This window comes from Daphnia pulicaria, chromosome 4 (genome assembly GCF_021234035.1).
Source record: "Daphnia pulicaria isolate SC F1-1A chromosome 4, SC_F0-13Bv2, whole genome shotgun sequence".
Classification (NCBI taxonomy): domain Eukaryota; kingdom Metazoa; phylum Arthropoda; class Branchiopoda; order Diplostraca; family Daphniidae; genus Daphnia; species Daphnia pulicaria.
Genome location: NC_060916.1, coordinates 16284401 through 16356136, shown reverse-complemented (window position 1 = coordinate 16356136; position 71736 = coordinate 16284401). Strand labels below are relative to the sequence as shown.

At 52.7% G+C, this 71736-nt stretch overlaps 2 protein-coding genes and 3 non-coding genes across 5 annotated transcripts in view; all 5 read left to right on the top strand.

The window, feature by feature from the left end:
• The first annotated feature begins 27830 nt into the window (after positions 1–27830).
• On the top strand, positions 27831–27983 carry LOC124338716. The gene has a single exon (XR_006917957.1). It is a non-coding gene; the product is annotated as a 5.8S ribosomal RNA (ribosomal RNA).
• Positions 27984–41935: 13952 nt separating this feature from the next.
• LOC124337807 lies at positions 41936–49291 on the top strand. Its single transcript, XM_046791824.1, has one exon. The coding sequence runs from the start codon at positions 41936–41938 to the stop codon at positions 49289–49291; it is 7356 nt and encodes a 2451-aa protein (XP_046647780.1).
• A 4779-nt stretch (positions 49292–54070) lies between these two features.
• LOC124338725 lies at positions 54071–56364 on the top strand. Its single transcript, XR_006917966.1, has one exon. It is a non-coding gene; the product is annotated as a small subunit ribosomal RNA (ribosomal RNA).
• Positions 56365–57298: 934 nt separating this feature from the next.
• Positions 57299–57451, top strand: LOC124338715. The gene has a single exon (XR_006917956.1). It is a non-coding gene; the product is annotated as a 5.8S ribosomal RNA (ribosomal RNA).
• Positions 57452–71405: 13954 nt separating this feature from the next.
• LOC124337805 overlaps positions 71406–71736 on the top strand; it is a 7359-nt gene continuing 7028 nt past the window's right edge. Inside the window, exon 1 of the mRNA XM_046791823.1 lies at positions 71406–71736. This exon is cut by the window's right edge and continues 7028 nt beyond it. Coding sequence (XP_046647779.1) covers positions 71406–71736 — 331 coding nt within the window.

The following is a 71736-nucleotide window of genomic DNA, read 5'->3' as shown; positions in this document are numbered from 1 at the left end:
AGGCTATTGAATCAATACATTTATAGAGCAAATCATGAACAAAAAGTTTGAGAAAAACGCACATCACAGCACTTGAATTTTTAAAAATTATTCAAGTTATTTGAGTTCTATTGTCGGGTAGTGGATTTCTATTGTCAAGCACTTGAGTTCTGCATAGCAGAGCACGCCAGAGCACGTCAGAGCACGCAAGTGCACGCCAGAGCACGCCAGTGCACGCCAGAGCACGCCAGTGCACGCCAGAGCACGCCAGTGCACGCCAGAGCACGCCAGTGCACGCCAGAGCACGCCAGTGCACGCCAGAGCACGCCATTTCACACCAGAGCACGCCAGTGCACGCCAGAGCACGCCAGTGCACGCCAGAGCACGCCAGTGCACGCCAGAGCACGCCAGTGCACGCCAGAGCACGCCAGTGCACGCCAGAGCACGCCATTTCACACCAGAGCACGCCAGTGCACGCCAGAGCACGCCAGGGCACGCCAGTACACGCCAGTGCACGTCAATGCACGCCAGAGCACGCCAGTGCACGACACAGCTCGCCAGTGAACGCGAGAGCACGCCAATTCACACCAGAGCACAACAGTGCATGCCAGTGCACGCCAGAGCACGCCAGTGCACGTCAATGCACGCCTGAGCAAGCCAGAGCACGCCAGAGCACGCCAGAGCACGCCAGTGCACGCCAGAGAAAGCCAGTGCACGCCAGAGCACGCCAGAGCACGCCAGAGCACGCCAATTCACACCAGAGCACGCCAGTGCACGCCAGAGCAAGTCAATGCACGCCAGAGCACGCCAGTGCACGCCAGAGAACACCAATTGACACCAGAGCACGCCAGAGCACGCCAGAGCACGCCAGCGCACACCAGTGCACGACAGAGCACGACAGAGCACGCCAGAGCACGACAGAGCACGCCAGAGCACGCCAGTGCACGCCAGAGCACGCCAATTCACACCAGATCACGCCAGTGCACGCCAAAGCACGCCAGTGCACGCAAGAGCACGCCAGTGCACGCAAGAGCACGCCAGTGCACGCAAGAGCACGCCAATTCACACCAGAGCACGCCAGTGCACGCCAGAGCACGCCAGTGCACGCCAGAGCACGCCAGTGCACGCCAGAGCACGCCAGTGCACGCCAGAGCACGCCAGTGCACGCCAGAGCACGCCAGTGCACGCCAGAGCACGCCAGTGCACGCCAGAGCACGCCAGTGCACGCCAGAGCACGCCAGTGCACGCCAGAGCACGCCAGTGCACGCCAGAGCACGCCAGTGCACGCCAGAGCACGCCAGTGCACGCCAGAGCACGCCAATTCACACCAGAGCACGCCAGTGCACGCCAGAGCACGCCAGTTCACGCCAGTGCACGTCAATGCACGCCAGAGCACGCCAGTGCACGCCAGTGCACGTCATTGACGCCAGAGCACGCCAGTGCACGACACAGCTCGCCAGTGAACGCGAGAGCATGCCAATTCACACCAGAGCACAACAGTGCATGCCAGTGCACGCCAGAGCACGCCAGTGCACGTCAATGCACGCCTGAGCAAGCCAGAGCACGCCAGTGCACGCCAGAGCACGCCAATTCACACCAGTGCACGCCAGTGCACGCCAGAGCACGCCAATTCACACCAGAGCACGCCAGTGCATTCCAGAGTACGCCAATTCACACTAGAGCACGCCAGTGCACGCCAGAGCACGCCAGTTCACGCCAGAGCAAGCCAGTGCACGCCAGAGCACGCCAGTGCACGCCAATTCACACTAGAGCACGCCAGTGCATGCCAGAGCATGCCAGAGCACGTCAATGCAAGACAGAGCAAGCCAGAGCACGCCAGAGCACGCCAGAGCACGCCAATGCACGCCAGAGCAAGGTAGAGCACAGCAGAGAACAGCTCAGCACTTGAAGTTGCTATAATATTTTTTTTCACTTTTTAAAACCATTGTTTAATTACAGGATGTGTAAATTAATGTCCAGTTCACCATTTCAAGGCTATTGAATCAATAAATTTATAGAGCAAATCATGAACAAAAAGTTTGAGAAAAACGCACATCACAGCACTTGAATTTTTAAAAATTATTCAAGTTATTTAAAATCTATTGTCGGGTAGTGGATTTCTATTGTCAAGCACTTGAGTTCTGCATAGCAGAGCACGCCAGTGCACGCAAGAGCACGTAAATGCACGCCAGAGCACGCCAGAGCACGCCAGAGCACGCAAGTGCACGCCAAAGCACGCCAGTGCACGCCAGAGCACGCCAGTGCACGTCAGAGCACGCCAGTGCCCGCCAGAGCACGCCAGTGCACGCCAGAGCAATTCAATGCACGCCAGAGCACGCCAATTCACACCAGAGCACGCCAGTGCACGCCAGAGCACGCCAGTGCACGCCAGAGCACGCCAATTCACACCAGAGCACGCCAGTGCACGCCAGAGCACGCCAGTGCACGTCAGTGCACGTCAGTGCCCGCCAGAGCACGCCAGTGCACGCCAGTGCACGCCAGAGCACGCCAGTGCACGCCAGTGCACGCCAGTGCACGCCAGAGCACGCCAGAGCACGCCAGTGCACGCCAGAGCACGTTAATGCACGCCAGAGCAAGCCAGAGCACGCCAGAGCACGCCAAAGCACGCCAGTGCACGCCAGTGCACGCCAGTGCACGCCAGTGCACGCCAGAGCACGCCAATTCACACCAGAGCACGCCAGTGCAGACCAGAGCACGCCAATTCACACCAGAGTACGCCAGTGTACGCCAGAGCACGCCATTGCACGCCAGAGCACGTCAATGCACGCCAGAGCACGCCAGTGCACGCAAGAGCACGCCATTGCACGCCAGAGCAAGCAAGTGCACGCCAGAGCACGGTAGAGCACAGCAGAGAACAGCTCAGCACTTGAAGTTGCTATAATATTTTTTTCACTTGTTAAAACCATTTTTTAATTACAGGATGTGTAAATCAATGTCCAATACACCATTTCAAGTCTATTTAATCAATAAATTTATAGAGCAAATCATGAACAAAAAGTTTGAGAAAAAAGCACATCACACCACTTGAATTTTTAAAAATTATTCAAGTTATTTGAGTTCTATTGTCGGGTTGTGGATTTCTATTGTCAAGCACTTGAGTTCTGCATAGCAGAGCACGCCAGAGCACGTCAGAGCACGCCAGAGCACGCAAGTGCACGCCAAAGCACGCCAGTGCACGCCAGAGCACGCCAGTGCACGCCAGAGCACGCCAGTGCACGCCAGAGCACGCCAGTGCCCGCTAGAGCACCCCAGAGCAATTCAATGCACGCCAGAGCACGCCAATTCACACCAGAGCACGCCAGTGCACTCCAGAGCACGCCAATTCACACCAGAGCACGCCAGTGCACACCAGAGCACGCCAGTGCACGCAAGAGCACGTAAATGCACGCCAGAGCACGCCAGAGCACGCCAGAGCACGCAAGTGCACGCCAAAGCACGCCAGTGCACGCCAGAGCACGTCAGTGCACGTCAGAGCACGCCAGTGTCCGCCAGAGCACGCCAGTGCACGCCAGAGCAATTCAATGCACGCCAGAGCACGCCAATTCACACCAGAGCACGCCAGTGCCCGCCAGAGCACGCCAGTGCACGCCAGAGCACGCCAATTCACACCAGAGCACGCCAGTGCACGCCAGAGCACGCCAGTGCAAGCAAGAGCACGTCAATGCACGCCAGAGCACGTCAGTGCACGCCAGAGCACGCCAGTGCACGCCAGAGCACGCCAGTGCACGCCAGAGCACGCCAGAGCACGCCAGTGCACGCCAGAGCACGTTAATGCACGCCAGAGCAAGCCAGAGTACGCCAGAGCACGCCAAAGCACGCCAGTGCACGCCAGTGCACGCCAGAGCACGCCAATTCACACCAGAGCACGCCAGTGCAGGCCAGAGCACGCCAATTCACACCAGAGTACGCCAGTGTACGCCAGAGCAAGCCATTGCACGCAAGAGCACGTCAATGCACGCCAGAGCACGCAAGTGCACGCAAGAGCACGCCATTGCACGCCAGAGCACGCAAGTGCACGCCAAAGCACGCCAGTGCACGCCAATAAACATCAGAGCACTCCAGAGCACGCCAGTGCACGCCAGAGCACGTCAATGCACGCCAGAGCAATCCAGAGCAAGCCAGAGCACGCCAGTGCACGCCAGAGCACGGTAGAGCACAGCAGAGAACAGCTCAGCACTTGAAGTTGCTATAATATTTTTTTCACTTGTAAAAACCAATTTTTTAATTACAGGATGTGTAAATCAATGTCCAATACACCGTTTTAAGTCTATTTAATCAATAAATTTATAGAGCAAATCATGAACAAAAAGTTTGAGAAAAACGCACATCACAGCACTTGAATTTTTAAAAATTATTCAAGTTATTTGAGTTCTATTGTCGGGTAGTGGATTTCTATTGTCAAGCACTTGAGTTCTGCATAGCAGAGCACGCCAGAGCACGTCAGAGCAAACCAGAGCACGCAAGTGCACGCCAAAGCACGCCAGTACACTCCAGAGCACGCCAATTCAAACCAGAGCACGCCAGTGCATTCCAGAGTACGCCAATTCACACTAGAGCACGCCAGTGCCCGCTAGAGCACGCCAGAGCAATTCAATGCACGCCAGAGCACGCCAATTCACACCAGAGCACGCCAGTGCACGCCAATTCACACCAGAGCACGCCAGTGCACACCAGAGCACGCCAGTGCACGCAAGAGCACGTCAATGCACGCCAGAGCACGCCATTGCACGCCAGACCACGCAAGTGCACGCCAAAGCACGCCAGTGCACGCCAGAGCACGCCAGAGCACGCCAGTGCACGCCAGAGCACATCAATGCACGCCAGAGCAAGCCAGAGCACGCCAGAGCACGACAGAGCACGCCAGTGCACGCCAGAGCAAGGTAGAGCACAGCAGAGAACAGCTCAGCACTTGAAGTTGCTATAATATTTTTTTCACTTTTTAAAACCATTGTTTAATTACAGGATGTGTAAATCAATGTCCAGTACACCATTTCAAGGCTATTGAATCAATACATTTATAGAGCAAATCATGAACAAAAAGTTTGAGAAAAACGCACATCACAGCACTTGAATTTTTAAAAATTATTCAAGTTATTTGAGTTCTATTGTCGGGTAGTGGATTTCTATTGTCAAGCACTTGAGTTCTGCATAGCAGAGCACGCCAGAGCACGTCAGAGCACGCAAGTGCACGCCAGAGCACGCCAGTGCACGCCAGAGCACGCCAGTGCACGCCAGAGCACGCCAGTGCACGCCAGAGCACGCCATTTCACACCAGAGCACGCCAGTGCACGCCAGAGCACGCCAGGGCACGCCAGTACACGCCAGTGCACGTCAATGCACGCCAGAGCACGCCAGTGCACGACACAGCTCGCCAGTGAACGCGAGAGCACGCCAATTCACACCAGAGCACAACAGTGCATGCCAGTGCACGCCAGAGCACGCCAGTGCACGTCAATGCACGCCTGAGCAAGCCAGAGCACGCCAGAGCACGCCAGAGCACGCCAGTGCACGCCAGAGAAAGCCAGTGCACGCCAGAGCACGCCAGAGCACGCCAGAGCACGCCAATTCACACCAGAGCACGCCAGTGCACGCCAGAGCAAGTCAATGCACGCCAGAGCACGCCAGTGCACGCCAGAGAACACCAATTGACACCAGAGCACGCCAGAGCACGCCAGAGCACGCCAGCGCACGCCAGTGCACGACAGAGCACGACAGAGCACGCCAGAGCACGACAGAGCACGCCAGAGCACGCCAGTGCACGCCAGAGCACGCCAATTCACACCAGATCACGCCAGTGCACGCCAAAGCACGCCAGTGCACGCAAGAGCACGCCAGAGCACGCTAGTGCACGCCAGAGCACGCCGGTAAACGACAGAGCACGCCAGTGCACGCCAGAAAGCGCCAGCGACGCCAGTGCACGCCAGAGCACGCCAGTGCACGCCAGAGCATGCCAGTGCACGCCAGAGCACGCCAGAGCACGCCAATTCACACCAGAGCACGCCAGTGCAGGCCAGAGCACGCCAATTCACACCAGAGTACGCCAGTGTACGCCAGAGCACGCCATTGCACGCCAGAGCACGTCAATGCACGCCAGAGCACGCCAGTGCACGCAAGAGCACGCCATTGCACGCCAGACCACGCAAGTGCACGCCAAAGCACGCCAGTGCACGCCAATTCACATCAGAGCACTCCAGAGCACGCCAGTGCACGCCAGAGCACGTCAATGCACGCCAGAGCAATCCAGAGCAAGCCAGAGCACGCCAGTGCACGCCAGAGCACGGTAGAGCACAGCAGAGAACAGCTCAGCACTTGAAGTTGCTATAATATTTTTTTCACTTGTAAAAACCAATTTTTTAATTACAGGATGTGTAAATCAATGTCCAATACACCGTTTTAAGTCTATTTAATCAATAAATTTATAGAGCAAATCATGAACAAAAAGTTTGAGAAAAACGCACATCACAGCACTTGAATTTTTAAAAATTATTCAAGTTATTTGAGTTCTATTGTCGGGTAGTGGATTTCTATTGTCAAGCACTTGAGTTCTGCATAGCAGAGCACGCCAGAGCACGTCAGAGCAAACCAGAGCACGCAAGTGCACGCCAAAGCACGCCAGTACACGCCAGAGCACGCCAATTCAAACCAGAGCACGCCAGTGCATTCCAGAGTACGCCAATTCACACTAGAGCACGCCAGTGCCCGCTAGAGCACGCCAGAGCAATTCAATGCACGCCAGAGCACGCCAATTCACACCAGAGCACGCCAGTGCACGCCAATTCACACCAGAGCACGCCAGTGCACACCAGAGCACGCCAGTGCACGCAAGAGCACGTCAATGCACGCCAGAGCACGCCATTGCACGCCAGACCACGCAAGTGCACGCCAAAGCACGCCAGTGCACGCCAGAGCACGCCAGAGCACGCCAGTGCACGCCAGAGCACATCAATGCACGCCAGAGCAAGCCAGAGCACGCCAGAGCACGACAGAGCACGCCAGTGCACGCCAGAGCAAGGTAGAGCACAGCAGAGAACAGCTCAGCACTTGAAGTTGCTATAATATTTTTTTCACTTTTTAAAACCATTGTTTAATTACAGGATGTGTAAATCAATGTCCAGTACACCATTTCAAGGCTATTGAATCAATACATTTATAGAGCAAATCATGAACAAAAAGTTTGAGAAAAACGCACATCACAGCACTTGAATTTTTAAAAATTATTCAAGTTATTTGAGTTCTATTGTCGGGTAGTGGATTTCTATTGTCAAGCACTTGAGTTCTGCATAGCAGAGCACGCCAGAGCACGTCAGAGCACGCAAGTGCACGCCAGAGCACGCCAGTGCACGCCAGAGCACGCCAGTGCACGCCAGAGCACGCCAGTGCACGCCAGAGCACGCCATTTCACACCAGAGCACGCCAGTGCACGCCAGAGCACGCCAGTGCACGCCAGAGCACGCCAGTGCACGCCAGAGCACGCCAGTGCACGCCAGAGCACGCCATTTCACACCAGAGCACGCCAGTGCACGCCAGAGCACGCCAGGGCACGCCAGTACACGCCAGTGCACGTCAATGCACGCCAGAGCACGCCAGTGCACGACACAGCTCGCCAGTGAACGCGAGAGCACGCCAATTCACACCAGAGCACAACAGTGCATGCCAGTGCACGCCAGAGCACGCCAGTGCACGTCAATGCACGCCTGAGCAAGCCAGAGCACGCCAGAGCACGCCAGAGCACGCCAGTGCACGCCAGAGAAAGCCAGTGCACGCCAGAGCACGCCAGAGCACGCCAGAGCACGCCAATTCACACCAGAGCACGCCAGTGCACGCCAGAGCAAGTCAATGCACGCCAGAGCACGCCAGTGCACGCCAGAGAACACCAATTGACACCAGAGCACGCCAGAGCACGCCAGAGCACGCCAGCGCACACCAGTGCACGACAGAGCACGACAGTGCATTCCAGAGTACGCCAATTCACACTAGAGCACGCCAGTGCCCGCTAGAGCACGCCAGAGCAATTCAATGCACGCCAGAGCACGCCAATTCACACCAGAGCACGCCAGTGCACGCCAATTCACACCAGAGCACGCCAGTGCACACCAGAGCACGCCAGTGCACGCAAGAGCACGTCAATGCACGCCAGAGCACGCCATTGCACGCCAGACCACGCAAGTGCACGCCAAAGCACGCCAGTGCACGCCAGAGCACGCCAGAGCACGCCAGTGCACGCCAGAGCACATCAATGCACGCCAGAGCAAGCCAGAGCACGCCAGAGCACGACAGAGCACGCCAGTGCACGCCAGAGCAAGGTAGAGCACAGCAGAGAACAGCTCAGCACTTGAAGTTGCTATAATATTTTTTTCACTTTTTAAAACCATTGTTTAATTACAGGATGTGTAAATCAATGTCCAGTACACCATTTCAAGGCTATTGAATCAATACATTTATAGAGCAAATCATGAACAAAAAGTTTGAGAAAAACGCACATCACAGCACTTGAATTTTTAAAAATTATTCAAGTTATTTGAGTTCTATTGTCGGGTAGTGGATTTCTATTGTCAAGCACTTGAGTTCTGCATAGCAGAGCACGCCAGAGCACGTCAGAGCACGCAAGTGCACGCCAGAGCACGCCAGTGCACGCCAGAGCACGCCAGTGCACGCCAGAGCACGCCAGTGCACGCCAGAGCACGCCATTTCACACCAGAGCACGCCAGTGCACGCCAGAGCACGCCAGTGCACGCCAGAGCACGCCAGTGCACGCCAGAGCACGCCAGTGCACGCCAGAGCACGCCATTTCACACCAGAGCACGCCAGTGCACGCCAGAGCACGCCAGGGCACGCCAGTACACGCCAGTGCACGTCATTGCACGCCAGAGCACGCCAGTGCACGACATAGCTCGCCAGTGAACGCGAGAGCACGCCAATTCACACCAGAGCACAACAGTGCATGCCAGTGCACGCCAGAGCACGCCAGTGCACGTCAATGCACGCCTGAGCAAGCCAGAGCACGCCAGAGCACGCCAGAGCACGCCAGTGCACGCCAGAGAAAGCCAGTGCACGCCAGAGCACGCCAGAGCACGCCAGAGCACGCCAATTCACACCAGAGCACGCCAGTGCACGCCAGAGCAAGTCAATGCACGCCAGAGCACGCCAGTGCACGCCAGAGAACACCAATTGACACCAGAGCACGCCAGAGCACGCCAGAGCACGCCAGCGCACACCAGTGCACGACAGAGCACGACAGAGCACGCCAGAGCACGACAGAGCACGCCAGAGCACGCCAGTACACGCCAGAGCACGCCAATTCACACCAGATCACGCCAGTGCACGCCAAAGCACGCCAGTGCACGCAAGAGCACGCCAGTGCACGCAAGAGCACGCCAGTGCACGCAAGAGCACGCCAGTGCACGCAAGAGCACGCCAGTGCACGCAAGAGCACGCCAATTCACACCAGAGCACGCCAGTGCACGCCAGAGCACGCCAGTGCACGCCAGAGCACGCCAGTGCACGCCAGAGCACGCCAGTGCACGCCAGAGCACGCCAGTGCACGCCAGAGCACGCCAGTGCACGCCAGAGCACGCCAGTGCACGCCAGAGCACGCCAATTCACACCAGAGCACGCCAGTGCACGCCAGAGCACGCCAGTTCACGCCAGTGCACGTCAATGCACGCCAGAGCACGCCAGTGCACGACACAGCTCGCCAGTGAACGCGAGAGCATGCCAATTCACACCAGAGCACAACAGTGCATGCCAGTGCACGCCAGAGCACGCCAGTGCACGTCAATGCACGCCTGAGCAAGCCAGAGCACGCCAGTGCACGCCAGAGCACGCCAATTCACACCAGTGCACGCCAGTGCACGCCAGAGCACGCCAATTCACACCAGAGCACGCCAGTGCATTCCAGAGTACGCCAATTCACACTAGAGCACGCCAGTGCACGCCAGAGCACGCCAGTTCACGCCAGAGCAAGCCAGTGCACGCCAGAGCACGCCAGTGCACGCCAATTCACACTAGAGCACGCCAGTGCATGCCAGAGCATGCCAGAGCACGTCAATGCAAGACAGAGCAAGCCAGAGCACGCCAGAGCACGCCAGAGCACGCCAATGCACGCCAGAGCAAGGTAGAGCACAGCAGAGAACAGCTCAGCACTTGAAGTTGCTATAATATTTTTTTTCACTTTTTAAAACCATTGTTTAATTACAGGATGTGTAAATTAATGTCCAGTTCACCATTTCAAGGCTATTGAATCAATAAATTTATAGAGCAAATCATGAACAAAAAGTTTGAGAAAAACGCACATCACAGCACTTGAATTTTTAAAAATTATTCAAGTTATTTAAAATCTATTGTCGGGTAGTGGATTTCTATTGTCAAGCACTTGAGTTCTGCATAGCAGAGCACGCCAGTGCACGCAAGAGCACGTAAATGCACGCCAGAGCACGCCAGAGCACGCCAGAGCACGCCAGAGCACGCAAGTGCACGCCAAAGCACGCCAGTGCACGCCAGAGCACGCCAGTGCACGTCAGAGCACGCCAGTGCCCGCCAGAGCACGCCAGTGCACGCCAGAGCAATTCAATGCACGCCAGAGCACGCCAATTCACACCAGAGCACGCCAGTGCACGCCAGAGCACGCCAGTGCACGCCAGAGCACGCCAATTCACACCAGAGCACGCCAGTGCACGCAAGAGCACGTAAATGCACGCCAGAGCACGCCAGAGCACGCAAGTGCACGCCAAAGCACGCCAGTGCACGCCAGAGCACGCCAGTGCACGTCAGAGCACGCCAGTGCCCGCCAGAGCACGCCAGTGCACGCCAGAGCAATTCAATGCACGCCAGAGCACGCCAATTCACACCAGAGCACGCCAGTGCACGCCAGAGCACGCCAGTGCACGCCAGAGCACGCCAATTCACACCAGAGCACGCCAGTGCACGCCAGAGCACGCCAGTGCACGTCAGTGCACGTCAGTGCCCGCCAGAGCACGCCAGTGCACGCCAGTGCACGCCAGAGCACGCCAGTGCACGCCAGTGCACGCCAGTGCACGCCAGAGCACGCCAGAGCACGCCAGTGCACGCCAGAGCACGTTAATGCACGCCAGAGCAAGCCAGAGCACGCCAGAGCACGCCAAAGCACGCCAGTGCACGCCAGTGCACGCCAGTGCACGCCAGAGCACGCCAATTCACACCAGAGCACGCCAGTGCAGACCAGAGCACGCCAATTCACACCAGAGTACGCCAGTGTACGCCAGAGCACGCCATTGCACGCCAGAGCACGTCAATGCACGCCAGAGCACGCCAGTGCACGCAAGAGCACGCCATTGCACGCCAGACCACGCAAGTGCACGCCAAAGCACGCCAGTGCACGCCAATTCACATCAGAGCACTCCAGAGCACGCCAGTGCACGCCAGAGCACGTCAATGCACGCCAGAGCAATCCAGTGCAAGCCAGAGCACGCCAGTGCACGCCAAAGCACGGTAGAGCACAGCAGAGAACAGCTCAGCACTTGAAGTTGCTATAATATTTTTTTCACTTGTTAAAACCATTTTTTAATTACAGGATGTGTAAATCAATGTCCAATACACCATTTCAAGTCTATTTAATCAATAAATTTATAGAGCAAATCATGAACAAAAAGTTTGAGAAAAACGCACATCACAGCACTTGAATTTTTAAAAATTATTAAAGTTATTTGAGTTCTATTGTCGGGTAGTGGATTTCTATTGTCAAGCACTTGAGTTCTGCATAGCAGAGCACGCCAGAGCACGTCAGAGCACGCCAGAGCAAGCAAGTGCACGCCAGAGCACGCCAGTTCACGCCAGAGCACGCCAGTGCACGCCAGAGCACGTCAATGCACGCCAGAGCACGCCAGTGCACGCCAGAGCACGCCAGTGCACGCCAGAGCACGCCAGTGCACGCCAGAGCACGCCAGTGCACGCCAGAGCACGCCAGTGCACGCCAGAGCACGCCAGTGCACGCCAGAGCACGCCAGTGCACGCCAGAGCACGCCAGTGCACGCCAGTGCACGCCAGAGCGTGGAAATGCACGCCAGATTACGCCAGTGCACGCCAGAGCACGCCAATTCACACCAGAGCACGCCAGTGCACGCCAGTGCACGTCAATGCACGCCAGAGCACGCCAGTGCACGACACAGCTCGCCAGTGAACGCGAGAGCACGCCAATTCACACCAGAGCACAACAGTGCATGCCAGTGCACGCCAGAGCACGCCAGTGCACGTCAATGCACGCCTGAGCAAGCCAGAGCACGCCAGAGCACGCCAGAGCACGCCAGTGCACGCCAGAGAAAGCCAGTGCACGCCAGAGCACGCCAATTCACACCAGTGCACGCCAGTGCACGCCAGAGCACGCCAATTCAAACCAGAGCACGCCAGTGCATTCCAGAGTACGCCAATTCACACTAGAGCACGCCAGTGCACGCCAGAGCACGCCAGTGCACGCCAGAGCACGCCAGTGCACGCCAGAGCACGTCAATGCACGCCAGAGCAAGCCAGTGCACGCCAGAGCACGCCAGTGCACGCCAATTCACACTAGAGCAAGCCAGTGCACGCCAGAGCACGCCAGTGCACGCCACAGCACTTGAATTTTTAAAAATTATTCAAGTTATTTGAGTTCTATTGTCGGGTAGTGGATTTCTATTGTCAAGCACTTGAGATCTGCATAGCAGAGCATGCCAGAGCACGACAGAGCACGCCAGAGCACGCCAGTACACGCCAGAGCACGCCAATTCACACCAGAGCACGCCAGTGCACGCCAGAGCAAGTCAATGCACGCCAGAGCACGCCAGTGCGCGCCAGAGAACACCAATTGACACCAGAGCACGCCAGAGCACGCCAGAGCACGCCAGCGCACGCCAGTGCACGACAGAGCACGACAGAGCACGCCAGAGCACGACAGAGCACGCCAGAGCACGCCAGTGCACGCCAGAGCACGCCAATTCACACCAGATCACGCCAGTGCACGCCAAAGCCCGCCAGTGCACGCAAGAGCACGCCAGAGCACGCTAGTGCACGCCAGAGCACGCCGGTAAACGACAGAGCACGCCAGTGCACGCCAGAGCGCGCCAGCGACGCCAGTGCACGCCAGAGCACGCCAGTGCACGCCAGAGCACGCCAGTGCACGCCAGAGCACGCCAGTGCACGTCAGAGCACGGTAGAGCACATCAGAGAACAGCTCAGTACTTGAAGTTGCTATAATATTTTTTTCACTTGTTAAAACCATTTTTTCATTACAGGATGTGTAAATCAATGTCCAATACACCATTTCAAGTCTATTGAATCAATAAATTTATAGAGCAAATCATGAACAAAAAGTTTTAGAAAAACGCACGCCACAGCACTTGAATTTTTAAAAATTATTCAAGTTATTTGAGTTCTATTGTCGGGTAGTGGATTTCTATTGTCAAGCACTTGAGATCTGCATAGCAGAGCATGCCAGAGCACGACAGAGCACGCCAGAGCACGCCAGTACACGCCAGAGCACGCCAATTCACACCAGAGCACGCCAGTGCACGCCAGAGCAAGTCAATGCACGCCAGAGCACGCCAGTGCACGCCAGAGAACACCAATTGACACCAGAGCACGCCAGAGCACGCCAGAGCACGCCAGCGCACGCCAGTGCACGACAGAGCACGACAGAGCACGCCAGAGCAGGACAGAGCACGCCAGAGCACGCCAGTGCACGCCAGAGCACGCCAATTCACACCAGATCACGCCAGTGCACGCCAAAGCACGCCAGTGCACGCAAGAGCACGCCAGAGCACGCTAGTGCACGCCAGAGCACGCCGGTAAACGACAGAGCACGCCAGTGCACGCCAGAGCGCGCCAGCGACGCCAGTGCACGCCAGAGCACGCCAGTGCACGCCAGAGCACGCCAGTGCACGCCAGAGCACGCCAGGGCACGCCAGAGCACGCCAGAGCACGCCAATTCACACCAGAGCACGCCAGTGCAGGCCAGAGCACGCCAATTCACACCAGAGTACGCCAGTGTACGCCAGAGCACGCCAATTCACACCAGAGTACGCCAGTGCACGCCAGAGCACGCCAGTGCACGACACAGCTCGCCAGTGAACGCGAGAGCACGCAAATTCACACCAGAGCACAACAGTGCATGCCAGTGCACGCCAGAGCACGCCAGTGCACGTCAATGCACGCCTGAGCAAGCCAGAGCACGCCAGAGCACGCCAGAGCACGCCAGTGCACGCCAGAGAAAGCCAGTGCACGCCATAGCACGCCAATTCACACCAGTGCACGCCAGTGCACGCCAGAGCACGCCAATTCAAACCAGAGCACGCCAGTGCATTCCAGAGTACGCCAATTCACACTAGAGCACGCCAGTGCACGCCACAGCACGCCAGTGCACGCCACAGCACGCCTGAGCAAGCCAGAGCACGCCAGTGCACGCCAGAGCACGCCAGTGCACGCCAGAGCACGCCAGTGCACGCCAGAGCACGCCAGTGCACGCCAGAGCACGTCAATGCACGCCAGAGCAAGCCAGTGCACGCCAGAGAACGCCAGTGCACGCCAATTCACACTAGAGCACGCCAGTGCATCCCAGAGCATGCCAGAGCACGTCAATGCACGCCAGAGCAAGCCAGTGCACGCCAGAGCACGCCAGTGCACGCCACAGCACTTGAATTTTTAAAAATTATTCAAGTTATTTGAGTTCTATTGTCGGGTAGTGGATTTCTATTGTCAAGCACTTGAGATCTGCATAGCAGAGCATGCCAGAGCACGACAGAGCACGCCAGAGCACGCCAGAGCACGCCAGAGCACGCCAGTGCACGCCAGTTCACGACAGAGCACGACAGAGCACGCCAGAGCACGACAGAGCACGCCAGAGCACGCCAGTGCACGCCAGAGCACGCCAATTCACACCAGATCACGCCAGTGCACGCCAAAGCACGCCAGTGCACGCAAGAGCACGCCAGAGCACGCTAGTGCACGCCAGAGCACGCTAGTGCACCCCAGAGCACGCCGGTAAACGACAGAGCACGCCACTGCACGCCAGAGCACGCCAGTACACGCCAGAGCGCGCCAGCGACGCCAGTGCACGCCAGAGCACGTCAATGCACGACAGAGCACGCCAGTGCACGCCAGAGAACGTTAATGCACGCCAGAGCACGCCAGTGTACGCCAGAGCACGGCAGTGCACGCCAGAGCACGCCAGTGCACGGCAGTGCACGCTAGAGCACTTCAATGCACGCCAGAGCACGCCAGTGCACGCCAGAGCACGCCAGTGCACGCCAGAGCACGCCAGTGCACGCCAGAGCACGCCAGTGCACACCAGAGCACGCCAGTGCACGTCAATGCACGCCAGAGCACGCCAGTACACGCCAGAGCACGCAAGTGCACGCCAGAGCACGCCAATTCACACCAGAGCACGCCAGTGCACGCCAGAGCACGTCACTGCACACCAGAGCACGCCAGTGCACGCCAAAGCACGCCAGTGCACGCCAGAGCACGGCAGTACACGCCAGAGCACGCCAGTGCACGTCAGAGCACGCCAGTGCCCGCTAGAGCACGCCAGTGCACGCCAGAGCAATTCAATGCACGTCAGAGCACGCCAATTCACACCAGAGCATGCCAGTGCACGCCAGAGCATGCCAATTCACACTAGAGCACGCCAGTGCACACCAGAGCACGCCAGTGCACGCAAGAGCACGTCAATGCACGCCAGAGCACGCCATTGCACGCCAGACCACGCAAGTGCACGCCAAAGCACGCCAGTGCACGCCAGAGCACGCCAGAGCACGCCAGTGCACGCCAGAGCACATCAATGCACGCCAGAGCAAGCCAGAGCACGCCAGAGCACGCCAGAGCACGCCAGTGCACGCCAGAGCAAGGTAGAGCACAGCAGAGAACAGCTCAGCACTTTAAGTTGCTATAATTATTTTTTTCACTTTTAAAACCATTGTTTAATTACAGGATGTGTAAATCAATGTCCAGTACACCATTTCAAGGCTATTGAATCAATAAATTTATAGAGCAAATCATGAACAAAAAGTTTGAGAAAAACGCACATCACAGCACTTGAATTTTAAAAATTATTAAAGTTATTTAAGTTCTATTGTCGGGTAGTGGATTTCTATTGTCAAGCACTTGAGTTCTGCATAGCAGAGCACGCCAGTGCACGCAAGAGCACGTAAATGCACACCAGAGCACGGCAGTGCACGCCAGAGCACGCAAGTGAACCACAGAGCACGCCAGTGCACGCCAGTGCACGCCAATTCACACCAGAGCACGCCAATGCACGCCAGAGCACGCCACTGCATGCCAGTGCACGCCAGAGCACGTCAATGCACGCCAGAGCACACCAGAGCACGCCAGTGCACGCCAGAGCACACCAGAGCACGCCAGTGCACGCCAGAGCACGTCAATGCACGCCAGAGCACACCAGAGCACGCCAATTCACACCAGAGCACGCCAGTGAAACGCCAGAGCACGCCAATGCACGCCAAAAGCAAGCCAGTGCACGCCAAAGCACGCCAGTGCACGCCAGTGCACGCCAGAGCACGCCAATTCACACCAGAGCACGCCAATTCACACCAGAGCACGCCAGTGCACGCAAGAGCACGCCAATTCACACCAGAGCACGCCAATTCACACCAGAGCACACCAGTGCACGCCAGAGCACGCCAATTCACACCAGATCACTCAAGTGCACGCCAAAGCACGCAAGTGCACGCCAGAGCACGCCAGAGCACGCCAGTGCAGGCCAGAGCACGCCAGTGCACGCCAGAGCAATTTTATGCACGCCAGAGCACGTCAATTCACACCAGATCACGCCAGTGCACGCCAGAGCACGCCACTGCACGCCAGTACACGCCAGAGCATGTCAATGACACGCCAGAGCAAGCCAGAGCACGCCAGAGCACGCCAGAGCACGCCATTGCTTGCCAGAGCATGGTAGAACACATTACAGAACAGCTCAGCACTTGAAGTTGCTATAATATTTTTTTCATGTTTTAAAACCACTTTTTAATTACAGGATGTGTAAATCAATGTCCAGTACACCATTTTTAGTCTATTGAATCAATACATTTATAGAGCAAATCATGAACAAAAAGTTTGAGAAAATCGCACATCACAGCACTTGAATTTTTAAAAATTATTCAAGTTATTTGAGTTCTCTTGTCGGGTAGTAGATTTCTATTGTCAAGCACTTGAGTTCTGCATAGCAGAGCACGTCAATGCACGCCAGAGCACGTCAATGCACGCCAGTGCACGCTAGAGCACGTTAGTGCACGCCATTGCACGCCAATTCACACCAGAGCACGCCAATTCACGCCAGAGCACGCCAGAGCACGCCAGTGCACGCCAGAGCACGCCAATGCACGCCAGAGCACGCCAGTGCACGCCAGAGCACGCCAGTGCACGCCAGAGCACGCCAGTGCACGCCAGAGCACGCCAGTGCACGCCAGAGCACGCCAGTGCACGCCAGAGCACGCCAGTGTACGCCAGAGCACGCCAATTCACACCAGAGCACGCAAGTGCACGCCAGAGCACGCCAGTGCACGCAAGAGCACGTCAATGCACGCCAGAGCACGCCAGTGCACGCCAGAGCACGCCAGTGCACGCCAGAGCACGCCAGTGCACAACAGAGCACGCAAGTGCACGACAAAGCATGCCAGTGCACGCCAGTGCTCGCCAATTCACACCAGAGCACGCCAGAGCACGCCAGTGCACGCCAGAGCACGTCAATGCACGCCAGAGCAAGCCAGAGCACGCCAGAGCACGCCAGAGCACGCCAGTGCACGCCAGAGCACGGTAGAGCACAGCAGAGAACAGCTTAGCACTTGAAGTTGCTATAATATTTTTTTCACTTCTTAAAACCATTTTTTAATTACAGGATGTGTAAATCAATGTCCAATACACCATTTCAAGTCTATTTAATCAATAAATTTATAAAGCAAATCATAAACAAAAAGTTTGAGAAAAAACGAACATCACAGCACTTGAATTTTTAAAAATTATTCAAGTTATTTGAGTTCTATTGTCGGGTAGTGGATTTCTATGGTCAAGCACTTGAGTTCTGCATAGCAGAGCACGCCAGTGCACGCAAGAGCACGTCAATGGACGCCAGAGCACGCCAGTTCACGCCAGAGCACGCAAGTGCACGCCAAAGCACGCCAGTGCACGCCAGAGCACGCCAGAGCACGCCAGTGCCCGCCAGAGCACGCCAGTGCCCGCCAGAGCACGCCAGTGCCCGCCAGAGCACGCCAGTGCCCGCCAGAGCACGCCAGTGCACGCCAGAGCAATTCAATGCACGCCAGAGCACGCCAATTCACACCAGAGCACGCCAGTGCACGCCAGAGCACGCCAGTGCACGCAAGAGCACGTCAATGCACCCAAGAGCACGCCAGTGCACGCCAGTGCACGCCAGAGCACGCAAGTGCAGGCCAAAGCACGCCAGTGCGCGCCAATTCACACCAAAGCACGCCAGTGCACGCCAATTCACAACAGAGCACGCCAGTGCACGCCAGAGCACGCCAGTGCACGCAAGAGCACGTCAATGCACGCCAGAGCACGCCAGTGCACGCCAATTCACACCAGAGCACGCCAATTCACACCAGAGCACGCCAGTGCACGCAAGAGCACGTCAATGCACGCAAGAGCACGCCAGTGCACGCCAATTCACACCAGAGCACGCCAGTGCACGCCAGAGCACGCCAATTTACACCAGAGCCAGCCGGTGCACGCCAGAGCACGCCAGTGCACACCAGAGCACGCCAATTCACACCAGAGCACGCCAGTGCACGCAAGAGCACGTCAATGCACGCCAGAGCACGCCAGTGCACGCCAATTCACACCAGAGCACGCCAGTGCACGCCAGAGCACGCCAATTTACACCAGAGCCAGCCGGTGCACGCCAGAGCACGCCAGTGCACGCCAGAGCACGCCAGTGCACGCCAGAGCACGCCAGTGCACGCCAGAGCACGCCATTGCACGCTCGTGCACGCCAGAGCACGCCAATTCACACCAGAGCACGCCAGTGCACGCTAGAGCACGCCAATTCACACCAGAGCACGCCAGTGCACGCCAGAGCAATTCAATGCACGCCAGAGCACGCCAATACACACCAGAGCACGCCAGTGCACGCCAGAGCACGCCATATCACCACCAGAGCACGCCAGTGCACGCCAGAGCACGCCAGTGCACGCCAGAGCACACCAGAGCACGCCAGTGCACGCCAGAGCACGTCAATGCACGCCAAAGCAAGCCAGAGCACGCCAGAGAACGCCAGAGCACGCCAGTGCATGCCAGAGCACGCCAATTCACACCAGAGCACGCCAGTGCAGGCCACAGCATGCCAGTGCACGCCAGATCAATTCAATGCACGCCAGAGCACGCCAATACACACCAGAGCACGCCAGTGCACGCCAGAGCACGCCATATCACCACCAGAGCACGCCAGTGCACGCCAGAGCACGCCAGTGCACGCCAGAGCACGCCAGAGCACGCCAGTGCACGCCAGAGCACGTCAATGCATGCCAAAGCAAGCCAGAGCACGCCAGAGAACGCCAGAGCACGCCAGTGCATGCCAGAGCACGCCAATTCACACCAGAGCACGCCAGTGCAGGCCAGAGCACGCCAATTCACACCAGAGCAAGCCAGTGGACGCCAGAGCACGCCAGTGCACGCCAGAGCACGTCAATGCACGCCAGAGCACGCCAGTGTACGCCAGAGCACGCAAGTGCACGCCAGAGCACGCAAGTGCACGCAAGTGCACGACAAAGCATGCAAGTGCACGCCAGTGCACGCCAATTCACACCAGAGCACGCCAGTGCACGCCAGTGCACGCCAGAGCACGTCAATGCACGCCAGAGCAAGCCAGAGCACGCCAGAGCACGCATGTGCACGCCAGAGCATGCATGTGCACGCCAGAGCACGCCAGTGCACGCCAGAGCACGTCAATGCACGCCAGAGCACGCCAATGCACGCCAGAGTACGCCAATTCACACCAGAGCACGCCAGTGCACGCCAGTGCACGCCAGAGCACGTCAATGCACGCCAGAGCAAGCCAGTGCACGCCAGAGCATGCCAGTGCACGACAATTCACACTAGAGCACGCCAGTGCACGCCAGAGCACGCCAGTGCAAGCCAGAGAACACCAGTGCAATCCAGAGCACGCCAGAGCACGCCAGAGCACGTAAATGCACGCCAGAGCAAGCCAGAGCACGTCAATGCACGCCAAGGAACGCCAGTGCACGCCAGAGCACGCCAATTCACACCAGAGCACGCAAGTGCACGCCAGAGCACGTCAATGCACGCCAGAGCACGCCAGTACACGACAGAGCTCGCCAGTTCATGCCAGAGCACTCCAGTGCACGCCAGAGCACGCAAGTGCACGCCAAAGCACGCAAGTGCACGCCAAAGCACGCCAGTGCACGCCAGAGCACGCCAGTGCACGCCAATTAACACCAGAGCACGCCAGTGCACGCCAGAGCACGCTAGAACACGCCAGTGCACGCCAGAGCACGCTAGAGCACGCCAGTGCACGTCAGAGCACGCCAGTGCCCGCCAGAGCACGCCAGTGAACGCCAGAGCACGGTAGAGCACAGCAGAGAACAGCTCAGCACTTGAAGTTGCTATAATATTTTTTTCACTTGTTAAAATCATTTTTTAATTACAAGATGTGTAAATCAATGTCCAATACACCATTTCAAGTCTATTTAATCAATAAATTTATAGAGCAAATCATGAACAAAAAGTTAGAGAAAAACGCACATCACAGCGGTTGAATTTTTAAAAATTATTCAAGTTATTTGAGTTCTATTGTCGGGTAGTGGATTTCTATTGTCAAGTACTTGAGTTCTGCATAGCAGAGCACGCCAGAGCACGACAGAGCACGCCAGTGCACGAAAGAGCACATCAATGCACGCCAGAGCACGCCAGTGCACGCAAGAGCACGCAAGTGCACGCCAGAGCATGCAAGTGCACTCCAAAGCACGCCAGTGCACGCCAGAGCACGCCAGTGCACGCCAGAGCACGCCAGTGCACGCCAGAGAACGCCAGTGCACGTCAGAGCACGCCAGTGTCCGCCAGAGCACGCCAATTCACACCAGAGCACGCCAGTGCACGCCAGAGCACGCCAATTCATACCAGAGCACGCTAGTGCACGCAAGAGTACGTCAATGCACGCCAGAGCAAGCCAGTGTACGCCAGAGCACGCCAGAACACGCCAGTGCACGCCAGAGCACGGTAGAGCACAGCAGAGAACAGCTCAGCACTTGAAGTTGCTATAATATTTTTTTCATTTGTTAAAACCATTTTTTAATTACAGGATGTGTAAATCAATGTCCAATACACCATTTCAAGTCTATTTAATCAATAAATTTATAGAGCAAATCATGAACAAAAAGTTTGAGAAAAACGCACTTCACAGCACTTGAATTTTTAAAAATTATTCAAGTTATTTGAGTTCTATTGTCGGGTAGTGGATTTCTATTGTCAAGCAATTGAGTTCTGCATAGCAGAGCACGCATGAGCACGACAGAGCACGCCAGAGCACGCCAGAGCACGCCAGTGCACGCGAAAGCACGCCAGTGCACGCCAGTGCACGCCAGAGCACGCCAGTGCACGCCAGAGCACGCCAGTGCACGCCAGAGCACGCCAGTGCACGCCAGAGCACGCCAGTGCACGCCAGAGCACGCCAGTGCACGCCAGAGCATGCCAGTTGACGCCAGTGCACGCACGAGCACGTCAATGCACGCAAGAGCACGCCAATTCACACCAGAGCACGCCAGTGCACGCCAGCGCACGCCAGTGCACGCCAGCGCACGCCAGTGCACGCCAGAGCACGCCAGAGCACGCCAGTGCACGCACGAGCACGTCAATGCACGCCAGAGCAAACCAGTGCACGCCAGAGCACGCCAGTGCACGCCAGAGCACGCCAATTCACACCAGAGCAAACCAGAGCACGCCAGTGCACGCCTGAGCACGGCAATGTACGCCAGAGCACGCAAGTGCACGCCAGAGCACGCAAGTGCACGCCAGAGCACGCAAGTGCACGCCAGAGCACGTCAGTGCACGCCAGTGCACGCCAGAGCACGCCAGTTCACGCAAGAGCACGTCAATGCACGCCAGAGCACGCCAGTGCACGCAAGAGCACGTCAATGCACGCCAGAGCACGCCAGTGCACTTCAGAGCACGCCAGTGCACGCCAGTGCACGCCAGAGCACGCCAGAGCACGCCAATTCACACCAGAGCACGCCAGAGCACGCCAGTGCACGCCAGAGCACGTCAATACACGCCAGAGCAAGCCAGAGCACGCCAGAGCACGCCAGAGCACGCCAGTGCACGCCAGAGCACGGTAGAGCACGCCAGTGAACGCCAGAGCACGCCAGAGCACGCCAGTGCATGCCAGAGCACGCCAATTCACACCAGAGCACGCCAGAGCACGCCAGTGCATGCCAGAGCACGCCAATTCACACCAGAGCACGCCAGAGCACGCCAGTGCACGCCAGAGCACGTCAATACACGCCAGAGCAAGCCAGAGCACGCCAGAGCACCTCAGAGCACTCCAGTGCACGCCAGAGCACGGTAGAGCACAGCACAGAACAGGTCAGCACTTGAAGTTGCTATAATAATTTTTTTAACTTGTTAAAACCATTTTTTAATTACAGGATGTGTAAATCAATGTCCAATACACCATTTCAAGTCTATTTAATCAATAAATTTATAGAGCAAATTATGAACAAAAAGTTTGAGAAAAACGCACATCACAGCACTTGAATTTTTAAAAATTATTCAAGTTATTTGAGTTCTATTGTCGGGTAGTTGATTTCTATTGTCAAGCACTTGAGTTCTGCATAGCAGAGTCACGCCAGAGCACGACAGAGCACGCCAGTGCACGCAAGAGCACGTCAATGCACGCCAGAGCACGCCAGTGCACGCAAGAGCACGTCAATGCACGCCAGAGCACGCCAGTGCACGCCAGAGCACGCCAGAGCACGCCAGTGCACGCCAGAGCACGCTAGTGCACGCCAGTGCACGCCAGAGCACGGTAGAGCACAGCAGAGCACAACAGTGCACGCCAGAGCACGCCAGTGCACGCCAGAGCACGACAGAGCACGCCAGAGCACGCCAGTTGACGCCAGTGCACGCACGAGCACGTCAATGCACGCCAGAGCACGCCAATCCACACCAGAGCACGCCAGTGCACGCCAGCGCACGCCAGTGCACGCCAGTGCACGCCAGAGCACGACAGAGCACGCCAGAGCACGCCAGTTGACGCCAGTGCACGCACGAGCACGTCAATGCACGCCAGAGCACGCCAATCCACACCAGAGCACGCCAGTGCACGCCAGCGCACGCCAGTGCACGTCAATGCACGCCAGAGCAAGCCAGTGCACGCCAGAGCACGCCAGTGCACGCCAGTGCACGCCAGAGCACGCCAATTCACACCAGAGCAAACCAGAGCACGCCAGTGCACGCCTCAGCAAGGCAATGTACGCCAGAGCACGCCAGCGCACGCCAGAGCAAGCCAGAGCACGCCAGTGCACGCCAGAGCACGACAGAGCACGCCAGAGCAAGCCATAGCACGCCAGAGCCCGCCAGAGCACGCCAGTGCACGCCAGAGCACGGTAGAGCACAGCAGAGAACAGCTCAGCACTTGAAGTTGCTATAATAATTTTTTTAACTTGTTAAAACCATTTTTTAATTACAGGATGTGTAAATCAATGTCCAATACACCATTTCAAGTCTATTTATTCAATAAATTTATAGAGCAAATCATGAACAAAAAGTTTGAGAAAAACGCACATCACAGCACTTGAATTTTTAAAAATTATTCAAGTTATTTGAGTTCTATTGTCGGGTAGTGGATTTCTATTGTCAAGCACTTGAGTTCTGCATAGCAGAGCACGCCAGAGAACGACAGAGCACGCCAGAGCACGCCAGTGCACGCCAGAGCACGCCAGTGCACGCCAGTGCACGCCAGAGCACGCCAGTGCACGCAAGAGCTCGCCAGTTCACGCCAGAGCACACCAATTCACACCAGAGCACGTCAATGCACGCCAGAGCACGCCAGTGCACGCAAGAGCACGCCAGAGCACGCCAATTCACACTAGAGCACGTACATGCACGCCAGAGCACGCCAGTGCACGCCAGAGCACGCCAGTGCACGCCACAAAAATTCAATGCACGCCAGAGCACGCAAGTGCACGCCAGAGCACGCAAGTGCACGCCAGAGCACGCCAGTGCACGCCAAAGCACGCCAGTGCACGCCAGAGCACGCCAGTGCACGCCAATTAACACCAGAGCACGCCAATTAACACCAGAGCACGCCAGTGCACGCCAATTAACACCAGAGCACGCCAGTGCACGCCAGAGCACGCCAGAGCACGCCAGTGCACGCCAGTGCACGCCAGAGCACCTCAATGCACGCCAGAACAAGCCATAGCACGCCATAGCACGCCAGAGCACGGTAGAGCACAGCAGAGAACAGCTCAGCACTTGAAGTTGCTATAATAATTTTTTTAACTTGTTAAAACCATTTTTTAATTACAGGATGTGTAAATCAATGTCCAATACACCATTTCAAGTCTATTTAATCAATAAATTTATAGAGCAAATCATGAACAAAAAGTTTTAGAAAAACGCACATCACAGCACTTGAATTTTTAAAAATTATTCAAGTTATTTGAGTTCTATTGTCGGGTAGTGGATTTCTATGGTCAAGCACTTGAGTTCTGCATAGCAGAGCACGACAGAGCACGACAGAGCACGCCAGTGCACGCAAGAGCACGTCAATGCACGCCAGAGCACGCCAGTGCACGCAAGAGCACGTCAATGCACGCCAGAGCACGCCAGTGCACGCCAGAGCACGCCAGTGCACGCCAGTGCACGCCAGAGCACGGTAGAGCACAGCAGAGAACAGCTCAGCACTTGAAGTTGCTATAATAATTTTTTTAACTTGTTAAAACCATTTTTTAATTACAGGATGTGTAAATCAATGTCCAATACACCATTTCAAGTCTATTTATTCAATAAATTTATAGAGCAAATCATGAACAAAAAGTTTGAGAAAAACGCACATCACAGCACTTGAATTTTTAAAAATTATTCAAGTTATTTGAGTTCTATTGTCGGGTAGTGGATTTCTATTGTCAAGCACTTGAGTTCTGCATAGCAGAGCACGCCAGAGAACGACAGAGCACGCCAGAGCACGCCAGTGCACGCCAGAGCACGCCAGTGCACGCCAGTGCATGCCAGAGCACGCCAGTGCACGCAAGAGCTCGCCAGTTCACGCCAGAGCACACCAATTCACACCAGAGCACGTCAATGCACGCCAGAGCACGCCAGTGCACGCAAGAGCACGCCAGAGCACGCCAATTCACACTAGAGCACGTACATGCACGCCAGAGCACGCCAGTGCACGCCAGAGCACGCCAGTGCACGCCACAAAAATTCAATGCACGCCAGAGCACGCAAGTGCACGCCAGAGCACGCAAGTGCACGCCAGAGCACGCAAGTGCACGCCAGAGCACGCAAGTGCACGCCAGAGCACGCAAGTGCACGCCAGAGCACGCAAGTGCACGCCAAAGCACGCCAGTGCACGCCAGAGCACGCCAGTGCACGCCAATTAACACCAGAGCACGCCAATTAACACCAGAGCACGCCAGTGCACGCCAATTAACACCAGAGCACGCCAGTGCACGCCAGAGCACGCCAGAGCACGCCAGTGCACGCCAGTGCACGCCAGAGCACCTCAATGCACGCCAGAACAAGCCATAGCACGCCATAGCACGCCAGAGCACGGTAGAGCACAGCAGAGAACAGCTCAGCACTTGAAGTTGCTATAATAATTTTTTTAACTTGTTAAAACCATTTTTTAATTACAGGATGTGTAAATCAATGTCCAATACACCATTTCAAGTCTATTTAATCAATAAATTTATAGAGCAAATCATGAACAAAAAGTTTTAGAAAAACGCACATCACAGCACTTGAATTTTTAAAAATTATTCAAGTTATTTGAGTTCTATTGTCGGGTAGTGGATTTCTATGGTCAAGCACTTGAGTTCTGCATAGCAGAGCACGACAGAGCACGACAGAGCACGCCAGTGCACGCAAGAGCACGTCAATACACGCCAGAGCACGCCAGTGCACGCAAGAGCACGTCAATGCACGCCAGAGCACGCCAGTGCACGCCAGAGCACGCCAGTGCACGCCAGAGCACGCCAGAGCACGCCAGTGCACGCAAGAGCACGTCAATGCACGCCAGAGCACGCCAGTGCACGCCAGAGCACGCCAGTGCACGCCAGAGCACGTCAATGCACGCCAGAGCAAGCCAGAGCACGCCAGAGCACGCCAGAGCACGCCAGAGCACGCCAGTGCACGCCAGAGCACGCCAGTGCACGCCAGAGCACGCCAGTGCACGCCAGAGCACGCCAGTGCACGCCAGAGCACGCCAGTGCACGCCAGAGCACGGTAGAGCACAGCAGAGAACAGCTCAGCACTTGAAGTTGCTACAATAATTTTTTTAACTTGTTAAAACCATTTTTTAATTACAAGATGTGTAAATCAATGTCCAATACACCATTTCAAGTCTATTTAATCAATAAATTTATAGAGCAAATCATGAACAAAAAGTTTGAGAAAAACGCACATCACAGCACTTGAATTTTTAAAAATTATTCAAATTATTTGAGTTCTATTGTCGGGTAGTGGATTTCTATTGTCAAGCACTTGAGTTCTGCATAGCAGAGCACGCCAGAGAACGACAGAGCACGCCAGAGCACGCCAGTGCACGCCAGAGCACGCCAGTGCACGCCAGAGCACGCCAGTGCACGCCAGAGCACGCCAGTGCACGCAAGAGCTCGCCAGTTCACGCCAGAGCACACCAATTCACACCAGAGCACGTCAATGCACGCCAGACCACGCCAAATCACACCAGAGCACGCCAGTGCACGCCAGAGCACGCCAGTGCACGCCAGAGCACGCCAGAGCACGCCAGTGCACGCACGAGCACGTCAATGCACGCAAGAGCAAGCCAGTGCACGCCAGAGCACGCTAATTCACACCAGAGCACGTCAATGCACGCCAGAGCACGCCAGTGCACGCCAGAGCACGCCAATTCAAACCAGAGCACGCCAGGGCACGCCAGTGAACGCCAGAGCACGTCAATGCACGCCAGAGCACGCCAGTGCACGCCAGAGCACGCCAGTGCACGCCAGAGCACGCCAGTGCACGCACGAGCACGTCAATGCACGCCAGAGCACGCAGCACACAGCACGAGTGCACGAGTGCACGAGAACGCAGCACGCAGCACGCAGTGCACGTCAGTGAACGCCAATTCACACCAGAGCAAGTCAATGCACGCCAGAGCACGCCAACTCACACCAGAGCACGCCAGAGCACGCCAGTGCACGCCTGAGCACGGCAATGCACGCCAGAGCACGCAAGTGCACGCCAGAGCACGCAAGTGCACGCCAGAGCACGCAAGTGCACGTAAAAAGACGCCAGTGCACGCCAGAGCACGCCAGTGCACGCCAGAGCACGCCAGTGCACGCCAGTGCACGCCAGAGCACGCCAGTGCACGCCAATTCACACCAGAGCACGCCAGTGCACGCCAGAGAACGCCAGTGCACGCCAGAGCACGCCAGTGCACGCCAGAGCACGCAAGTGCACGCCAAAGCACGCCAGTGCACGCCAGAGCACGCCAGTGCACGCCAGTGCACGCCAATTCACACCAGTTCAGATAAACGAGTGTTTATCGGAACATTTCCTTTCTGGCTTTCTTTCTCCGCCCTCGCATTCATTTGCTTGGGCGGGTTGGAGAAAAAGAGAGAAGAAAACGAATATGTCGTTTTATATACGACCCTGAACGGTGGATCACTAGGCTCGTGGATCGATGAAGAGCGCAGCAAAGTGCGCTAATCCATGCGAACTGCAGAACACATGGAGCATCGAAATCTTGAACGTAAATGGCGGCCCAGCTTCTCGCTCGGGCCACATCTGACTGAGGGTCGGTCGAATGATGAACGAACAGAGATTTTTTCAGTCTTGGTTTTGCATGTTGGGTCGCGGCGAGATTTATTTTTCACCCGGCCTGACCGCATAAAAGCTCCCGAATCTCTAACGTCTGGGTGCCGCGCGACTTAAGTGTCCGCGATGCCTCAAATACAAAAAAGGGGGAAAAATAAAAGAAGGTTCGCCCTGTTTTGTTTTTTTCCTCTCTATTCAAAAGAAACCTTTTTCGATGGCAAAACAGATGGGAAATTTTTGAGCCAACTCAAAAAAAAAGAAATAAACACATCTTCTCGAACAAGGTGTCGGCTGCGTGTGCGCGATATACCGCTTCAACGCGAGTTTAGTTGTGTGTGTGCGCCGGGCGTGTCGAAGTGTCGACCACCGCGAATTATCACTCACTCTAACCGATCGTTATGCAAAGCATGGCTCGCGCACACCGCGTTGTTTCAATACAAAAAGCCGCAGGACGCCCTGTCACTTTTCGTAAATTAATTTTTGCGAATAACGAGAGACTCGCTTTATTTCGAAAAAAAATTTGAACCGGCAATTATTCCATCTTTCCCGGCTTTAAAACGCCAAAGTCTGTCGAGCTAGATAAAGTGTTGTCTCCTTTTGAAAACAAACAATTCATTCTGACCTCAGTTTAGATGAGACTACCCGCTGAACTTAAGCATATCAGTAAGCGGAGGAAAAGAAACTAACAAGGATTCCCTTAGTAGCGGCGAGCGAACAGGGATGAGCCCAGCACCGAACCTCGCGCCCGGTTGAGCGGGTGCCGAGGAATGTGGTGTTCGGGAGGATCGTGCGCGTCTGTCCGGTATCTATCGTCCAAGTCTCCATGAACGGGGCGAGCAACCCACAGAGGGTGTCAGGCCCGTAGATAAGACGAGCCGAGACCGTGCATCGGATCCCTTCCCAAGAGTCGGGTTGCTTGAGCGTGCAGCCCTAAGCGGGAGGTAAACTCCTTCTAAGGCTAAATATCGCCACGAGACCGATAGCGAACAAGTACCGCGAGGGAAAGTTGAAAAGAACTTTGAAGAGAGAGTTCAAGAGTGCGTGAAACCGTTCAGGGGGTTAAACGGGTGGGCCCTCGAAGGTCGAACAAGTCCCCGCTCCCGGCACTTGGTTGTATGCCCTTAACGCTGCGTGGAGACTGCCTGAATTGGCGGCTCTCTTGCATAAGTCGTTCTGCGATCGCAATAGCCACGCCAAGGTCCGCAAGTGGGGGGCCTAGTAGGACTCCGCGACCGACTGGGTGTCTGTTACACGGGGCGTCCGTTAGCGAGTTTCGTGGTTACCTTTGCGGGTGCCGTGATGACGAGCGCGGCGTTTCCCAACAGTACTGCCCGGTCGTGACCTGTCTCCTCCCGGGAGGTGTCGTAGCTTTTTTTTGTAAAAGAGAAAAAGTTGCGGTGCTCAACCTGTGGAGGCCCAGAGCGGAGAGTAGAAGTCGGGTCCCACCCGACCCGTCTTGAAACACGGACCAAGGAGTCTAACATGTGCGCAAGTCGTCGAGAAATTATCAAACTAAACTCGCGAGGCGCAATGAAAGTGAAGCGGCCCCGATGAGGGTGCATCCGCGAGGGGTGATCCCGTCTCGAACAGAGCGGGCGCAACCCCAGGGCGTCCGAATGCTCGCGAGATCTTTCCCCCTTAAAAGGGTTTGGTCGAGTCGGCCGGACGAACCCAGAGCGCACACGTTGGGACCCGAAAGATGGTGACCTATGCCTGGCCAGGACAAAGCCAGGGGAAACCCTGGTGGAGGTCCGCAGCGATTCTGACGTGCAAATCGATCGTCGGAGTTGGGTATAGGGGCGAAAGACTAATCGAACCATCTAGTAGCTGGTTCCCCCCGAAGTTTCCCTCAGGATAGCTGGTGCTCGCAAAGAGAACAAACGGAGTTTCATCCGGTAAAGCGAATGATTAGAGGCCTTGGGGTCGAAACGACCTCAACCTATTCTCAAACTTTCAATGGGTGAGAAGCCCGGCCTTTTTCCTTGATTGAGGCCGCGGCAATTGATTTGAATCTGAGCGCCCAGTGGGCCATTTTTGGTAAGCAGAACTGGCGCTGTGGGATGAACCAAACGCCCGGTTAAGGCGCCTAAACGACGCACATTTCTGATCCCACGAAAAGGAGTTGGTTGCTAAAGACAGCAGGACGGTGGCCATGGAGGTCGGAATCCGCTCAGGAGTGTGTAACAACTCACCTGCCGAAGCAACTAGCCCTTAAAATGGGAGGCGCTATAGCGTCGTGCCTATACCGGGCCGTTGGTCGGCAGAGCGAATAACGTCCGTGTCAGCTCGAAGAGAGCGACGGCGCTGAGGCCCCGACGAGTAGGGGGGTCGCGACGGTGAGCGTAGAAGGGTTGTGGGCGTGAGCCTGCCCGGAGCCGCCGTCGGTGCAGATCTTGGTGGTAGTAGCAAATACTCCAGAGGGATCCTGGAGGACTGACGCGGAGAAGGGTTTCATGTGAACAGTGGTTGGACATGAGTCAGTCGATCCTAAGCCGCAGGCGAAAGCCGACCTAGTGACGGGCGTGATGTGTTGCATCTATTGTATGAGTAGCGGGCGTGGTTGTGGTTGAGTCGTGTGTCGGTGATTCTTCTGTGGTGTGCGCGAAGAGAAAAAATGTAAAGTTGCGGGGTCAAAGAAAACACATGAATAAGAAAGCTTGTGAGAATGATAGAAGGTTAAAGAAGTGTCTTTTTCCTTTTTTTGATTTCTCTTAGCCGGTATTTGATTGTTTTTTCTCCCGTCTCTTTTATTTTCCTAGTACCGTTCATCGCGTTATGGCATCGCATGCTTCTTTCGCAGCGCCTTCGAAAATATGAAACCATGTATCGTATAACGTGAGACGCCACCCAGGTTAAGGCGAAAGGGAATCCGGTCCTGATTCCGGAACCAGGCTGCGGCTACGTCCGCGATAAAACGACTTTAACCCTCGTAATGTCACGGTCGCGGTAACGCGACACAAACCGGAGAAGCTGCCGAGAACCCCGGGAAGAGTTTTCTTTTCTGCTTGAGGGACCGAGACCCTGGAATCCCGTCGCGGGGCGAGAGGGTTATGGATTTAGCTGTCAAAGGCTATCCCGAAGAGCGTCGCGTTTCTGCGACGTCCGTGGTCGTTCTCGGCTGGCCCTTGAAAATCCGGTGGGAGGGTTACGTTGTTGGACGTTCGCGCCTGCTCGTACCGATACCCGCATCAGGTCTCCAAGGTGAACAGCCTCTAGTCGATGGATGAATGTGGGTAAGGGAAATCGGCAAATTGGATCCGTAACTTCGGGATAAGGATTGGCTCTGAGGGTCGAGGCGGTCGGGCTGAGTTTATCAAGCGAAGCCGTCGGCGGACGTGTCAGGCCTGGGTCGAAGTGCGTTGGTTGTTTCGAGCGTTGGTTTTTCTTTCGGGGAAAGCTCTCGTTTCGGGACTCTTTCGCGCTGAGGCTCGGTCCTCGGCCAGATCGCTGCCGGTGGAGCGGCTCGGCATCGTCTCCCGAGTGTTTGGCCCTCAAAAGTCGGGCGCTCGTGGTAGATCTCGGCCGCCATCGAACGACCAACTCAGAACTGGCACGATCCAGGGGAATCCGACTGTCTAATTAAAACAAAGCATTGCGATGGCCGCAAGTCGGTGCTGACGCAATGTGATTTCTGCCCAGTGCTCTGAATGTCAAAGTGAAGAAATTCAACGAAGCGCGGGTAAACGGCGGGAGTAACTATGACTCTCTTAACCCTTTTTCGACTGACGGGACTTTTTTTTTCGACGGCTTTCAGTAGGATCTGGCGGGACCTCACCCACAGACACGAGAGATTTCAAATCGCCTAAATTCATTCCTATCAAAGCTGATATCTCGAAATGCATCCTACAGAATTGAATTGCCTTACAACGAAAAATTAATTGACCCACTGTCTTTCGATGATAAAAAGGAAGAGATATTAAAACGAGTATTTCTCGTATTTTACCGAATTTTCGGTGACGGGACATTTCTGGCCCGTCAGGCGGCTCTGAACGAAGTCTACACGAGAACCTTCGATCCGGACCGTCGGGACGTATAAGTCTCCGCCAGATATGTCCCTCCAGGCGGCTGCAATTTATCAAAATCCCAGCCTGGTTAGAGATGTCAGAAATCGCGAGGTTTTATTTGTGTTCCTCAAAAAAAAACAAAGATCAGAGATGTCAGAAATATATTGGGCCACACGGATGAAAGAAAATCGAAGGCGTAATTGTAATGAATTCCCCAGGGAATTAGGGATCTGGGTGCCGCGCGACTTAAGTGTCCGCGATGCCTCAAATACAAATAAAAAAAAAAGGTTCAAGTGAATTTGAAGCTGGTGGTTGGATAGATATCGAAGGGAAGGTGAAAGAGGCGAAGAGAAGGCGCAAAACTTCTTTAGTAGCTTCGACGCAAAAACTTTGGTATCGACGGGGAGCTTTGGGAAATGGAACGAAGACGCAGAATGGGAAGTTGTCCGGTTCGGCGTTAGTTGTAGTTTCATTTCCAACGTAGCTGAGCTCCTTTCCGCCCGACGCTCCTTATTTATTTTATTCCTATCTGGGTGCCGCGCGACTTAAGTGTCCGCGATGCCTCAAATACAAATTAAAAAAAGGGTTCAAGTGAATTTGAAGCCGGTGGTTGGATAGATATCGAAGGGAAGGCGAAAGAGGCGAAAAGGAAAGCGCAAAATTTCTTTAGTAGCTTCGACGCAAAAACTTTGGTATCGACGGGGAGCTTTGGGAAATGGAACGAAGACGCAGAATGGGAAGTTGTCCGGTTCGGCGTTAGTTGTAGTTTCATTTCCATCGTAGCTGAGCTCCTTTCCGCCCGATGCTCCTTATTTATTTTTATTCCTATCTGGGTGCCGCGCGACTTAAGTGTCCGCGATTCCTCAAATACAAATAAAAAAAGGGTTCAAGTGAATTTGAAGCCGGTGGATGGATAGATATCGAAGGGAAGGCGAAAGAGGCGAAAAGGAAAGCGCGAAATTTCTTTAGTAGCTTCGACGCAAAAACTTTGGTATCGACGGGGAGCTTTGGGGAATGGAACGAAGACGCAGAATGGGAAGTTGTCCGGTTCGGCGTTAGTTGTAGTTTCTTTTCCATCGTAGCTGAGCTCCTTTCCGTCCAACGGTTCTTTTGAATTGATTTTGAAGTCTTCGAGGCGATATTAGTGCCCGTGTAATTAAATTTTACACAAAGCCTCTTGTAATTTCTTATCCGTGCGTTGATTACTGCTGTCTCGTGAGGAAACTCTGAAAGGCGGTGAAAGGCGCTGGATAAGAATCAGCCCCGGTAACTCCTGCATGTGCATGCTTTTCCCCTGCATGATAAAATAAGACCGTCATATAAGGCTTAGGACGTAAGGCAATTCGTTATCCTTTTGCCGAATTCACAAAGACTAATCGGGCCTTTTTTTTCGATTCTGTATTTTCAGATTGATTAAAAATGGCGAAAACTAAAAAGAGAGACCCAAGATATACTAAGTCGAGAGCCGTGAAAAATTCTGCCAAGAAAGCCGCCGCCGCAGCTGTATTAAAAAGGCAGCAATTAAAAGAGGCAATGGAACGAGAAGCTGGGAATAAAGAGCCGTCCATCGATACTGATACCGGACATGAGGCTCAAGATCAGGAGGAGGAGGCGGTTGCCGTCGAGGAGCCGGTCGAGGAGCCGGTCGAGAATCCGGTTCAGGAGCCGGATGAGGAGCCTGGTCAGGAGTTGGTTGCTTCGCAGCGGCCGGAGCTTGATCAGGATCCGGAAATAGAGGACGAACTATCTGCCTCAGAGGAGGAAGAACAAAAAGCTGGGACAGAAGAAGAGGAGCCGGTGGAAAGACCAATCATAAAGAAAGACCTTAAAGTTCGACTGGAAAGATTGGTTCTATCACCGGCGACGCTTCAAAGACTTACGGGGAAAAGAAAGAATCGTGAAGACAGTTCAGAGAGTGGTTCCTCCCCACCTAAACGAACCAGAAGTAAGACCCGAAGACCAACTAAAGCAGGGTCTTCTTCTGAAACGGCCGATCCCGATGGTGAAGTGACACGGTACTACACAGGGAAAAAGGTCGGTCTCACGAACGCGACTTTGAGGTGTCGTGGGCCTCGCGTGCTTACAGCGCATCCGTTCCGGCTGGCCAAAAAAACGAACTCAGATTCGGCCAAGCTGAACATGCAAAAGAAGGCCGATGCCAAAAAAGTCGCCCAACATAAAGCCGTCAACCGGAATTGGAAAGAATGCAAAGTCTGGGGCGACGTTGGGAGACAATCACGGGCTGATGATGATTCACCGAGGCCTCAGTTCCAGGAAAGGGCAATTCAGTTTGCACCCCTAGAAGAACCAGGCCCCGTGTTGAGTCAATTCAATCGTTTTTCGAATCCCCTCGGAGTTTTCAAGTCGATGCTTGGTGGTGAGGACACTTTGTACCTTCTTCGGGAGGCAAAAAATGACTACATCGCTGAATTCTGGAGTTCCAGGAAGACGCCACCGTCTCGAAAAGTGGGTGGCAAGCCTGAAGGCAGGTTAATCGGCCCGCGGTTGCCTGCTGGAGGTTTTGTCACAGACCACGAACTTGTAGCCTTCTTTGGCATACAGTTCTTGATCGGATATCACCGTCTGCCCGAGCTGTCGATGTTCTGGGAGCAGCAACCAGACGCTGGTCTCGGGCTCGGAATAATTCAACAGGCCATGACTCGCGAGCGATTCAAATTCATATCCAAACACATAGCTTGCGCAAGCCCATGGGATGATGTTGACCCTAATTCTGACGACCCGGATCAGGAGCCAGAGCGACCGGATCCTATCCGTAAGATCCGTCCTCTGGTCAAAAGACTCAATGAACGCTATCATGCGTGTAGAAAGCCTCCTAGGGGTCAGAGCATCGACGAGTCTATGGTCAAATTCAAAGGCCGCTCAGTGCTGAGGCAGACGATGAAGAACAAACCGATCAAGTCTGGTTTCAAAATCTGGAGCCGCTGTTGCCATCGTGGGTATACCTATAAGTTTGAGATCTATCAAGGAGCTCGCTTTGGGGAAAAGCAAGGAAGATCTCGTAATAACGAGGCGGTGGAGAGAGTTGTCGTTGATCTTTGTCAACCCCTGACAGATCAAGGTTTCGTAGTGGCCTTTGACCGGTTCTTTACGAGCATTGCCCTCCTGGACAAGCTCCGCGAGAACGGTGTCAACGCCGTTGGAACGATTCTTCCAAGTCGGGTCAACCAACCCATCATGACGAAGAATGAGTCGAACCTGCGGCCGGACGAATTTGCAGCCAAGTTCGGTGGTGAGCCCGGAACATGCCGAAAGGGAATCTTCGTATGGAGAGACACTAAGGCGTTTCGGGTCGCTTCCAACTATCACGGCTCAAATCTTGTCAAGGTCAGGAGAAAGCAGCGTGATGGTTCGTTCAAAACAAAGTCTTGTCCAAAAGCTATTGACGATTATGTCAATAACATGGGCGGTGTAGACACGGCGAACCAGCTGCGTTCTTACTACGAGAGAGACCGTAAAGCCAAAAAATGGTGGCACCGTCTCTTATACTCTCTCTTGGAGACATGTCTGGTCAACAGCTGGATATGCTTCAATGATATGGTGAGATCGCAGATGGCGGAAATTAAAACTTCAAACACACAATAATTTCCGCTTTTTTCTTGACTTAGGTCGAGGAGAATTATCTGGAGAATTTCGAAGTTCCGATGACGTTTCTCGAATTCAAACGGAACGTCACGATGGGTCTTTTGTCACACGCCCTGAATGAAAATAAAAACCAAGCTGGTCGAGCCGGGCGAATGATGCCAACCATTCACCCTTCCGCTGAACCAGGAGCGAAGCGACGTAAAAGTCGACTGAGTGTAAGGGACGACATTCGGTTCACTGGTGTGGGTCTCCATCTACCCATCTTCGGGGAGGCGAGAGGCAGGTGCGAGTGGTGCCAGGCAACGACAAAAACAAAATTGGAATCAAGACCATTCTCAAAGTGCAAGCAATGTAATGTGTTTTTGTGTCTCGGGAAGAAGAGAAATTGCTTCGTCGAGTATCATGATGAGAATTACTTATTTGAGGAGGAGGCTCCGCTGGCCGAGGTGGAAGCTGTCTATTCCGCTTCGGAGGAATCAGACGGCCAAGCTTCTGACCATGAGCCAACCAACAAGGAGTGTTCTTCTTCATCCGCTGATTCCGACGAGCTAGAAGATACTAACCGACGTGATGGCTTTATAATTGATGAATATGATGATTTCCTAGAATAAATTTGTATTTTGTTCGTATGTCTTGTGCACTTTTACTCGAAAGAGCGGGTACTTGACAAAGTGGTGTCCGACAAAGGATCTGACTGACTTTTCTAATTAGAGATCCTATTCCTTTCATAAGGAGCCGTCGACTGGAAAGACCCCTGGTCGATGGTAAAGACCTCAACGTCAGGCGGGGCGCCTTTCATTCTGCCAGGTGAATGAGAGTCAAGCCCGCCTGACGGGACACAAGAGGCACATTAAACGGCAAAAGTCTCTCGGGACAAATATGACGAAAAAAACTCGAGCCGTCTGTCGGGACGAAAATTTGAACAAGTGGTAGTTGCATGCAACTATCGGGACAAATTTTTTGTCCCGCTAGACGGCTCGAGTCGAAAAAAGTGTCTCTTTTTAGAGACCATGTCCGCCTGAAGGGACATTCCTGTCGGGACAACGGTGGCCGAAACGCGGTTAGGCCGGAAAAAATCGGATATTCCGAATTTTTTTTTAATGAGTGGTCTTAGGACCACTCAATGATATTTCGATCGAGCATTCAATCGAATCCGACCATCGGTTTTGTGGCGGTCGATAAAGGGTTAAGGTAGCCAAATGCCTCGTCATCTAATTAGTGACGCGCACGAATGGATTAACGAGATTCCCACTGTCCCTATCTACTATCTAGCGAACCCACTGCAAGGGGAACGGGCCTTGTTTCGTCAGCGGGGAAAGAAGACCCTGTTGAGCTTGACCCTGAAGGTAGAATCGATGCTGGAGGAAGGCAATGATACGCAGCGTCTTTTGACTCGTTTCGACGTTTTATCTGGGTGGCTATAACGAGACCCGTCTCAGTTAGAGATTAAAACTCGCTCCATCAGCGAGGGGGTTCCGGCCTTTTCGTTTCGTTTCGGACGAATGCCTGGTCGGCGCTTCATTCTCGAGCCGCGGTTTTCAGAGGGGAGGTTCTCTGACGGCTATGCTGGGTATCCTCTACGGGAATGCCAGTCATGCTCCGGTTCGCCTCTTTCTTTTTACCCGACTAAAGTAAGCGCAGCTGCAAAGTTGCGCGAGAACCCAGAGGTCAGACGCCAAATCATTTGTAGACGACTCGAGTGCCGGCCGGGGTGTTGTACACGGTAGAGCAGTCCAAATTCACACTGCGATCTTTTGAGACTCAGCCCTTCAAATGAGACCGGAAGATTTGTCTTGCCAGATGAGACCAGTCCGCGATAAAAAATCTCATATGCTTGCGCGGCGGCTTGTCCAAGGCAAAGGCAGAAAAAGAAGGCAGAAGTCTCAATCGTTCGTCAGTTGTGTGTTGTGGACTTGTCTTTTTTTTCGAGAGAGAGAGAGAGAGAGAAAAAAACTTGGAAAAAAGTTGAAAAAAAGTGAAAGACACGCGTTAAAGACAGAAAAAAAAGTAGCCAGCCGTAGAGCGGCACTCGGAATGATAATTTGGCCGTCAAATTTCCTCTTGATCTTTATATTGGCTCGCATTTTTTGCGTGGATATTGGACAAAAACGATCAGCCGAGAGAAAATGAAAGCTTGAATAAAAAAATTGGCGGACGAAAGTAGATGAAATACCGCGACAAAGAAAGAGAGAGAAGAAGAACGACAGACAGGAATAAAAATAAGTTGGAAATGAAAAAAATAGCAAATTTTCAAAAAATGTCAAAAAGCTGCTGAGCTTTGGCCGAAAGATGTGACTTGATATCTATGGAAATGAAGTCGATCTGACGGGCGAAGCGAGACAGTGTCAAAAAGTTGAAAAATAAGAAAAGGCGAAGTCGAAAAAAATGAAACATTTTTCTAAGTCCCGACGATGGATAGTGAAGCTATAGGCGGCACTGGGACGAGCAAAGGCGGCTGAAAAAGAGAGAAAGAGCGAAAGAAAAAAAGTTGGAAAAAATTTCTAAGTCCTAAAATTTCCAAGACCGGTTTTTGGTGGAGACCGGTCGGCAGTTGAGCGGGCGGCCCGGCCTGAGCTCAGGTGAATGTCCGGCAAAATTTCGGAAATCAACTTTTTCGTACAGTTACTGCCCGGAACATCCACTACTTTCCTATATAGGGAAGAGGTTGTCGAAAATGAAAATTGAAAAAATTTCTAAGTCCGAAAATTTCCAAGACCGGTTTTTGGTGGTGACCGGGCGGCAGTTGAGCGGGCGGCCCGGCCTGAGCTCAGGTGAAAGTCCGGCAAAAATTCGGAAATCGACTTTTTCGTACAGTTACTGCCCGGAACATCCACTACTTTCCTATATAGTGTGGAATACCACGGCCCTCGGCGATGAGGCTACGGATTGCCGGCCACATGTGGCACAGCCACGAGAGGTAACGATTGCCTCGGCATTTGACGGAGTAACTGGGAAATGTCCGGGCGACGGTGATAAAGCTACGAGTCGCCGGCCACATGGGGCACAGCCGCGAGAGACAACGAGTGCCTCGGGTGTGGACGGTGGAGATGCGAATCGTCCGTCAGATGTGGCACCGGCCACGGGAGCAAGACCACGACACGGTCCACCGAAGATGCCGGTGGTAAACGTACCGGCGTCGGCCGACCTCGAAAGGTCTAACCCGATAGAGTGGATAGATGACGAAGATCTAACACCCAAGCAGCTCAGAGCTGAAGTACGAAGACGCGACCGAGCGCAGGCAGCGTGGAAACCGAAGCCCGCTGCTCAGAATGCGACGGGGGTTGATCCGGACCAGCGCGAGGTGCTGGACGGATAAACCAGCTACAAACCCCGCCGAATAATGCATGTAAACACCGACACAAATCGACGGTCCTCGGAAACCGTCGGACGGCAGGTCAGGCCCATGTGCCCGACCTTTCTCTTAAAATGGGCCGTCAAACCAAGACATTATGCGGCGGAACATTAGCTACTTTCCTATATAGGGAAGGCACCCCTGTTTATAAAAATTCTTAAAGTATGGACTTAGAAATATTTCGACGACTCTATCGAAATACTACCCCGGAGCAAGAGAGCAGACCGGGGTAGCAAATGACTATCAACTCGGTAAGATAGTCGGAGTAGTAAAGAGTCTGGTGTAGTACATCCAGCAAAATTGGATGGCCAGACTAGAGTAAAGTAGCCGGAGAGATAGAGAGCTCTCCGGCGGATGGCATCCGTAACCCCAGGATGGCCGGAAGATTGCAGCGTAGAAGAAGAAGCGCGTGCGGATTTTATCCATTGGGACTTAGAAGAAATTAGAGAGAATGGACTTAGAAGAAAATCCATTACTCGAGAAACCCAGAGGCTACCCACCCCAAATGGGCCAGCCGCGAAGACGATAAAGAGGCAAGACACGTGCCGCCCCGAGGCTACCCATTCTAAGTGGGCCCGCCGCGAAGAAGATAAAGGGCGAGACTCGCGCCTCCTATAGTCCGCATTAATTAAATGTTATAATTTGACAATGTTGTTATTACCATGCCTGTAATTGTAGTTTACTTCACAGCGCCAATGCGGGCTAATAAATCACTCATTCACAAGCACTCAAACAGTAAGCATCTCTTTATTGATCTTCTTACTCGAGTCTTAGAGTCACTCGGCCTCGAAGCGCCGTTGTATTGAACACTGTTCAGGTTGCCAGCCTCAGTCGAGAGGCCAGCCTTTGTAAAACAAACTTGTAAAGTTGGGACTTAGAATCGCTCTCGATTACGGGCATTCTAAGTGTCGGGACTCGGACACATCCGAAGGACTGACTGGAAGGAGCACACGCCTTGCTGTGCCTTCGAGTAGCACGGCACTCGCTCTCCTTCTCGGGCGCCTAGTACGACCAACCGTCGAACGGCCCCATCCCGGGACTAACCCACCTCTACTCCCGGCCAACTTGCAGTCGACTCTGCGAGCAGTTGGAACCGCTCGTCTATTCTGAGTTAGTGCCGAAGTCACTAACTTAGTCTGATTTGTCTTTGCAGGCCTGTACGAGAACTCACACATTCTTCAGCCGAAGCAAGACTTACTTCTCCCGATCGAGATTAGAAAGTAAGTACCGATTGAGCGATCGATAGCTCTAGGTCCGGCCGAACAAACTGGGAGAAATCCCAGCGAAGTATCGCCGAGCTCACCGATATTTCACATGGTCCTTCGAACCGGTTATTAACCAAAGTAGAAACCGTGAAAGACGGTCCTGAAAATCTGGTTGATACGGACCTAAAGTTGACGAAAACTAATCTCTTTCTGTTTGTTTGCAGTGTCGAAATTCACGAGCAAAGACGCCCAAGCCAAGGTATTCGTGGCCGACCCACCCAGGGAGCTCAACGAATCTATCGCCAACATCAAGGCATACGCTACGAAGCTCGTGACCGACGATAGCAAAGGGAAAATCAAGGACGCAAAGAGACAGGGCTGGAAGCTTCTCGAGGTCCTGTTTCCGATTGAGTTCTACGAACTCACAGGGGCAACTCCACCCTTGGCTTTGCAGACGGCAAAGCCTAAAAACAAGTGGGAGATCGCTAAAGCGGAGAAGTTGGAGAGAGAAGCCTTGGCATTCTTGACTCCCGAAGAGCGAGCCAAGTTCGACGAGGACGAAGCTCAAATTCGGAGGGAAAAAGAAGCGCAGAACGCTCTTCGACACGAGGTTCGCGCGGCCAAAAAGAGAAAGAGGGACGCAATTGAAGAGGCAAAGCTTCGCCTGTTAGAGAAGGAAGTGACGGAAAAGCGACTGGCGTACGAGCGCACTAAACGCCGTAGGGTTAACCCAGAAGCTGACCAAAGCAACGCGGTTGCCACGGTCGAGGTCCCGTTTGTCACACCAGACGGAGACCCGGTCCTTCCAGGAGACGCTTTGGCCAAACTGTGGTCGGCTTTGGCCACAGGGAAATTCGTCCTCCCGGGTACGGCAAGCGACCCGGTAGCATCTGAGATTCAGGCAGTGCTGGCTAAGCACCTGAGTCAGGCAGGAACTCCACAGCCTTTGGCCGCGACGAGCCAGGCACAGACTCCGCAGCCAGTGGCCGTGACGAGCCGGGCAGACGCACCACAACCAGGGACCTCGAAGAGTCCGGCAAAGGTAGTCAAACCTCCCAGAAGGCAACCGGCAGCTGGAAGGAAGAAGGCGGCAGCTTCGAAAGAGGCCCAAGCCCAAATCCTGAACCCTCCGGTCCTTCTTAGCCCCATTAGCCCCAAGTCAACGAAAGGCAAGGGGGCGGCCCGGCCGAAGTCCGGGGCAAAAGCTAAAAGTCAAGACGAACTAATAGCGGAAGCCACCGAGAACACGTGTGAAGTCATTGTGGAAAGATTCGTGGCGGAAACCAAAAAAGGGAAAGCCTTAAAACCCGGGAGAAAGTCACTGTTTAACCCTCCGTCAAAGGAGTTGGTGGAGGCAGCAGCGAAAGCATCGGCCCGGCGAAAGGGTCTTCGATCGGCGGCAGAAGTCGAGGTAATTCTAGCTGACTCAGCCAAAAATCTCTACGGGGAGGACTTGGAGGAGTTGCCTAGCGAAAAGGAGGACGAGCTCCTAAAGGAACCGGCTCAAGCACCGGTATCGGCAGAAGAGCAGCAGCCACGCCCGGTCTCGAGACGATCGGGCCAACGGATTGACTCGGGGGACGAGTCGGATCCAGGACTACAGCTCACAGCCGAAGACGAGGAGGAGGCGCTCAAGGCGGCAGCTCTCAGCACCCTCCCAAAAGCGGCCGAATAGCCGTCTGAGAAAAAAAAAAATTGTAAAATCCTGTGGTTATCGAGAATAAACACTTGTATAAATTAAAAAATTGTGTCTGTCTTTTCATTTCGAATAAATGTTGCACTCCGATAAGAAACGATCGAAACGGAAGGGGAGCAAAGACGATACCCCCAACAGGCTAACGCTTTCCAAAGCTAGCAGAAATCTGTTGGACACGGATCGGGCAGTAACGGACAGCGAAGAGATCAAGATCATGAATCGGGTACTAGCGGAAAGTGAGCCCGAGACTGGAGCGAGATCCAGACGAGCCCCAAGGAAAAATCCTGACGGTACGCTCAATGCACCAAGGAGTAGGCCATCGAGTAGGGCCTCAGACCGAAACCTGAGCGGCTCTCCAAAAATCATAAACATAGAGGGGCCCGATGAACCCCAGTCACCGAAAATTGGGCTAACGGTAGACGATGTTCAAAGACAGGCAGGCGCCCAGACTTCGCCGGAAGTACCGCCGCCGAATCTAGACGGGTTCGGGGCTACCCCAGAGCGTAAGACTCTATCCGAATGGATGAGAGAAGAGTTCGCGAGGTTTAACGGTGAAATGACAGAAATCACTGGGCGGCTGACGAAGACAGACGCAAAGGTAGCCGAGACAGTCACAAGACTAGACGGCCATAAAGAGCAAATCAAAAGACTCAACACAGAAGTGCCGACGATAAGAACGACGGTAATGGGCCTCAGGAGCTCGATAGCCGCAGAAACAACCGCACGAATCGCGGCTATAGAAGCGAACATCGCAGCAACAATGTTGACGCAGAGGAATGCGACAGAGGCCCTACAGACCCGAATGGTCTCGCATATCGAACGAGCAGTAGGGCAGCTCCAAAATGGCCTAAACGAACTAAGACAAACAGCGCTTACAGAGTTCGACGACACGGAACTAAGAGTAGATTTAAGACACCTGGTCGAAGCCCAGGGCGAGGAAATCACAAATAGCCTGGCGCAATCACTGAGCCAACACTCAGAAGAAGTGGGTCAGGCCATAGTAGAACTCAAAGTAAGGATGTCAAGGCTAGACACCAGGCTAAGAACGATATATAGAGCCCAACAACCGCCGGCTCAAAGCCAGCAGCCAGAAGGTCGAAGGTCTCGGCAAGGGGCTCAAAGCCAACAGCCGGAGACCGGGAGAACCCGGCAGCAGCGAAACACTAGCAGATCACTCTGGGACGACTCAGAGGAAGAGGCAAGTGAAGAGAACGAGCCGACGGTAAGACGACCGACGTCAAGGGGAGGAATGGCATATAGTCAGCCCCCCCCATCATACCGCAGTGCATTTACGGCGAGCGGACAAAGACCGGCATTTGGCCCGGCCCCAGCCCCGACCCCAGCCCCGGCACCTGCGCCAGCGCCAGCGGGTCCGGCACCTCCGTATTATGCGGCAGGTAGACCATACGTCCCACCGCAAGCGCCAGACGACGTCAAACGAGAATTGACGCAAGAGCTCGAGCAGCTCAGGGAAGAGCTAACACAGGCTTATGCCCAGTACGGTCGAGCAAGGTCTGACGATGCCAGGCAACACGAAAGAATTGCGTTCATGACGACCTATACGTATTACAAAACGGCAGTAGAAAACTTAATGCCCATGCTGACAACAGCAGAAAAAGCCGAACTACGACTGCAGCAACGCAGAGTAGAAGCAGAAAGACTGGGCATTGCCCCGGTACAGGCGCCGATGCCTATACAAACGACTAAGGTACGGTTATCACCGCCCAAGTTTGCGGGGGAGGTACTGAAGTATCACGGTTGGCGACAGACGTGGAATACGTATGACAACAACCCGATATACACAGCCACCGAGAAAAGCCAAATGTTGGAGCAGGCCCTCGAAGGCGAAGCCGCCAATGCGACGGCGAGTTTCACGTTCACGGCGGAAACTTATAATACCATTCTCCAAGTACTGGCTGATAGGTTTGGCGACCCGAATCAGGCCATAGAAGAAAGAGAAGCCAAGCTACGAGAAGCGGCAAGCAAACCGGTGGGAGCGAACCCGACGTCCGCCCAGCTAAGAGAAAAACATATCGAGATATGTAATCAAAGGCAAGGCCTCCTGATCCAAGGCGTACAGCCGGCGACATTCGATTCGCACACGGCTAAGGAAATCTTGAACTCCCTACCAGGAGTGATAACAGAGAAATGGAGAATGGATTGGGGGCCAGAAAGAGCACCGACCTTAGACCAGGTCCTGCATCAACTCGATAGGTTGATCCGAATTAAAGCGTCGGAAGAAGCGTCGAGACGGGTCGACTATACCCAGACCACACAGGCCAACGCAGCGAGCGTAGCCACAAAAACAATCAAGTTCCGAGACAAGACCCCGACGAGGCTTGCCTGCGTGATATGCAAAAGCGAAACACACGCTGCGCGCGACTGCACGTTCGGCAACGCGGCCGAAAGGCGAAAAGGAGTGATGGACGCGGACAGATGCTTCAGATGTTTTGGTCAAGGCCACAGGTACGTGGATTGTTCGGAAAGAAGAGCATGTCGGCACTGTTACTCCACCTCGCATGCGTCGGTCCTATGCCCGCACGAGAGAGAAAGTCGGGAGAGAACTAAAGGCAGGCCGGTACCGAGAACCGCCAGCAAATCTCCAAGTAAGCCTCGATCGGGCAAACCATTCATGCGACCGCCATCACCAACGCCATCGAGGACACCGTCAGCGGAACGGTCAGTCAATGAGCAGTCAAATATAGGGGTAATAGAACCCAACGGCAAGGAAAAAATTTCCGCCGGGGTGTTACTGAACTTTGGAGCGAAAGCCAAAGCAGAAAAGACACAAGGAATAGAAGAATGGGTCCCACTGTTCGGAATATTCGACAGCGGTTGCGGTAATTCATTTATCACAGCAGCTCTAGTACGGAAGCTAAATGCAAAGGTCATTGGCAGGCAACGTATCAGAGTCTTGACATTTGGGTCTCACACACCCATCGACGAGTACTGCGATATTGTTCAAGTCACGATAGCCGGCATATCGAGAACAGTAACGGAAAATTTCATTGTCCGGGACCACATTCAAACACTCACACCATACACCGAGACGAAGCTTGGTGAGAGGTTGCTCAAAGAAGGCGAAACCTTGGCCGACCCGAGGCACAGAAGACCGTCTCAAGTCAAGACGATTGACATCCTAATTGGAAACAGTAACATGTACGAATTCATGTTACTGGAAGCCCCTCGCAGGCACCGGAAAATAGTGGCGCACAACACTATCTTCGGTTGGACGATATCGGGCTCCTTAGGAGACCCGGGACACGAGACAGTAGCGTGCGTGGCCAAAGTAGAAATCGTGCCCGAAGAGCACGAGATCTCAAGTGTCGATAAACACTTTGCCGCCTTCTGGAGCTTGGAAAGCTTAGGCATCCCGAGTAAGGAACCAACGGATGCCGAATTCATCCAAACTTATATAGACGGCATCGAAGCCGATAAAGATGGACGAGCCGTCGTACGGTATCCCTTCACCCAAGAGCGACCGGACTACGACCCATGTAGATCCATAGCCGACATAAGATTCGAAAATCTGTGGAAAAGCGACTCCTTTACTAAAGAGAAGCGAATACGATATCACGAAGTAATGATGTCCTACTTACGGGAAGGATTCATCGAAATAGCCGACCCGAACTATGATGGGCCAATGGCATTTTTGCCGAACAGACCGGTCGAACGAGAAGACGCGGAAACCACGAAGATACGACCAGTCTTTGACGGATCAGTCCATCACAAGAATCGGCGCAGTTTCAACGCCAATCTTGAGATAGGACCAAACCTAAACCCAGAAATCATGGGGATTCTAATGAGGTTCAGGCGATATCGCATAGCGTGGACGGCCGACATCGAGAAGGCGTTCTTACAGATCAAAATCCACGAAGACCACGGGCAAATCGTGAGATTTCTCTGGGTCGAAGACCCCGAAGCAGCAATACCCAAAGTAGTAGTCTACCGATGGAAGAGACTCACGTTTGGACTCGCATCGAGCCCATTCATTCTCAGGGCTGTTCTAACTTGGCACTTGCAGAAGTACGAAACAGAGTACCCAGGCATCACAGCCAGGACTCTTAACCAAATCTATGTCGACGACTGGATGGGGGGAGCCGAAACTCCCGAACAAGCGGCCGAAGAGATAAGGCTAATAAGTCGAATCTTAGGGGAGATCAAGATGAAACTCTGTAAGTGGTCGACGAATTCGGCCGAGCTAACAAACTTACTACGGGGGGAGTTCGAATTCTCCTCCCGACCATCGAAATTGGGAATCGATGAGGTGTTCGAACATGCGGACAAAAAGGCTCTGGGAATCCTTTGGGACCCAGTAACCGACCAGTTCAAATTCAACGCCGATAAAATAATATCCGAGGCACGAAGGCTAGGAGAAGGGCTTACCAAGCGACAGCTGTTTAGCCTAGCGCTAACGCTACACGACCCGTTGGGCTTCGTGAACCCGGCGATATTATCCGCGAAACGGGCGATGCAGATCTCATGGTTAGCCAACGGCAAATGGGATCAGATAGTGAACAGTTGCACCAATGAGAATTGGGAGGAGTTCATCAAAGGTCTCGAAGACCTACAGCTCATACGGATTCCTCGCTGGACGGGCATAGATGTTAAGGAGCCTAGCGAACTCCACATCTTCTGCGATGCCAGCGAGGTAGGATATGGGGCCGTAGCATACGAAGTGCAAGGGACGACGATCGCCCTCATAGCAGCAAAATCAAAGGTGGCTCCGTTACCAAAAAAGGCAATGACCATCCCTCGGCTCGAACTGCTGAGTAACCTGATGGCGTCTATACTTGGCAAGTATATACGAGACCAACATCGGGTTGAACACAAAGCGCACATCTGGACCGATTCTCAGATAGCGACATGTTGGATCACGGCCACCAACAAAACCCCAGAAATCTGGGTACAAAACCGAGTCTCGAAGATCAGAGAATTCGGCGCAGAAATCCACTTCTGCGAAGGGACTCAGAACCCGGCGGATCTCCTCTCAAGGGGAGGCTCAGCAAAGGAAATCCAGAGATCGAACTGGTGGAAGGGCCCCGAATGGCTCCCGGAGTATGACAAGTATAAGCCGATCGAAATCAAGGCAAACCTCATTCAAACGGATATGGTCCGTCCGAAACACCCAGACTGGCGCAAAGAGTACAGCGACTGGGATAAAATGGTCAGAGCTCAGGCTATGATCCAAAGAGCAGTGGACGGCTTTAAAGGTAAAATGTACCGGCCTTCCCTCATCATCGAGCAAGTCCTGTTTGACATGGTTGACTTGAAGGAAATCAAGTTCAAAAAACCGGGATCGAGATGCCAGGTTTCATTCAAGCGACTCACATATGAGGAGCTACTCACGGCACGATACGCCTTGATAAGACACGCACAGATGGAGTCATACCCCGAGGATTACGATAGAATCGAGCGGGGGAAAGTCCCGAGAGACAAGATGTTCAGAAAGTTAAGACCGGTGTTCGACACGACTAATCGAATTATCCGGTGCAGGGGACGAGCCCAGGTACTGTTGGCAAGATATCATCTCGATGCATTGATCTTACTCCCGCCCGATCACTATATAACCACAGTCTTGCTACGCAAGCTGCATAGGAGGGTCGGGCACATGGGAATGAACGCCATGACCATGGAAGTCAGAAGCGAATTCTGGCTGCCCAAACACTGTCAGGTGATAAAAGACATCCTCAACCGATGCGTGAGATGTCAGAAGGTCAACGCAACAGCCTTCAGCGAAAAACCGGCTCACTTGCCAATTGAACGGCTGAAAATATCCGATCCTTTCTCAGTCACCGGCATCGATATGGCCGGTCCGTACAATGTACTAGTAAACGAACCGAGTAAAGCGGTGATAGTCCAGCCAAGGACTGAGCCAGGAGTCCCCGAAGAGGAATCAGAATCATCCGACGAATCGGATGAAGAGTTGGTACCTGAGAGAGTCGATACCCTCGCAAAGAAAAAGAAAAAGAAAAAGAAAGAAAAGAAACAACCCAAGTTTGCTATTGACGGGAGACAGATAGTCAAAGTGTACATAGTTATGTTCACTTGTGCCACGACAAGAGCCGTTCACCTAGAGGTAACTAGAGGAAAAAGTGCGGCGGCGTTCATTAACGCTTTCCGTCGGTTCTGCGCGTTGAAATACGCGCCAAGAACAGTCTATTCAGACAACGCGCTGGAATTCGATAGTACGGCAAGATACCTCAGAAGACTCTGGCAATGCAAGACAGTCTACGACTTCATGGCCAATAGAAACATCTCTTGGCGGTTCTCAGCGAGTGTAGCTCCCTGGTGGGGTGGCTTCTGGGAACGCATGATAAAGACCGTGAAGCAAGCGTTGCATAAGACCTTTAACCCGAAGCAGATGGACTTCGACATGTTCCACACGGTGATCACAGAGATCAGTGACATCGTAAACAACCGTCCGTTGGGATATATCGCTGGCGACGAAACGGCTCTAACTCCGAACCAGTTAATCAAAGGAGGCTTCGTAAACAAGTTCGACACCGAACCTCCGGAAGAGGAAGAACTGCTCGGCGCAGACTCCTTGTTTCTCACGAACAGAGAAGCCGCTAGACGAAAGCTAGTGGCAGACTGGTGGACAGAATTCGTCCCAACCTATCTGAAGGATCTAAATAGATTCCATCAAGAGCAAATACCATCGAAATCGGTCAAGCTAGGACAAGTAGTCCTGATCCACGTGGACTACGTCAAGCGAATCAATTGGAACATTGGGCGAGTGATCGAACTCATCAAGGGTCGAGATCACTTAGTCCGGAAAGTCAAGCTAGTCATGGTCGACTCAAAGGGCAAAACGTCAATCGTAAATAGACCTGTCCAGAACTTGTACCCTCTCGAAGTAGAACCAGGTATCATCGACGCAGACTTTGCCAAGAACCCGAGCAGATTTGGAGATCACGTAACCTCATCTGGGCAAGTATGTAAGAGAACTTACATGGGGGGAGTGTGGAATACCACGGCCCTCGGCGATGAGGCTACGGATTGCCGGCCACATGTGGCACAGCCACGAGAGGTAACGATTGCCTCGGCATTTGACGGAGTAACTGGGAAACGTCCGGGCAACGGTGATAAGGCTACGAGTCGCCGGCCACATGGGGCACAGCCGCGAGAGACAACGAGTGCCTCGGGTGTGGACGGTGGAGACACGACTCGCCCGTCAGATGTGGCACCGGCCACGGGAGTAAGACCACGACACGGTCCACCGAAGATGCCGGTGGTAAACTTACCGGCGTCGGCCGACCTCGAAAGGTCTAACCCGATAGAGTGGATAGATGACGAAGATCTAACACCCAAGCAGCTCAGAGCTGAAGTACGAAGACGCGACCGAGCGCAGGCAGCGTGGAAACCGAAGCCCGCTGCTCAGAATGCGACGGGGGTTGATCCGGACCAGCGCGAGGTGCTGAACGGATAAACCAGCTACAAACCCCGCCGAATAATGCATGTAAACACCGACACAAATCGACGGTCCTCGGAAACCGTCGGACGGCAGGTCAGGCCCATGTGCCCGACCTTTCTCTTAAAATGGGCCGTCAAACCAAGACATTATGCGGCGGAACATTAGCTACTTTCCTATATAGGGAAGGCACCCCTGTTTATAAAAATTCTTAAAGTATGGACTTAGAAATATTTCGACGACTCTATCGAAATACTACCCCGGAGCAAGAGAGCAGACCGGGGTAGCAAATGACTATCAACTCGGTAAGATAGTCGGAGTAGTAGAGAGTCTGGTGTAGTACATTCAGCAAAGCTGGATGGCCAGACTGGAGTAAAATAGCCGGAGAGATAAAGAGCACTCCGGCGGATGGCATCCGTAGTCCCAGGATGGCCGGAAGATTGCAGCGTAGAAGAAGAAGCGCGTGCGGATTTTATCCATTGGGACTTAGAAGAAATTAGAGAGAATGGACTTAGAAGAAAATCCATTACTCGAGAAACCCAGAGGCTACCCACCCCAAATGGGCCAGCCGCGAAGACGATAAAGAGGCAAGACACGTGCCGCCCTGAGGCTACCCATTCCAAGTGGGCCCGCCGCGAAGAAGATAAAGGGCGAGACTCGCGCCTCCTATAGTCCGCATTAATTAAATGTTATAATTTGACAATGTTGTTATTACCATGCCTGTAATTGTAGTTTACTTCACAGCGCCAATGCGGGCTAATAAATCACTCATTCACAAGCACTCAAACAGTAAGCATCTCTTTATTGATCTTCTTACTCGAGTCTTAGAGTCACCCCCTCGGCCTCGAAGCGCCGTTGTATTGAACACTGTTCAGGTTGCCAGCCTCAGTCGAGAGGCCAGCCTTTGTAAAACAACTTGTAAAGTTGGGACTTAGAATCGCTCTCGATTAAGGGCGTTCTAAGTGTCGGGACTCGGACACATCCGAAGGACTGACTGGAAGGAGCACACGCCTTGCTGTGCCTTCGAGTAGCACGGCACTCGCTCTCCTTCTCGGGCGCCTAGTACGACCAACCGTCGAACGGCCCCATCCCGGGACTAACCCAACTCTACTCCCGGCCAACTTGCAGTCGACGCTGCGAGCAGTTGGAATCACTCGTCTATTCTGAGTTAGCGCCGAAGTCACTAACTTAGTCTGATTTGTCTTTGCAGGCCTGTACGAGAACTCACACATTCTTCAGCCGAAGCAAGACTTACTTCTCCCGATCGAGATTAGAAAGTAAGTACCGATTGAGCGATCGATAGCTCTAGGTCCGGCCGAACAAACTGGGAGAAATCCCAGCGAAGTATCGCCGAGCTCACCGATATTTCACATATAGGGAAGAGGTTGTCGAGAAAGAAAAAGTTGAAAAATTTTCTAAGTCCGAAAATTTCCAAGACCGGTTTTTGGTGGTGACCGGGCGGCAGTTGAGCGGGCGGCCCGGCCTGAGCTCAGGTGAAAGTCCGGCAAAAATTCGGAAATCGACTTTTTCGTACAGTTACTGCCCGGAACATCCACTACTTTCCTATATAGGGAAGAGGTTGTCGAAAAAAAGAAAGTTGAAAAATTTTCTAAGTCCGAAAAATTGAAAAATTTTTCTAAGTCCCGACGACGTGGTAGTGACGTGGTTGGCGGGACTTGGACGTATAAAGGCCGATGAAAAAAATGGAAATGGAAATGAAAATTTCTCGATTTCCGACGACGGTGTTTGGCAACGACTCTCTCGCCCGGCCACTGGTCGGCGCGAGAGAGGAGTGAGCGAGACCCGTCGATTCGAAAAGAGAAGCCGTCACACCGTCGAGGCGTGGCGGCTCTCAAGTGGGTTGGTCGGGCGTGTCTTGATGACTCGCGACCGTAAAAAATTCCCACTCAAATTCTCCCATTTCCGACGACGGTGTTTGGCAACGACTCTCTCGCCCGGCCTCTGGTCGGCGCGAGAGAGGAGTGAGCGAGACCCGTCGATTCGAAAAAAAGCCGTCACAACGTCGAGGCGTGGCGGCTCTCAAATGGGTTGGTCGGGCGTGTCGTGATGACTTGCGACCGTAAAAAATTCCCACTCGTTGAAAATTTTCTAAGTCCCAACTTTGAAATCGACGGTTCCTGAAAGTCGGCTGGCGGTTGGATGGGGCAATGTCCCCGTCCAATCGCTAAAAATGAGCCGGAAAACGGAGACATTATGCGGCGGAACATTAGTGGTTTTCCTTAGTATAGAAGAGGTCTCGATTCCTAAACTCGGAAAAATTTTCAGAGTCCCAAAAATTTTCGAAGTGTCGAATAGTTTGGTTTCTCGAATTGAAAATTTGTTTCAAATTTGCGACATTACGACAAGCAGCGATTGTAAAGCCCGGTCCAAATTTTTCAAACGAGTCTTACTTCTTGTTAGTCCGCCTGGCCGATACCAAAGAATGGCCGACCGTCGACTATCGGGCGAATAGACGGGTGAAAGAAATAAAGTCGAAGCCGGTGGTTGGATAGATATCGAAGGGAAGGCGAAAGAGGCGAAAAGGAAAGCGCAAAATTTCTTTAGTAGCTTCGACGCAAAAACTTTGGTATCGACGGGGAGCTTTGGGAAATGAAACGAAGACGCAGAATGGGAATTTGTCCGGTTCGGCGTTAGTTGTAGTTTCATTTCCACCGTAGCTGAGCTCCTTTCCGCCCGCCACTTCACATGATTTTAGTTTCGATTCCGTTCGATCGCGCTTGCACTGTCTTTGTTTTTTTTCACTGCTTGGATCGCGGCTTTGCTCTAACCAGTTTAGCCCCATGCGATCAAAAAGTCTTAAAAAAAACCCGTTGAACGGAGACGAACTCGATGAGCTGTAGGTGTGTGAAATATTATTCCTTCGGTAAAACCGTTTTCGAAATTTCCGATGGTCGGTATATGTAAAAATATATCCGAACCGCGATGTGGACGGGAATTCAAACGCCCGCTTCACCGATTGGTGCGACAGCTGAGAAGCTCGTCACTCGATCCAACGACTCTTGGTCGAAAAGTTCAGAAGAGGTGCGCGCGTCAAACATTTTTTTGGTTTCGGACGTTTCGTTTCTTCGGCACGTGTGGTTTGTCTGTGGCCGTCTGTGAGAGAAATCGGACGCTTGTTCTTTGTTATTTTACCGTAACAAGACAAGACGGGAAAGATTCTTTCTTCCAAACTTATGGCATCATAACCATCAGCGTTTACCGTCAGCGACGATACGGAAGAGAAAAGAAAATGGTGCGCGTCTTTTCACTTTTTGACACCGTATCAAAAAAAAAATTACCGTTCAGGCGGAAATGTGTGTGTGTGTGTGAGCCGAGAGATAAAAATAAAAAAGCCACCAAACAGAACGCTTTTAAATTATTTCGTGCGGCGTGCGCATATTTCACATTTTGCCGTTTGACGGAAGCTCGTAGTGTGGAACACAGAAGTGGAGATGGACGGAGTTGAAGGGGGGCGAAGACGGCCCGGTCGGACAAAGTCAAGAGATTGAAATATACGAGAGAATTGGGTGGAAGTGATGGCAAATCTATAAAATTCAAAAATCGGATGAGATGCGAGGACCGCAAAATGTGGCGTCGACTCTGACTCTCTTTTACTACGAACTTCCCTTCGACGGAAGATATCGAGAGCTGAGCTGAGCGCCCGCTGAGTATGGCCGGCGTAATTACAAACGAGTTACGGTTGGAGCTATATCGATTGTACGTATCCCGAACGTTCATCGAACAAGCCAGATCAACTCGGCGCCCGGTAAATTGTACGCTCAGTTATGGCCATGACACACGAAGGGAGAATTCAAACGGCTGTGAGTGTACGGCCCGCCCGGAGTTGTGTGTAGGCAGTGACCTCTCAAGAAAAAACGTAAAAAATTTTTTTTTGACAGTCACCGGTCTGCGACAAGTAATCAGTACGAAACTTGGGTGCAATGCAAAAAACATTTTGAGAATCCTTGCTTGACAACAACGAATCTAACACGTATAAAAAAACGATCCCCATCGGTGTACCGCTTGCTTTTCTCGCGCTTCGGCGCAGAATCGCTTATTCAGCTGCCCTTGGAATATGTTCGTTTCGTGCATACTTGATCTCGGTCATTCTTCGGTGAACTCTTAAAGAATTGCGCACTTTTATAGGGGTAGTCTGGTTGCTTGTCTCGACTTGAAATGATTTGTTTTTTCCGCCCATGACTTTCTATACGATGCCTCTATGCTGGCCTCTGACCGCGGTTGTTCCGAGTTTTCTCTTTCTCTTCGAAAGTCTTTGCGGAAAATTCTGCCTCGTGTGACCGTTGAGCGGTGAGGTGTGTGTGTGTGTGTGTGTCGTGCGGGGTGATGCGAGAGTGTGCCTCGGCGGTGGAAAAATAAAAATAAAACTCTGAGCCCACAAAAATTTAAAAGATGTATGCTTGTCAGCTTAGTAAAGCAGGCTTGACTTATGAGCATACAGCACGCCACATATGACCGTCGAAAACCGTAATACGGGAAAAAAGTTGATGAATATATCAAGACCGGTCGAATGAATCCGATTCACTTTGGGCTCATAGACCGTTTGAATGGTCTTTGACTTTGGAAATTGAAATGAAAAAAATCCAACAAACGGATCGGATCGGTGTTTCTCTTCACTGGGACTCGCTGTGACACGCCAGGCGTTGCGATCAAAAATTTTAGTTTCCGAAGAAAAAGAAAAAAACGAAAAACGTGTTGATTTGGTGTGTGTTTGGTGATGCGTGGGCGAAATAAAAACCCGCAACTCGCCGGATGTACATCAAACAAACATACACGAAATACCTGGTTGATCCTGCCAGTAGCATATGCTTGTCTCAAAGATTAAGCCATGCATGTCTAAGTACAAGCCGCTAGACGGCGAAACCGCGAATGGCTCAATAAATCAGTTATGGTTCCTTAGATCCACTCCATCCTACTTGGATAACTGTGGTAATTCTAGAGCTAATACATGCACTCGAGCCTCGACTGCGGGCTTTCGGGCTCGCAGAAGAGGTGCTTTTATTAGATCAAAACCAGTCGGGGCCGGGCTTTCGGGCTCGCGCACCGTACCAATTTTGGTGACTCTGGATAACTTCACGCCGATCGCACGGCCTTCGCGCCGGCGACGTATCTTTCAAATGTCTGCCTTATCAACTGTCGATGGTAGGTTACGCGCCTACCATGGTTGCAACGGGTAACGGGGAATCGGGGTTCGATTCCGGAGAGGGAGCCTGAGAAACGGCTACCACATCCAAGGAAGGCAGCAGGCGCGCAAATTACCCACTCCCGGCACGGGGAGGTAGTGACGAAAAATAACGATACGGGACTCTTCCGAGGCCCCGTGATTGGAATGAGTACACTTTAAATCCTTTAACGAGGAACCATTGGAGGGCAAGTCTGGTGCCAGCAGCCGCGGTAACTCCAGCTCCAATAGCGTATATTAAAGTTGTTGCGGTTAAAAAGCTCGTAGTCGGATGTCTGTCTTCGGCCGGGCGGCGCCGCTATGAATCAAGGGTGTTGCGTTTCACGCTCTGGGAGCCCGGGTGTCAAAGCCCGACTCTCTTCACGGTCGGACAACATCGCCGGAGTGGTGGTCGGTGCGTCGTTGTTGTATCTGCGGCCAGAGTTGGAAAGTTCTTTCGGGTTCTTTTTTAATTTTGGTCGTAGTTGACTCGATTCGCTCCACCCAGTCAATCGTTCGGGGTGCCCTTCACCGGGTGTCTCGGGCGGCCGGCAACGTTTACTTTGAACAAATTAGAGTGCTCAAAGCAGGTGTATCCCAACGCCTGAATATCGCAGCATGGAATGATGGAATAGGACCTCGGTCCGATTTTGCTGGTCTTTTACTTTTGGACCCGAGGTAATGGTCAATAGAGACGGACGGGGGCATTCGTACTGCGGCGACAGAGGTGAAATTCTTGGACCGCCGCAAGACGAACAACAGCGAAGGCATTTGCCAAGAATGTTTTCCTTGATCAAGAACGAAAGTTAGAGGTTCGAAGGCGATCAGATACCGCCCTAGTTCTAACCATAAACGATGCCAACCAGCAATCCGTCGGAGTTACTCCAATGACTCGACGGGCAGCTTCCGGGAAACCAAAGTCTTTGGGTTCCGGGGGAAGTATGGTTGCAAAGCTGAAACTTAAAGGAATTGACGGAAGGGCACCACCAGGAGTGGAGCCTGCGGCTTAATTTGACTCAACACGGGAAACCTCACCAGGCCCGGACACTGGAAGGATTGACAGATTGAGAGCTCTTTCTTGATTCGGTGGGTGGTGGTGCATGGCCGTTCTTAGTTGGTGGAGCGATTTGTCTGGTTAATTCCGATAACGAACGAGACTCTAGCCTGCTAAATAGGTGACGGGTTTTATCAATTGAAACCGAAGGGAGTACGGAGGCGTCGGGATCAGGTGGCGGCGATTCGGGTCTCGGTGGGACTGGTTCCTTTAGTGAGGCAATCTCTCGGCTTGGTTTCGTTGTGCTTTGTTCGTCGGGTGTACGGCCTTCACGGGTTGGTTGCCTGGCGGATGAGGTATGGCGGGGCTTTGTCGGGAATGTCTCGCGGGGGCTGGCTCTATTGTTATTCGGTCGTCGTCATCCCCGGCGATACCTTCTGCTCTCGCGTCCGTCACGCAGTCTTCTTAGAGGGACAAGCGGCGTCCAGCCGCGTGACAGTGAGCAATAACAGGTCTGTGATGCCCTTAGATGTCCTGGGCCGCACGCGCGCTACACTGAAGGAATCAGCGTGTTTCACTCTCCCTGTCCGAAAGGACCGGGTAACCGCTGAACCTCCTTCGTGGTTGGGATTGGGGACTGCAATGATCCCCATGAACCAGGAATCCCTAGTAGGCGCGGGTCACTAGCCCGCGTCGATTACGTCCCTGCCCTTTGTACACACCGCCCGTCGCTACTACCGATTGAATGATTTAGTGAGGCCTTCGGACGGGCTTGTCGGGGTGCCGTCGAGTGGGGAGCAATCTCTGCCCGTGCGGTGCCTACCAACGGCGAGACTGAAAGATGGTCGAACTTGATCCTTTAGAGGAAGTAAAAGTCGTAACAAGGTTTCCGTAGGTGAACCTGCGGAAGGATCATAAACGAACAAGACAAATGTTTTGCGCATATGGCTTTGGTTGAGCACGAAACAACTAAAAGTTGCAAAACAAAAAAAACCCCATCAAAAGTCTTTCGGCGTAAGACATCGTATGAACTATGTGTGGGTTGACGGAAGAAAATCATTTATTTTGAACGGGTATCAGGCGCTCTGATGCGCGGTGGTTTAAAGCGGATTCGCCTTTTCAAATTGATTTTTCTTTCCTCTCGGCTCAAAAAAAAAACACAAAGTCTTTCGATTTGGTCTATGGCCGTGAGCAAATTCTTCCTGCTTCGATGGTGAATGTCTCTATAGATTCATTCGACCTTTAGCGGCGCTCACAGTGTTGACGTTAGTAGAGTGAAGAATACGATAGCCCGCCTGGGCCGCGAGTACCGAAGGAACAATAAAGGAGATTTTATAAAGTCTTAGTCCCTAAATCAAACACTTTGAAAAATAAAAACTCGGTGGATGGAGAGTCGGAAAAAAAAAAAAAACATCAAGATTTTGAACGGGTATCAGGCGCTCTGATGCGCGGTGGTTTAAAGCGGATACGCCCAATCGAAATTGTTTTTTTTTGTTTCTCTCTTCGTCTTCGGGATTTTTTGATTCTCGGTGGGGGACGAAAGTGTGAGACTTTACTCTGGACGTTCTTTTCGGGCGTAGATACTCGTGGTTGCGTGCGTGTGCGTCGTATAGACTAACACTCCAAAGCCCGACACTATGCCGTTGAAAACCGAATGTTTTTTAAGCTTGCCCTTCGCCCTCTCGATGAAGTAGGAAGAATTCAAAATCACAATAACACACTAAACCCAAATTCTAGTACGAGTGTTTATCGGAACATTTTCTTTCTGGCTTTCTTTCTCCGCCCTCGCATTCATTTGCTTGGGCGGGTTGGAGAAAAAGAGAGAAGAAAACGAATATGTCGTTTTATATACGACCCTGAACGGTGGATCACTAGGCTCGTGGATCGATGAAGAGCGCAGCAAAGTGCGCTAATCCATGCGAACTGCAGAACACATGGAGCATCGAAATCTTGAACGTAAATGGCGGCCCAGCTTCTCGCTCGGGCCACATCTGACTGAGGGTCGGTCGAATGATGAACGAACAGAGATTTTTTCAGTCTTGGTTTTGCATGTTGGGTCGCGGCGAGATTTATTTTTCACCCGGCCTGACCGCATAAAAGCTCCCGAATCTCTAACGTCTGGGTGCCGCGCGACTTAAGTGTCCGCGATGCCTCAAATACAAAAAAGGGGGAAAAATAAAAGAAGGTTCGCCCTGTTTTGTTTTTTTCCTCTCTATTCAAAAGAAACCTTTTTCGATGGCAAAACAGATGGGAAATTTTTGAGCCAACTCAAAAAAAATTTAGAAATAAACACATCTTCTCGAACAAGGTGTCGGCTGCGTGTGCGCGATATACCGCTTCAACGCGAGTTTAGTTGTGTGTGTGCGCCGGGCGTGTCGAAGTGTCGACCACCGCGAATTATCACTCACTCTAACCGCTCGTTATGCAAGCTTGGTTCGCGCACGACGGGTTGTTTCAATACAAAAAGCCGCAGGACGCCCTGTCACTTTTCGTAAATTAATTTTTGCGAATAACGAGAGACTCGCTTTATTTCGAAAAAAAATTTGAACCGGCAATTATTCCATCTTTCCCGGCTTTAAAACGCCAAAGTCTGTCGAGCTAGATAAAGTGTTGTCTCCTTTTGAAAACAAACAATTCATTCTGACCTCAGTTTAGATGAGACTACCCGCTGAACTTAAGCATATCAGTAAGCGGAGGAAAAGAAACTAACAAGGATTCCCTTAGTAGCGGCGAGCGAACAGGGATGAGCCCAGCACCGAACCTCGCGCCCGGTTGAGCGGGTGCCGAGGAATGTGGTGTTCGGGAGGATCGTGCGCGTCTGTCCGGTATCTATCGTCCAAGTCTCCATGAACGGGGCGAGCAACCCACAGAGGGTGTCAGGCCCGTAGATAAGACGAGCCGAGACCGTGCATCGGATCCCTTCCCAAGAGTCGGGTTGCTTGAGCGTGCAGCCCTAAGCGGGAGGTAAACTCCTTCTAAGGCTAAATATCGCCACGAGACCGATAGCGAACAAGTACCGCGAGGGAAAGTTGAAAAGAACTTTGAAGAGAGAGTTCAAGAGTGCGTGAAACCGTTCAGGGGGTTAAACGGGTGGGCCCTCGAAGGTCGAACAAGTCCCCGCTCCCGGCACTTGGTTGTATGCCCTTAACGCTGCGTGGAGACTGCCTGAATTGGCGGCTCTCTTGCATAAGTCGTTCTGCGATCGCAATAGCCACGCCAAGGTCCGCAAGTGGGGGGCCTAGTAGGACTCCGCGACCGACTGGGTGTCTGTTACACGGGGCGTCCGTTAGCGAGTTTCGTGGTTACCTTTGCGGGTGCCGTGATGACGAGCGCGGCGTTTCCCAACAGTACTGCCCGGTCGTGACCTGTCTCCTCCCGGGAGGTGTCGTAGCTTTTTTTTGTAAAAGAGAAAAAGTTGCGGTGCTCAACCTGTGGAGGCCCAGAGCGGAGAGTAGAAGTCGGGTCCCACCCGACCCGTCTTGAAACACGGACCAAGGAGTCTAACATGTGCGCAAGTCGTCGAGAAATTATCAAACTAAACTCGCGAGGCGCAATGAAAGTGAAGCGGCCCCGATGAGGGTGCATCCGCGAGGGGTGATCCCGTCTCGAACAGAGCGGGCGCAACCCCAGGGCGTCCGAATGCTCGCGAGATCTTTCCCCCTTAAAAGGGTTTGGTCGAGTCGGCCGGACGAACCCAGAGCGCACACGTTGGGACCCGAAAGATGGTGACCTATGCCTGGCCAGGACAAAGCCAGGGGAAACCCTGGTGGAGGTCCGCAGCGATTCTGACGTGCAAATCGATCGTCGGAGTTGGGTATAGGGGCGAAAGACTAATCGAACCATCTAGTAGCTGGTTCCCCCCGAAGTTTCCCTCAGGATAGCTGGTGCTCGCAAAGAGAACAAACGGAGTTTCATCCGGTAAAGCGAATGATTAGAGGCCTTGGGGTCGAAACGACCTCAACCTATTCTCAAACTTTCAATGGGTGAGAAGCCCGGCCTTTTTCCTTGATTGAGGCCGCGGCAATTGATTTGAATCTGAGCGCCCAGTGGGCCATTTTTGGTAAGCAGAACTGGCGCTGTGGGATGAACCAAACGCCCGGTTAAGGCGCCTAAACGACGCACATTTCTGATCCCACGAAAAGGAGTTGGTTGCTAAAGACAGCAGGACGGTGGCCATGGAGGTCGGAATCCGCTCAGGAGTGTGTAACAACTCACCTGCCGAAGCAACTAGCCCTTAAAATGGGAGGCGCTATAGCGTCGTGCCTATACCGGGCCGTTGGTCGGCAGAGCGAATAACGTCCGTGTCAGCTCGAAGAGAGCGACGGCGCTGAGGCCCCGACGAGTAGGGGGGTCGCGACGGTGAGCGTAGAAGGGTTGTGGGCGTGAGCCTGCCCGGAGCCGCCGTCGGTGCAGATCTTGGTGGTAGTAGCAAATACTCCAGAGGGATCCTGGAGGACTGACGCGGAGAAGGGTTTCATGTGAACAGTGGTTGGACATGAGTCAGTCGATCCTAAGCCGCAGGCGAAAGCCGACCTAGTGACGGGCGTGATGTGTTGCATCTATTGTATGAGAAGCGGGCGTGGTTGTGGTTGAGTCGTGTGTCGGTGATTCTTCTGTGGTGTGCGCGAAGAGAAAAAATGTAAAGTTGCGGGGTCAAAGAAAACACATGAATAAGAAAGCTTGTGAGAATGATAGAAGGTTAAAGAAGTGTCTTTTTCCTTTTTTTGATTTCTCTTAGCCGGTATTTGATTGTTTTTTCTCCCGTCTCTTTTATTTTCCTAGTACCGTTCATCGCGTTATGGCATCGCATGCTTCTTTCGCAGCGCCTTCGAAAATATGAAACCATGTATCGTATAACGTGAGACGCCACCCAGGTTAAGGCGAAAGGGAATCCGGTCCTGATTCCGGAACCAGGCTGCGGCTACGTCCGCGATAAAACGACTTTAACCCTCGTAATGTCACGGTCGCGGTAACGCGACACAAACCGGAGAAGCTGCCGAGAACCCCGGGAAGAGTTTTCTTTTCTGCTTGAGGGACCGAGACCCTGGAATCCCGTCGCGGGGCGAGAGGGTTATGGATTTAGCTGTCAAAGGCTATCCCGAAGAGCGTCGCGTTTCTGCGACGTCCGTGGTCGTTCTCGGCTGGCCCTTGAAAATCCGGTGGGAGGGTTACGTTGTTGGACGTTCGTGCCTGCTCGTAACGATATCCGCATCAGGTCTCCAAGGTGAACAGCCTCTAGTCGATGGATGAATGTGGGTAAGGGAAATCGGCAAATTGGATCCGTAACTTCGGGATAAGGATTGGCTCTGAGGGTCGAGGCGGTCGGGCTGAGTTTATCAAGCGAAGCCGTCGGCGGACGTGTCAGGCCTGGGTCGAAGTGCGTTGGTTGTTTCGAGCGTTGGTTTTTCTTTCGGGGAAAGCTCTCGTTTCGGGACTCTTTCGCGCTGAGGCTCGGTCCTCGGCCAGATCGCTGCCGGTGGAGCGGCTCGGCATCGTCTCCCGAGTGTTTGGCCCTCAAAAGTCGGGCGCTCGTGGTAGATCTCGGCCGCCATCGAACGACCAACTCAGAACTGGCACGATCCAGGGGAATCCGACTGTCTAATTAAAACAAAGCATTGCGATGGCCGCAAGTCGGTGCTGACGCAATGTGATTTCTGCCCAGTGCTCTGAATGTCAAAGTGAAGAAATTCAACGAAGCGCGGGTAAACGGCGGGAGTAACTATGACTCTCTTAACCCTTTTTCGACTGACGGGACTTTTTTTTTCGACGGCTTTCAGTAGGATCTGGCGGGACCTCACCCACAGACACGAGAGATTTCAAATCGCCTAAATTCATTCCTATCAAAGCTGATATCTCGAAATGCATCCTACAGAATTGAATTGCCTTACAACGAAAAATTAATTGACCCACTGTCTTTCGATGATAAAAAGGAAGAGATATTAAAACGAGTATTTCTCGTATTTTACCGAATTTTCGGTGACGGGACATTTCTGGCCCGTCAGGCGGCTCTGAACGAAGTCTACACGAGAACCTTCGATCCGGACCGTCGGGACGTATAAGTCTCCGCCAGATATGTCCCTCCAGGCGGCTGCAATTTATCAAAATCCCAGCCTGGTTAGAGATGTCAGAAATCGCGAGGTTTTATTTGTGTTCCTCAAAAAAAAAACAAAGATCAGAGATGTCAGAAATATATTGGGCCACACGGATGAAAGAAAATCGAAGGCGTAATTGTAATGAATTCCCCAGGGAATTAGGGATCTGGGTGCCGCGCGACTTAAGTGTCCGCGATGCCTCAAATACAAATAAAAAAAAAAGGTTCAAGTGAATTTGAAGCTGGTGGTTGGATAGATATCGAAGGGAAGGTGAAAGAGGCGAAGAGAAGGCGCAAAACTTCTTTAGTAGCTTCGACGCAAAAACTTTGGTATCGACGGGGAGCTTTGGGAAATGGAACGAAGACGCAGAATGGGAAGTTGTCCGGTTCGGCGTTAGTTGTAGTTTCATTTCCAACGTAGCTGAGCTCCTTTCCGCCCGACGCTCCTTATTTATTTTATTCCTATCTGGGTGCCGCGCGACTTAAGTGTCCGCGATGCCTCAAATACAAATTAAAAAAAGGGTTCAAGTGAATTTGAAGCCGGTGGTTGGATAGATATCGAAGGGAAGGCGAAAGAGGCGAAAAGGAAAGCGCAAAATTTCTTTAGTAGCTTCGACGCAAAAACTTTGGTATCGACGGGGAGCTTTGGGAAATGGAACGAAGACGCAGAATGGGAAGTTGTCCGGTTCGGCGTTAGTTGTAGTTTCATTTCCATCGTAGCTGAGCTCCTTTCCGCCCGACGCTCCTTATTTATTTTTATTCCTATCTGGGTGCCGCGCGACTTAAGTGTCCGCGATTCCTCAAATACAAATAAAAAAAGGGTTCAAGTGAATTTGAAGCCGGTGGATGGATAGATATCGAAGGGAAGGCGAAAGAGGCGAAAAGGAAAGCGCGAAATTTCTTTAGTAGCTTCGACGCAAAAACTTTGGTATCGACGGGGAGCTTTGGGGAATGGAACGAAGACGCAGAATGGGAAGTTGTCCGGTTCGGCGTTAGTTGTAGTTTCTTTTCCATCGTAGCTGAGCTCCTTTCCGTCCAACGGTTCTTTTGAATTGATTTTGAAGTCTTCGAGGCGCTATTAGTGCCCGTGTAATTAAATTTTACACAAAGCCTCTTGTAATTTCTTATCCGTGCGTTGATTACTGCTGTCTCGTGAGGAAACTCTGAAAGGCGGTGAAAGGCGCTGGATAAGAATCAGCCCCGGTAACTCCTGCATGTGCATGCTTTTCCCCTGCATGATAAAATAAGACCGTCATATAAGGCTTAGGACGTAAGGCAATTCGTTATCCTTTTGCCGAATTCACAAAGACTAATCGGGCCTTTTTTTTCGATTCTGTATTTTCAGATTGATTAAAAATGGCGAAAACTAAAAAGAGAGACCCAAGATATACTAAGTCGAGAGCCGTGAAAAATTCAGCCAAGAAAGCCGCCGCCGCAGCTGTATTAAAAAGGCAGCAATTAAAAGAGGCAATGGAACGAGAAGCTGGGAATAAAGAGCCGTCCATCGATACTGATACCGGACATGAGGCTCAAGATCAGGAGGAGGAGGCGGTTGCCGTCGAGGAGCCGGTCGAGGAGCCGGTCGAGAATCCGGTTCAGGAGCCGGATGAGGAGCCTGGTCAGGAGTTGGTTGCTTCGCAGCGGCCGGAGCTTGATCAGGATCCGGAAATAGAGGACGAACTATCTGCCTCAGAGGAGGAAGAACAAAAAGCTGGGACAGAAGAAGAGGAGCCGGTGGAAAGACCAATCATAAAGAAAGACCTTAAAGTTCGACTGGAAAGATTGGTTCTATCACCGGCGACGCTTCAAAGACTTACGGGGAAAAGAAAGAATCGTGAAGACAGTTCAGAGAGTGGTTCCTCCCCACCTAAACGAACCAGAAGTAAGACCCGAAGACCAACTAAAGCAGGGTCTTCTTCTGAAACGGCCGATCCCGATGGTGAAGTGACACGGTACTACACAGGGAAAAAGGTCGGTCTCACGAACGCGACTTTGAGGTGTCGTGGGCCTCGCGTGCTTACAGCGCATCCGTTCCGGCTGGCCAAAAAAACGAACTCAGATTCGGCCAAGCTGAACATGCAAAAGAAGGCCGATGCCAAAAAAGTCGCCCAACATAAAGCCGTCAACCGGAATTGGAAAGAATGCAAAGTCTGGGGCGACGTTGGGAGACAATCACGGGCTGATGATGATTCACCGAGGCCTCAGTTCCAGGAAAGGGCAATTCAGTTTGCACCCCTAGAAGAACCAGGCCCCGTGTTGAGTCAATTCAATCGTTTTTCGAATCCCCTCGGAGTTTTCAAGTCGATGCTTGGTGGTGAGGACACTTTGTACCTTCTTCGGGAGGCAAAAAATGACTACATCGCTGAATTCTGGAGTTCCAGGAAGACGCCACCGTCTCGAAAAGTGGGTGGCAAGCCTGAAGGCAGGTTAATCGGCCCGCGGTTGCCTGCTGGAGGTTTTGTCACAGACCACGAACTTGTAGCCTTCTTTGGCATACAGTTCTTGATCGGATATCACCGTCTGCCCGAGCTGTCGATGTTCTGGGAGCAGCAACCAGACGCTGGTCTCGGGCTCGGAATAATTCAACAGGCCATGACTCGCGAGCGATTCAAATTCATATCCAAACACATAGCTTGCGCAAGCCCATGGGATGATGTTGACCCTAATTCTGACGACCCGGATCAGGAGCCAGAGCGACCGGATCCTATCCGTAAGATCCGTCCTCTGGTCAAAAGACTCAATGAACGCTATCATGCGTGTAGAAAGCCTCCTAGGGGTCAGAGCATCGACGAGTCTATGGTCAAATTCAAAGGCCGCTCAGTGCTGAGGCAGACGATGAAGAACAAACCGATCAAGTCTGGTTTCAAAATCTGGAGCCGCTGTTGCCATCGTGGGTATACCTATAAGTTTGAGATCTATCAAGGAGCTCGCTTTGGGGAAAAGCAAGGAAGATCTCGTAATAACGAGGCGGTGGAGAGAGTTGTCGTTGATCTTTGTCAACCCCTGACAGATCAAGGTTTCGTAGTGGCCTTTGACCGGTTCTTTACGAGCATTGCCCTCCTGGACAAGCTCCGCGAGAACGGTGTCAACGCCGTTGGAACGATTCTTCCAAGTCGGGTCAACCAACCCATCATGACGAAGAATGAGTCGAACCTGCGGCCGGACGAATTTGCAGCCAAGTTCGGTGGTGAGCCCGGAACATGCCGAAAGGGAATCTTCGTATGGAGAGACACTAAGGCGGTTCGGGTCGCTTCCAACTATCACGGCTCAAATCTTGTCAAGGTCAGGAGAAAGCAGCGTGATGGATCGTTCAAAACAAAGTCTTGTCCAAAAGCTATTGACGATTATGTCAATAACATGGGCGGTGTAGACACGGCGAACCAGCTGCGTTCTTACTACGAGAGAGACCGTAAAGCCAAAAAATGGTGGCACCGTCTCTTATACTCTCTCTTGGAGACATGTCTGGTCAACAGCTGGATATGCTTCAATGATATGGTGAGATCGCAGATGGCGGAAATTAAAACTTCAAACACACAATAATTTCCGCTTTTTTCTTGACTTAGGTCGAGGAGAATTATCTGGAGAATTTCGAAGTTCCGATGACGTTTCTCGAATTCAAACGGAACGTCACGATGGGTCTTTTGTCACACGCCCTGAATGAAAATAAAAACCAAGCTGGTCGAGCCGGGCGAATGATGCCAACCATTCACCCTTCCGCTGAACCAGGAGCGAAGCGACGTAAAAGTCGACTGAGTGTAAGGGACGACATTCGGTTCACTGGTGTGGGTCTCCATCTACCCATCTTCGGGGAGGCGAGAGGCAGGTGCGAGTGGTGCCAGGCAACGACAAAAACAAAATTGGAATCAAGACCATTCTCAAAGTGCAAGCAATGTAATGTGTTTTTGTGTCTCGGGAAGAAGAGAAATTGCTTCGTCGAGTATCATGATGAGAATTACTTATTTGAGGAGGAGGCTCCGCTGGCCGAGGTGGAAGCTGTCTATTCCGCTTCGGAGGAATCAGACGGCCAAGCTTCTGACCATGAGCCAACCAACAAGGAGTGTTCTTCTTCATCCGCTGATTCCGACGAGCTAGAAGATACTAACCGACGTGATGGCTTTATAATTGATGAATATGATGATTTCCTAGAATAAATTTGTATTTTGTTCGTATGTCTTGTGCACTTTTACTCGAAAGAGCGGGTACTTGACAAAGTGGTGTCCGACAAAGGATCTGACTGACTTTTCTAATTAGAGATCCTATTCCTTTCATAAGGAGCCGTCGACTGGAAAGACCCCTGGTCGATGGTAAAGACCTCAACGTCAGGCGGGGCGCCTTTCATTCTGCCAGGTGAATGAGAGTCAAGCCCGCCTGACGGGACACAAGAGGCACATTAAACGGCAAAAGTCTCTCGGGACAAATATGACGAAAAAAACTCGAGCCGTCTGTCGGGACGAAAATTTGAACAAGTGGTAGTTGCATGCAACTATCGGGACAAATTTTTTGTCCCGCTAGACGGCTCGAGTCGAAAAAAGTGTCTCTTTTTAGAGACCATGTCCGCCTGAAGGGACATTCCTGTCGGGACAACGGTGGCCGAAACGCGGTTAGGCCGGAAAAAATCGGATATTCCGAATTTTTTTTTAATGAGTGGTCTTAGGACCACTCAATGATATTTCGATCGAGCATTCAATCGAATCCGACCATCGGTTTTGTGGCGGTCGATAAAGGGTTAAGGTAGCCAAATGCCTCGTCATCTAATTAGTGACGCGCACGAATGGATTAACGAGATTCCCACTGTCCCTATCTACTATCTAGCGAACCCACTGCAAGGGGAACGGGCCTTGTTTCGTCAGCGGGGAAAGAAGACCCTGTTGAGCTTGACCCTGAAGGTAGAATCGATGCTGGAGGAAGGCAATGATACGCAGCGTCTTTTGACTCGTTTCGACGTTTTATCTGGGTGGCTATAACGAGACCCGTCTCAGTTAGAGATTAAAACTCGCTCCATCAGCGAGGGGGTTCCGGCCTTTTCGTTTCGTTTCGGACGAATGCCTGGTCGGCGCTTCATTCTCGAGCCGCGGTTTTCAGAGGGGAGGTTCTCTGACGGCTATGCTGGGTATCCTCTACGGGAATGCCAGTCATGCTCCGGTTCGCCTCTTTCTTTTTACCCGACTAAAGTAAGCGCAGCTGCAAAGTTGCGCGAGAACCCAGAGGTCAGACGCCAAATCATTTGTAGACGACTCGAGTGCCGGCCGGGGTGTTGTACACGGTAGAGCAGTCCAAATTCACACTGCGATCTTTTGAGACTCAGCCCTTCAAATGAGACCGGAAGATTTGTCTTGCCAGATGAGACCAGTCCGCGATAAAAAATCTCATATGCTTGCGCGGCGGCTTGTCCAAGGCAAAGGCAGAAAAAGAAGGCAGAAGTCTCAATCGTTCGTCAGTTGTGTGTTGTGGACTTGTCTTTTTTTTCGAGAGAGAGAGAGAGAGAAAAAAAAACTTGGAAAAAAGTTGAAAAAAAGTGAAAGACACGCGTTAAAGACAGAAAAAAAAGTAGCCAGCCGTAGAGCGGCACTCGGAATGATAATTTGGCCGTCAAATTTCCTCTTGATCTTTATATTGGCTCGCATTTTTTGCGTGGATATTGGACAAAAACGATCAGCCGAGAGAAAATGAAAGCTTGAATAAAAAAATTGGCGGACGAAAGTAGATGAAATACCGCGACAAAGAAAGAGAGAGAAGGAGAACGACAGACAGGAATAAAAATAAGTTGGAAATGAAAAAAATAGCAAATTTTCAAAAAATGTCAAAAAGCTGCTGAGCTTTGGCCGAAAGATGTGACTTGATATCTATGGAAATGAAGTCGATCTGACGGGCGAAGCGAGACAGTGTCAAAAAGTTGAAAAATAAGAAAAAGCGAAGTCGAAAAAAATGAAACATTTTTCTAAGTCCCGACGATGGATAGTGAAGCTATAGGCGGCACTGGGACGAGCAAAGGCGGCTGAAAAAGAGAGAAAGAGCGAAAGAAAAAAAGTTGGAAAAAATTTCTAAGTCCTAAAATTTCCAAGACCGGTTTTTGGTGGAGACCGGTCGGCAGTTGAGCGGGCGGCCCGGCCTGAGCTCAGGTGAATGTCCGGCAAAATTTCGGAAATCAACTTTTTCGTACAGTTACTGCCCGGAACATCCACTACTTTCCTATATAGGGAAGAGGTTGTCGAAAATGAAAATTGAAAAAATTTCTAAGTCCGAAAATTTCCAAGACCGGTTTTTGGTGGTGACCGGGCGGCAGTTGAGCGGGCGGCCCGGCCTGAGCTCAGGTGAAAGTCCGGCAAAAATTCGGAAATCGACTTTTTCGTACAGTTACTGCCCGGAACATCCACTACTTTCCTATATAGTGTGGAATACCACGGCCCTCGGCGATGAGGCTACGGATTGCCGGCCACATGTGGCACAGCCACGAGAGGTAACGATTGCCTCGGCATTTGACGGAGTAACTGGGAAATGTCCGGGCGACGGTGATAAAGCTACGAGTCGCCGGCCACATGGGGCACAGCCGCGAGAGACAACGAGTGCCTCGGGTGTGGACGGTGGAGATGCGAATCGTCCGTCAGATGTGGCACCGGCCACGGGAGCAAGACCACGACACGGTCCACCGAAGATGCCGGTGGTAAACGTACCGGCGTCGGCCGACCTCGAAAGGTCTAACCCGATAGAGTGGATAGATGACGAAGATCTAACACCCAAGCAGCTCAGAGCTGAAGTACGAAGACGCGACCGAGCGCAGGCAGCGTGGAAACCGAAGCCCGCTGCTCAGAATGCGACGGGGGTTGATCCGGACCAGCGCGAGGTGCTGGACGGATAAACCAGCTACAAACCCCGCCGAATAATGCATGTAAACACCGACACAAATCGACGGTCCTCGGAAACCGTCGGACGGCAGGTCAGGCCCATGTGCCCGACCTTTCTCTTAAAATGGGCCGTCAAACCAAGACATTATGCGGCGGAACATTAGCTACTTTCCTATATAGGGAAGGCACCCCTGTTTATAAAAATTCTTAAAGTATGGACTTAGAAATATTTCGACGACTCTATCGAAATACTACCCCGGAGCAAGAGAGCAGACCGGGTTAGCAAATGACTATCAACTCGGTAAGATAGTCGGAGTAGTAAAGAGTCTGGTGTAGTACATCCAGCAAAATTGGATGGCCAGACTAGAGTAAAGTAGCCGGAGAGATAGAGAGCTCTCCGGCGGATGGCATCCGTAACCCCAGGATGGCCGGAAGATTGCAGCGTAGAAGAAGAAGCGCGTGCGGATTTTATCCATTGGGACTTAGAAGAAATTAGAGAGAATGGACTTAGAAGAAAATCCATTACTCGAGAAACCCAGAGGCTACCCACCCCAAATGGGCCAGCCGCGAAGACGATAAAGAGGCAAGACACGTGCCGCCCCGAGGCTACCCATTCTAAGTGGGCCCGCCGCGAAGAAGATAAAGGGCGAGACTCGCGCCTCCTATAGTCCGCATTAATTAAATGTTATAATTTGACAATGTTGTTATTACCATGCCTGTAATTGTAGTTTACTTCACAGCGCCAATGCGGGCTAATAAATCACTCATTCACAAGCACTCAAACAGTAAGCATCTCTTTATTGATCTTCTTACTCGAGTCTTAGAGTCACTCGGCCTCGAAGCGCCGTTGTATTGAACACTGTTCAGGTTGCCAGCCTCAGTCGAGAGGCCAGCCTTTGTAAAACAAACTTGTAAAGTTGGGACTTAGAATCGCTCTCGATTACGGGCATTCTAAGTGTCGGGACTCGGACACATCCGAAGGACTGACTGGAAGGAGCACACGCCTTGCTGTGCCTTCGAGTAGCACGGCACTCGCTCTCCTTCTCGGGCGCCTAGTACGACCAACCGTCGAACGGCCCCATCCCGGGACTAACCCACCTCTACTCCCGGCCAACTTGCAGTCGACTCTGCGAGCAGTTGGAACCGCTCGTCTATTCTGAGTTAGTGCCGAAGTCACTAACTTAGTCTGATTTGTCTTTGCAGGCCTGTACGAGAACTCACACATTCTTCAGCCGAAGCAAGACTTACTTCTCCCGATCGAGATTAGAAAGTAAGTACCGATTGAGCGATCGATAGCTCTAGGTCCGGCCGAACAAACTGGGAGAAATCCCAGCGAAGTATCGCCGAGCTCACCGATATTTCACATGGTCCTTCGAACCGGTTATTAACCAAAGTAGAAACCGTGAAAGACGGTCCTGAAAATCTGGTTGATACGGACCTAAAGTTGACGAAAACTAATCTCTTTCTGTTTGTTTGCAGTGTCGAAATTCACGAGCAAAGACGCCCAAGCCAAGGTATTCGTGGCCGACCCACCCAGGGAGCTTAACGAATCTATCGCCAACATCAAGGCGTACGCTACAAAGCTCGTGACCGACGATAGCAAAGGGAAAATCAAGGACGCAAAGAGACAGGGCTGGAAGCTTCTCGAGGTCCTGTTTCCGATTGAGTTCTACGAACTCACAGGGGCAACTCCACCCTTGGCTTTGCAGACGGCAAAGCCTAAAAACAAGTGGGAGATCGCTAAAGCGGAGAAGTTGGAGAGAGAAGCCTTGGCATTCTTGACTCCCGAAGAGCGAGCCAAGTTCGACGAGGACGAAGCTCAAATTCGGAGGGAAAAAGAAGCGCAGAACGCTCTTCGACACGAGGTTCGCGCGGCCAAAAAGAGAAAGAGGGACGCAATTGAAGAGGCAAAGCTTCGCCTGTTAGAGAAGGAAGTGACGGAAAAGCGACTGGCGTACGAGCGCACTAAACGCCGTAGGGTTAACCCAGAAGCTGACCAAAGCAACGCGGTTGCCACGGTCGAGGTCCCGTTTGTCACACCAGACGGAGACCCGGTCCTTCCAGGAGACGCTTTGGCCAAACTGTGGTCGGCTTTGGCCACAGGGAAATTCGTCCTCCCGGGTACGGCAAGCGACCCGGTAGCATCTGAGATTCAGGCAGTGCTGGCTAAGCACCTGAGTCAGGCAGGAACTCCACAGCCTTTGGCCGCGACGAGCCAGGCACAGACTCCGCAGCCAGTGGCCGTGACGAGCCGGGCAGACGCACCACAACCAGGGACCTCGAAGAGTCCGGCAAAGGTAGTCAAACCTCCCAGAAGGCAACCGGCAGCTGGAAGGAAGAAGGCGGCAGCTTCGAAAGAGGCCCAAGCCCAAATCCTGAACCCTCCGGTCCTTCTTAGCCCCATTAGCCCCAAGTCAACGAAAGGCAAGGGGGCGGCCCGGCCGAAGTCCGGGGCAAAAGCTAAAAGTCAAGACGAACTAATAGCGGAAGCCACCGAGAACACGTGTGAAGTCATTGTGGAAAGATTCGTGGCGGAAACCAAAAAAGGGAAAGCCTTAAAACCCGGGAGAAAGTCACTGTTTAACCCTCCGTCAAAGGAGTTGGTGGAGGCAGCAGCGAAAGCATCGGCCCGGCGAAAGGGTCTTCGATCGGCGGCAGAAGTCGAGGTAATTCTAGCTGACTCAGCCAAAAATCTCTACGGGGAGGACTTGGAGGAGTTGCCTAGCGAAAAGGAGGACGAGCTCCTAAAGGAACCGGCTCAAGCACCGGTATCGGCAGAAGAGCAGCAGCCACGCCCGGTCTCGAGACGATCGGGCCAACGGATTGACTCGGGGGACGAGTCGGATCCAGGACTACAGCTCACAGCCGAAGACGAGGAGGAGGCGCTCAAGGCGGCAGCTCTCAGCACCCTCCCAAAAGCGGCCGAATAGCCGTCTGAGAAAAAAAAAATTGTAAAATCCTGTGGTTATCGAGAATAAACACTTGTATAAATTAAAAAATTGTGTCTGTCTTTTCATTTCGAATAAATGTTGCACTCCGATAAGAAACGATCGAAACGGAAGGGGAGCAAAGACGATACCCCCAACAGGCTAACGCTTTCCAAAGCTAGCAGAAATCTGTTGGACACGGATCGGGCAGTAACGGACAGCGAAGAGATCAAGATCATGAATCGGGTACTAGCGGAAAGTGAGCCCGAGACTGGAGCGAGATCCAGACGAGCCCCAAGGAAAAATCCTGACGGTACGCTCAATGCACCAAGGAGTAGGCCATCGAGTAGGGCCTCAGACCGAAACCTGAGCGGCTCTCCAAAAATCATAAACATAGAGGGGCCCGATGAACCCCAGTCACCGAAAATTG

Bases quoted from the DNA above. Each gene is read 5' to 3' on its own strand.
- LOC124337807 (XM_046791824.1), top strand. From the start codon at position 41,936: ATGTTGCACTCCGATAAGAAACGATCGAAACGGAAGGGGAGCAAAGAC.